Source organism: Callospermophilus lateralis, chromosome 11 (genome assembly GCF_048772815.1).
Source record: "Callospermophilus lateralis isolate mCalLat2 chromosome 11, mCalLat2.hap1, whole genome shotgun sequence".
Lineage (NCBI taxonomy): Eukaryota > Metazoa > Chordata > Mammalia > Rodentia > Sciuridae > Callospermophilus > Callospermophilus lateralis.
This window is the reverse complement of record NC_135315.1, coordinates 46963253-47024200: the sequence shown is the minus strand read 5'-3', so window position 1 is coordinate 47024200 and position 60948 is coordinate 46963253. Positions and strand designations below refer to the sequence as shown.

Sequence of the window (60948 nt, the reverse complement as noted above, 5' to 3'; positions counted from 1 at the left end):
ATAGCTCAGTGGTAGAGTGTTTCTAGGTTCAATCCTGATTACTGGAGTGGGGTGGGGTAGGAACAGACAAAACCAATCAATAGAAATCTAGTTACTGGCTGCCTGTGTCAGGGTATGGGGAAAGACTGACATATAATGGGAATTTTATTTTTTGCAGTGGTAGGGACTGAACTCAGTAGAGCTAGGCAAGATCCTTCCCTCTGAACTACATCCTATACTCCCAAAGGAATTCTTTAGAATTTTTTTTTTTTTTGGTAGTTGGGATTGAATCCAAAGGTGATTTATCACTGAGCCACATCCCCAGTCCTTTTTATTTTTTGAGACAGAGTCTCACTAACTTTCTTAGGGCCTAGATAAGTTGCTGAGGCTGGCCTTGAACTTGCAATCCTCCTGCCTCAAGCCTTCTGTGTCGCTGGAATTACAGGTGTGTGCCACCATGTCTGGTTATAAGGGAATTGTTTAGGGTGATAGAAATCACTTATATTTTGATTGGAGTTGATGATTATATGAGTGTATATACTGGACAGAACTCATGGAACTGTACATTATGTGTATTGAATTGTACATACATTTTTACTTCAATGGTTGTAAAAAACAAAACAAAACAGATTTCTAAGTCAGGCCATATAGTATAATAGTGCTTCCTAAAATTTCCCATGGAACGGTACCCTTAGGCAACAATGATGTACTATTTGCTGAGTTTTACTCCAAGGCACTTGGAATTCTTGGCTAGATTGCTCTCAACTCAAAAGCCCCCAGACTAGGCTCTGGCCAAGCTACACAGGCTGAGGACATCGATGCCTGGAAAGCTCAGTGTAGTGGTTAATGGAGTCTTCTCTGTATTCAGACAGACTTTGAGTGGAGTTGGGGAGGCATGATTCCATTCCTGCTCTGCAATAACTACCTCTGTGACCTAGGGCAAATTATCTTATCTCTTAGTGCCTCTTTCCTCATCTGTAAAATCAGGACAGTAATAATAATAATCTTAAAAGATCATTGAGTTCTAAGGGTGTGGTTCAGTAGCAGAGTACAGGCTTAAGGGCCTGGGTTTGTTTCCACCCCCGCCCCCCATCATTAACATGATAAAATGAGATAAAAATGTAAGTCTCTAGCATCTACTGAGCCCTCCATAATTAATCAATTACAACTATCCCCATAAAAAAAAAATGGTCAAGAGTGCTGGCACATGACACTGTACCTGTTATCCCAAGGAGTCCAAGACCAGCTTGGGCAACATAGTGAGATCCCGTTTCAAAACAAAGAAATAAACATAAAAGGGACAAAAACTGCCAGACCATTTAATGAGAACATAATATTTCCCTGTCTAGTAAAGTTTCTCATTCTAAAAATTGAGTATTCCACGGGCTGGGGTTGTGGCTCAGCGGTAGAGCTCTCGCCTAGCATGCCCAGGGCCCTGGGTTCGATCCTCAGCACCACATAAAACTAAATGTTTGGAATAAATGCATTGTGTTCAACTACAACAACAAAACAATAAATATTTAAAAAAAAATAAAAATTGAGTATTCTTTCAAAATTTTTTGGTATCAAGGATTGAACCCAGGAGTGTGTAACCACTAAGTTGTATCCCCAGCCCTTCTTATTTTTTATTCCAAGATAGGGTCTCACTGAGTTGCTAAGGGTCTTGCTAAGTTGCAGAGACTGGCTTTGAATTTGTGATCCTCCTGCCTCAGCCTCCTGAGTCACTGGAATTACAGGTGTGTGCCACCATGCCTGGCTCAACTCCAAATCTTATTCTAAAGTTAAAAAAAAAAAAAAAAAAAGGGTTGGCTAGGTAGCTCAGTGTAGAGTGCTGGTGGCAGGACAAGCTAGCATGCACAAAGTCCTAGGTTCAATCCCTGGTACAGAAAGACAGGAAGGAAGGAAGAAAGGAAGGAAGGAAGGAAGGAAGGAAGGAAGGAAGGAAGGAAGGAAGGAGTGAGTGTGGGCAGGCCGGCTAGCCATATAACTTAGTGACAGAGCACATGCTTATTAGCATGCACAAGGCCCTGAGTTCAATACCTAGAAGAAGAAAAGAAAGAAAGAAAATACAAACAGATTCTCAACCCTGGCAGTGTGTAGCCTCTGGCAATAAGTTCTCAGGCATTGTTCTACTGAATTTTCACCAAGTCATAGCAACTCTGTGTTTATCTCTGCCATGCCATGCTACAGCCACCCTAACACCCCATTCTCCTGCTTTTACATGAGTATCAGAGAGAAACTCAAAATTAAAGGGGCACAAGAAATAAATGTCTGAAGATGTAGCTCAATGGTGGAGAACTATCCTTGCATGCTTAAGGCCCTGGGTTCAATCCCAAGTAACACACACACACACACACACACACACACACACAGGTGTCTCAATGGGGGGTATTCTCTCCCATTCCCTCCTCCTCCCTGCTCTTCCCCTTCAATCCCCTGGCGCCTATAATCACCAGGCAGTCTGAGGCTAAGTGGTAATTTTGCCCTTGGTGGGGGGGCTTAGAAACCACACTCCTCCCCTTGGGGCCCTCCTGGCCATTCCCAGCATCCTGGTCTTCTCCATTGTTGAGATGGGTCTGAAGGGTGTATGGTGTTTCCCATGGTGTGGATGCCGGAGACAACGGGGAACTGAAAGAGGAGCAGGTATGAGGGTTAACTGAGGGAACAGGGGGATTGTTAGGCATACAGTTAGACAAGTGTACGGGGAGAAAGATAAACTCTCAAACCAGCAAAGGAAAAAGGATCCTGTATCTCCCTGGTTTGGAGGTGGATTCCTCACTTTCTCACAAGACTGGTGAGAGTCCAGTACAAAATGGAACAGTGGTGCCCTGTGGCAAAATTTAAAAACTTCAAGATGGTGACAGTAGACCACTATTCCAAGCGTGGGAGACTTTCTGAGCAGGAGAGGGACTTAGGGGGATTTTGCAATTGCTCAGGCTGCATGCCTGTGAAGCCAGTCTTGCTTTTTAACATCCCTGCTGCTGCCACCAACTTCCCTCATCCCTCAGAATCCCAGGACAATTTCTTTCCTCTTCAGCTACTGATGGGAGGTGGTGTGGGGGGAGTTGAACTCTTAACCACAATCCCTTTCTTCCTCCTCTTGTAGGCCTGGGTTCTGCTGCCCCTCCAGATTCCAGCCCAGCTATCACCCCCATGGTGACTGAGGGAGGGCCACCCTCCCCAGGGGCTGGTGCCTACTTCAGCAGAAAAGCCCGACTCTCCTTCCGCCACCAGCTGCATGATGTAGCATCAGCCAATGACTCCACCATTTGAAGGGAGGCAATCAGGGGCTGAACCTCCAGGAAGACTTGGAAACCTCCCTTCACCCCATTTCTCAATGGTCCCAGTGTCTGGCTCCCCCAAATCTATCATGACCTTCTCATTAAATTCTTTCAGACTTTCCAAGTGTTCTGTGTATGACTGGAAGGTTGACAGGGTCAAGGCACTAAGGCTGTATAAGGCTGAGGTAGGAAGGGAAGCATCAGGTGGGAGTGGGTCACAGGAATGGTGAATATGAGGCAGACCCCAGGTGTGCTAACAGGAAAGTAAATTTGCTGAAACCCAGCTTCAGAGATGAGTGTGGTGAGAACAAGTTTGGGGAGGTTGGTTTGCAGGGTATGGTGGTGCTTGCCTGTAATCCCAGAGACTCAGGAGGCTGAGGCAGGAGAATTACAAGTTCGAGGACAGCTTCAGCAATTTAGTGAGGCACTAAGCAATTTGGCAAGACCCTGTCTCAAAATTAAAATAAAATAAAAATAAAAGGCTGGATTTGTGGCTCAGTGGTTAAGCATCCCTAGGTTCAATCCCCAGTTTAGGGGGGGCGGATTGTGGGAGGTCGGGCAGGACAGATGGGATTATGGAGCATATCATTCAATAAATATTTGGTATTAACTGCCTGCCAGATATAGAGAATGTATCACTGAATCAAGAAGAAAAAACTCTATTTCTATTTCTTTCTTTGAGCTGACTTTCTAGTACAGGGAGAAGACAAGTAAACAAATAAGCATGACAATATGAGACACTAACAAGAAAATTAAACAGGGTAAAGTGAAAATGAGATGGCAGAGGATGGTGTTTCTTTAATTTCAGATGGATAGGAAAGGCTTTTCTGAGTTGAGACCTGAACGACAAGCAACTAAGTGAAAGCTGGGAAATGAGGTATCAGTGTAGGCCAATGACTCTAGCATACCACTCCGATGCAGGATAGCAGTGAGGCTGTATATATGTGGGGGAAGGGGTATATGGTAAATTTCTTCCTTCCACTCCATTTTGCTATAAACTTAATACTGCTGTAAGAAACAGTTTAAAAAAAAAATCAGGCTGGTGCAGGGCTGCACACCTATAATTCCAGTGACTGGGGAGGCTTGAGTCAGGAGAATCACAAGTTGGAGATCAGCCTTAGCGACTCTGCTGGAGCCTTAACAACTTAATGAGAACCTGTCTCAAAAAAATAAAAAGGACTGGGGATGTAGTTCAGTAGCAAAGCGCCCTGGGTTCAATCCCCAGTAACAAAGAATAAATTAAAATTTCACAGGACTGGGGGTTTAATTCAGTGGTAAAGCTGTTACTTAGCATGGATGAGGCCCCCCCGCAGGCAGAAAAAACAGTAAATGGTAAGGTTGTAGGAAACCAAAAATAAGGAATGACTGGAGTGTTAAGGTTAAGCAATAGTTGATCTTCAAAGTCTTGGTAAGGAGCCAAAATATTAGTCCAGGTAGTTCGGTAAGGCAGGGAAGAATGTTAAAGCAGGGAAGCAACATGGTCTCATGTTTACAAAGGTTACTTCCCTTGCTGTATGGGAAAAGGACTGCCCTAAGGGCAAGTAGGAAGCAGAAAGGCCATTTAGGAGGTTGTTGTCATTCAGAGATCATGGTGGTTTGGATCAGGATAGTGGTATGGAGATAGTAAGTAGATGAATTCTATGTATACGCCTCTCTCCTGCTCTCTAAAATCCTCCAGGGCAGGATATTATGCATACTAGAACAAGGTTTCCAAATGTATCTTTTATGGTTCCCTTACCCTTACACTGGAGAAAAGAAGACTAAACATTTGTCACTGTCAATAAGCATCACTGAATTCCTTTAGGTCCTTGATGTTGGAGAGAACAGAATCCATTCTCAGCCTTCTGTGGAAATGGTGACTTTCAGAGCCAGTCTAAAGCGTTTAAATTCCACTTGCAGACAAGACCAACTTCTTTCCCCTGAAGCCAAGGAAGTCACATTTCTATGTCCTGACCACAAGATGAGGTAACAGAAGTTAAGTATGGAGAAAGAGAACCATGAGGTGAGGCTAAAGGAGAGTTCTTCTGGTCTTTGGCCCAGTAATCACTGATGATGACTGGTATGCCAGGAGAGATGACCTCAATCTCAGAATTCTAAATTCTACCTTGGACTTGAACATAGAGGGGTAGGTATTGTTGGCAGCCCCCAACATTAACCATATTCTAATAGTTTAAGTAGCTAGAAATGATAGAGAAAAGAAAATATGGGGATAGTTTGGAGAAAGAGGTTTGAAAACCACCATGTAGCTGTGGGCAACCATATAGCATGTGTCACTGTTGGTCATCGATTCTAACAAACACACCACCTGGTGTAGAATGCTGAAAGCAGGGGAGGTAGTTGTATGTGGGGACAGGCATATATATGGAAAAATCTCTAACTTCCACTCTATTTTACTGTAAATCAATACTTCTCTAAAAAAGTTTACCAAAAACAAATCCTTAAAAAAAAAATCAGGGGCTGCGGATGTGGCTCAAGCGGTAGCGCGCTTGCCTGGCATGCATGCGGCCCTGGTTCGATCCTCAGCACCACATACAAACAAAGATGTTGTGTCTGCCGAAAACTGAAAAATAAATATTAAAAAAAAAAAAAAAATCAGGTTGGGTGCAGTGCATACTTCTACATGCTTGTAATCCTGACTATGTGAGGTTTGAGATAGGCTGGCAGTGAGGTAGGAGGACGGCAAGCATGAGGCCAGCCTGGACCCTGCTGGGATTACAGCTCAGTGGTAAAGCACTTGCTTAGCATGTAGGAGGTTCTGTTATGATTAATCCATAATACCACAAAAAGACAGAGAAGAGAAAAGAAGGGGGAAGGGGTGGAGAAGGGAAAGAGGAGGAGGGAGGAAGAAAGAAAACCACACATGCAAAAGTTTAGTGAAGAGTGGTAGAACATTCATAAACTCCCTCAATCTCCTGTGTAACTCCTCTTGAGTTTAGTGCAGTGGTTTGCACAAACCACTAGTGGGCCAAACAAGTTCAGGCTTGAGGTTAAGAAAAGAACCTCAAATTACAAAGACTCTCTTTGACAAACTGTTTATTAAATTCTTATCAGTACGGGGTGAATATTATTACATCCTAGAATCGCAGACTTAGGGAGGTGGTAAAGTAGCAATGGTGAATTTGGGTATCTGGTCTCCCAAAAGTACCTGCCGCTCTACCCCCGATTCTTCAATGGCTGCCAGGCGGATCACCCCTCCACTGGAGCCATCCCGTTCCATAGCCAAAGCAAGAGCTGTGGATAAAAGGAGGAAGTTGGATTTGGAGTTAGTTGCTGGGAGTACTGTAATAAATGAGAAATGTTGGCCTGGCTTGGGTAGGGAGGGTTGACGACCACAGGCCCAGAAACCCAAGTTCTCACCATTGGCAGTGAACTGCAGACACTCTTCCTTAGTCATGCCTTCACGGTAGGTAGCATCAACATAGCCATAGATATATGAACTCCCAGAGCCTCCAATGGCAAAGGACTGCCTTACCATCATACCTCCCATGGGAACTGAGTATACCTGCCAGACGAAGGAGAACAGTCACAGTGTATAACCTTCTCCCAGCACATATACATCCACCTTCCCATCGTGGGATCAGTCTGGAGAGAGTTAATGGTAACTGAGGTAGGAACTGAAATGAGAAACAGAAAATGGTCAGAGTAGAGAAAGGATCTAAGGCAAGGCTTCAGTGCTGGAGTAGATTATCTCACCTGTCCTCCTTCTTGAGGATCCCAGCCAGCAATGATAATTCCAGCCATCAGATCTTCCCGGTATCGGTAACACATCTCCTTAAAGAGGCTGGCTGCTGTGTGCACCAATGGAGGCTCATTCAGTTCAATGCTGGAGGGTTGGGTGGGGGTTACAAAGAAAGCAGTCTTAGGTCCTGACAGTGAGCCCACTTAGTGCCTCAGGTCCCAGTTCCCTTCCCATACTTGCTCCTTCCCTGCCCACAAGCACCTGTGGAATCCAAGCTGATAAGTGACAGCATCTGCTACAGCCTGGGTGTCAGCTGCAGAGCCTGAACGGCAGCAGAAAATATGGTCATGAATAGGAGTCAGCTTGTCAGTCACTCGATTGGCGATATAGGACCTGCAGGATGGCAGAATAGTGAGGGAAAGACCCCACCTGCCTCCCACCTCCATCCCATCACTATCCACAGGGGAATGGGGGGTACCTGGGGTGTGTGTGTGTTTTCAGGGATAGGAAACCAGTATTGCTTATTGGTTCTCATACAAATGGAATTAGGCTAGATGGAGAACAGACTTTTATAAGGATGAATGAAACAACAAGCTGGGATAAATCTTTCTCTCCAGGTAGACGAGAAATTTCCCTGCCTACATTAGACTGGAGGATTAAGGATGGGCTGGCAGGGCTAGGGATGCGTGGCTCAGTGATAAAGCACTTGCTTGGCTGGCCACAGGTTTGATTCCCCAGCACTGAAAGGAGGGAAAACAGGATGGTCCAGAAGGCAAGAAAGGGAAAGATGGAAAAATCTTTCATAAATCTGTCCTGAGCTCACCCAGTGGTTGTTCTGGAGTCCGCCCCCAGAACCACACCCCCGTCAAATTGCACAGCCATGATAGTGGTCTAAGAAAAGGGAGAGAGGAGTGAGTCTAGACTTTTCCACATTCCCCAACATACATAAACCCCAACAATTCCCTCCCCAGATCCCATAATACAAAACTCGTGCGCCGCGGACCCATTTTTCAATCCTGTGGGGGCCTCTACACTCCTCAGAATACCAGAATTCCAACCCTCAAGCTCAGAGGTTTCATTTGCCCTGAAAGATAGAATTTCACGCTTCAACCTACCCTTTACTCCCCATCACCAACGTACCACACCACTCCAGCATCCTCAGAATACCTCTCCCTCGGAGTGAGCATAACACTGTCCACCTCCCCTCTCCCAACCCTACTTGGGCTTTATCCTCCCCAGTTGTGCACATTTTCTGAATCATGACTCCTTCCTCACCCCTGTGGAGACTTCCCGGTTTTCCCAGTCTGGGGCGACAGCCTCCCGCCCCCAGGCGGGTGCGGGACCCTCTCCTCGAGCAGCAACTAAGGTGGCAGCCATCTTCCTCCTCCTGTGCTACCACAAAGCAACTGTCGTAAAGCGCTCTGTCACTCTCTCTGAGGCCTTCTGGGAGAGAAATCATGCCGCGGTTGACGGCAGAAGGGAAATGAAAGTAGAGGGTAGGTTATTTTGCGACAGTGAGCACTTGATGGCAGTGTGTCAGGCAACAAACTAATAAAGAGAGCGGTGGAGAGAGACCCCGAAAAGAGAAAGTCCTGTCTTGCTGTGGTGGCGCACGCCTATTACCCCAGCCACGGAGGATCGCAAGTTAGAGACCGGCCTTGGCAATTTAGTGAGATCCGTTTCAACATAAAATAAAAAAGGTTTGGTGGATGTAACTCAGTGGTAGATCATTCCTGGGATCAGTGCTTAGTACAGGGGAGTCCGGAAAGCAGGGGATGTTGCTCGGTGGTAGAGCACTTTTGCATATGCAAGGTCCTGAGTTCAGTACTGGCCTGGACTGTACTAATCTGTCCGATTGGAGTCTGGAGATCTGAGTTGGAATAATCGTGGGGTGTTTTCATTTTTCTTGGCTGTAAACCTAGCAGTGGTTGAATTACTGGGCCTTATGGTAACTCTATTTAACATTTTGAGGAACTGACCATTGGTTTCCGTAGCGACTGCACCATTTTTTATATTCGCACCAGCCATGTGTGAGGATTCCAATTTTTGTGCATACCGACCAACACTTGGTATTGTGTATCTTTTTTTTGTTGTTGTTGTGGCCATCCCAGTAGATATGAGTGCAATCTTCTGGCTTTTTATTTGCATTTCCCTAATAATTAGTGATGTTGAACATATTTCCGTGTGCTAATTGGCCTTTTGTGTATCTTCTTTGGAGCAATGTTTATTTAAGGTCTCATTTTTAAATTGGGATTTTTTTTTTTTTATTGTTGGGTTGTGGGAGTTTTTTTTTTTTTAATATTTATTTACTTTTTTTTTCCATTTTTCTTTTTTTTTAAATTTTTATTATTGGTTGTTCAAAACATTACATAGTTCTTGACATATCATATTTCATACATTTGATTCAAGTGGGTTATGAACTCCCATTTTTACCCTGTATACAGATTGCAGAATCACATCGGTTATATTTATTTACTTTTGAGACAGGGTCCTGTTGAGTTGTTCCGGGCTGATTTTTTTTTTTTTTTTTTTTTTTTGGTACTGGGGATTGAACTCAGGGGTACTCAATCACTGAGCCACATCTCCAGCCCTATTTTGTATTTTATTCGAGGCAGGGTCTCACTGAGTTGCTTAGCTTCTTGGCATTGCTGAGACTGGCTTTGAACTCGCGATTCTGCTGTCTCAGCCTCCCAAGCCGCTGAGCTTTTTATATTATTCTTGATATTAGAAACATCCCGTATATGATTTCCAAATATTTTTCTCCCATTGGCTTGTTTTTTTAAAAAAAATTTTATTGGTTGTTGATAGACCTTTATTTATTTATATGTGGTGCTGAGGATTGAACCCAGTGCCTCACACATGCTAGGCAAGTGCTGTACCACTGAACCATAGCCCCAGCCTTGGATTGTCTTTATACTTAATTCATTTGTATTCTTTGAAGAAGGAAAGTTTTGATATGTGTGTGTGTGTGTGTGTGTGTGTGTGTGTGTTACTGTGAATCAAACCCAGGGCTTCGTATTTGCTAGGCAAGCTCTGTACCACTGAGTTACATTCCCAACCCTTTAAAAATTTTTACAGATTCTTCCTAAATTGTTCAGGCTAACCTCCAACTTGGGATCCTTCTGCCTCAGTCTCTGTAGTCACTGGGATTACAGGATGTGCCACTGTGCCTGGCACCTGTGTTTTTTTTGAAGAGTTCTGTAGTGCTTACTCTTACATTCTTAGATCTGTGATCCATTTCAAGTCATTTTTTTGTATATGATGTGAAGTCTAAATTCATTTATTCCTCTTCCTCTGCCTCCTCCTTCTTTTTTGGTACTATGGAATGAACCCAGGGGTGCTTAACCACTGAGCCACATTTCTGGCCCTTCTTATTTTTTATTTTGAGAAAGGTTCTAAGTTGCTGAGGGCCTTGCTAAATTGCTGAGGCTGGCAACTTGCAATCATCCTGCCTCAGCTTCCCAAGCCACTGGGATTACAGGCATGCCCACCACACTGGCTTAAATTCATTCTTTTGCATGTAGTTACCCAGTTGTTCCAGACCTATTTGTCAAAAAGGTTTATTCCTTCCCCCTTGAATGTTTTTGGCATCCTTGTCAAAAATCAATGGAGCAGGGAGCTGGGATTATGGTTCAGTGATATAGTGCTTGCCTAGCATTTGTGAGGCACTGTGTTCGATTCTCAGCACCACACATGAGCAAATAAATAAATAAAGGTGCATCAATAACTAATAAAAATATTTTTAAAAAATCAGTGGATCTGGACTGGGAATATATCTCAGTTGGCAGAGTGCTTGCCTAGCCTGTGCAAGGTCCTGGATTCAATCCTCAGCATCACCTAAAAGAAAAAAAGAATCAATTGACCAAAAGCTAGAGGTGGTGGCATTTGCCTATAATCCCAGTTACTTGAAAGGTTGAAGCAAGAGGCTCGCTTTGAGTCCACAAAGCTTGGGCAACACAGAATCCAGCTTAAAAAAAAAAAAAAAGCAATTTACCAATAATATATGGATTTATTTCTATACTCTTCTCCTGGTTTTATTTCAATGAGCTATTATTTAATCCTCATGCCAGTATCATACTGTCCTGATTACTGTAGCTTTGTAGTATATTTAAAAGAAAATTATCCAGTATATCAATGCATACCTGTATCCCAGTTACTTGTGAGGCTGAGGCAGGAGGATTGTTTGAGCTCTGGAGTTCTAGATTAGCCTGGGCAACATAGACCACATCTCCCCCCGCCAAAAAAAAAAAAAAAAAAAAAAAAAAAATGCATAAAATTTTAAAGTGTGAAGTTCAGTGTCATTTGCTACATTCAAAATGTTGTATAACCACCATCACTATATAGTTTCTGAATGTAGTAATTTCTGAAATTGGAAGTGTGAATCCTTCAACTGTGTTTTCCTTTTCAAGATTGTTTTGGCTATTCTGGATCCCTTGCATTTGCATATGAATTTTAGGAGTAGCTTGTTCATTTCTGGAAAAAAAAAAAAACATAGGAATTTTGTTAGGGATTGCATTGCATCTGTAGATCAATTTAGGAAAGTGCTGTCTTTTTCTTTTTCCTGTACTGGAGATCAAACCTAGTGCCTCATACATGGTACTACTACCAAGTTAGGCCCTGGCTTTTCTTTATCCCTTTTTATGTGTGTATGCTGGTCTTATGTATCTATTCACTGTACTACTGAGCAACATTACTAAACTCTTGGCCTCATTTGTGATTTAATTAATTATTTTTTGAGCAGGAAAGTGACAGGAAATAAACTGCATCTTAAAGTGTTACTTTTTCTCCTTTACTGACAATACATTATTGGGAAGGAAAGAATGGACAGAGGGACAACTAAGAAGCTGTTGCAGCTGTGTATGATGGCACATGCCTGTAATTCCAGTGACTTGGGCAGGGCTGAGACAGGAGGATTGCAAGTTGGAGATCAGCCTCAGCAATTTAACCAGGCTCTAAGCAACTTCCCAAGACCCTGTCTCAAAAAATTAAAAGGGCTGGGGGTGTGGCTAAGTGGCCCTAGGTTAAATCCCCAATACCAAAAAAAAAAAAAAAAAAAAAAAGTATTGCAATAAAATTAGTTATCCATAAAGTTGTCCTGGACAAGGGTAGTAGTGTAGAAGTGGTGGAAAAAGTGGGAAATTGTTAGATACTCACATATTGGATGTTGATGTGATGAATGGGAAACAGAAGAGTCATATTACAAGGTTTATGGTCTAAGGTCCTGAAGAATGGAGGTATTTACTGAGCTAGCAATGACTAGTTTGAATATGTTAGTTCAAATCTAAGCAAAAATGCAGAATTCACAGTTGTAGACATAGGATTCTGGAGTCCAGAAGAAAGTGTATGGGAGGTATAATTTGGGAATTTGCCTAGGAAAAGGGCAGGCTTTTTCATGTTCAGTACTGTTTTGGGAGTGGCTAAAGAATCATTTGGTAAACATAGGATAGACACAAAGTTAGGGAGCTGAGTGCTTGGTGTGAGGCATGATGTGCAGGTCATGGAAGGGAGAGTGTGCTGTTCATTCAAGGAGACAGAACAATGGACAAGATGCACTTTCAGGGGGAAGGTGATAGGATCCGTTTTGCAGATGTTGTTTGAGCTGACTGTGGATGTCATCAGGAAAGAGTTGCTGTATGTCAGTGGAACCCAGAAGACAGGTCTGGGCTGGAGACGTGGCATGGAGTTGGCAACTGAAGCCACAGGAGTGGTTGAAATAGGTCAGGAGAAGCTTGATCCTTTCGGCTGCCGGGAACAGGAATGACACATCTTCCCACACTCTGTTTCCCTTAAGTGCCTGCCATCATTACACAAAATGCCCGGTGTCGGCTGCTGCCAAAGAATACTTCATTCCTCACGGTTCCTCCCATTTTCCTGAGACTACAGAATGAGCGAGAATCTCAAAATCATCCCCGCTGGGGGCGGGACTTGGCTCAGATGACTGTCACTGTGGGAGTGGGACAGCCAAGCTACCAGCTCAGGTGTCTCCCGCCAGTATTGGGGTCGCGATCCTGTGCTGCGCTGATCCCTTCCCCGGGTTCTCCCTTCTGGGCCAGTCTCTCGTCACCGCAGACTTCAAGCCAACGGGAGGAGTCCGTGTCCGGCTACCAGTCCCTGGGTGCGGTTGTAGACATTCTCCAGGCGGCCAGCGGCCCCGTCCATTGTAGCCCGCGCGTCCGCTCTCTGGTTCCTGGACACGCCAGCTCCAGCAAGCTGCCGCGAGTTGGGAGGGCGAGGAGAGCGAGGCGGGCGGCGTGACGGATGAGCCAGGGGTGATATGGGGTCAGGAAATGTCCAATAGGCTTCGCTGCATTGCGTGCGTTGCGTCCGGGCCTCCCAGCGTCCTTGTCGCCACCCGGTGGAGGCAGATCTGGGACCAGCGCAGCGCGCGGTGCAGCAAGAGCAATAACATTTGTGAGCCCAAAGACCCGGCCAGCCGAGTCCCTGGGGACCCTACCTGGTAGCTCCTGCATTCCTGCCTGCTTCTCCCAGACCGCCATGGTTGTCAGTGATGTGTAGTGGGTGGAATCTGGGCCATGCACGCGAGTCTCCAGTGCTGTCACCTTGGTGAAGACCTTGCTTGTAGTGAAGGCGAAGGTGGAGCCAAGGGGAGTTAGGAACCTGTGTGCTTGGTGGTGGGATGGGGGAGATGATTTGAGAAGGCGATGGAAACAAGGAGGTGAGGACTGGCTTGTAGGAGAGAGATCACTCACCTGACTAGTTCCTTCCATCCTGACAATTCCGCATCCCCTTTACAATTTCAGACTGGCAATAAAGGGCCTTATCGTGCAGCCCAGCACTCCCTGAGGCCCCAGACAGCAAAGCTCTTCTCTTTGGGTACCATCAGAAGGTCCGGCTCTTGCTGGATCTACTTAGTAAGTAGCTGGATTAGACTCTGAACAGATTGTCCCTAAGGTCTAGCTTCAGTCCTTTTCTGTTATACTCTCAGCTTCATGATGGGAGAGAGGAGATGAGGAAGAGGACTCATCCTTCACCAGACCCTTAGCGTAGCTCCCTTTCCCCCTGTTCAGGGTTCTATCTGGGGCTCTCAGACTCAGCCCTGTCTTGAGCATACCCTGTCTTGGAAGGCAGTGGACCTTCTGGAATGCAGGACTTCGCCAGGGCCTGCAGTCTGACAGGATGCTTGGGAAGAGGGGAAACTAAGTGGTGAGGTCCAGAAAAGGGAGCTTGGGTTCTAAGGGCCTAGACTCCTGAGTTTTTCCCTGAGCAGGTAAGGAAAGAAGCCATTCACCAAGGATCTGAGCACTGAGATGAAAAAGCACTAACACAAAAATAGAGGAATTGCCTGGTGGAACAAGCAACATAGGGCAGGGTGTGGCAGTGAGACCCCCATGGCTGCTGCTGAGACCACTGCCCCCTCACTAGCCCCTAGCCAGTGTCATCATAGGCCTCCAGGAGGAGGAAGATGTGGGCAGTGACCTGAGATGCAAATTAATTTATTATTAAATTAATTATTAACCTTTTTAAGACCCCTTCCCCTGTATATTTTGCCCCAGAGGGCAGCTACCCTAGGGTGAGGGACTGAATGAAGATTTGGGGGGAAGTGGCAACAATGACACATCTCTACATTTCCTTTTCCTGTAGGGTCAGCTTATAGTAAGAGGCAGCCTGGGTATTACTGGGGAGAGAGGCTAGGGGTAAGAACCAGTTCCCCTACTGTGGACTGTAAGTTAACTCTGGACTTGGATTCCCTCCACTATAAATTGAGGATAATAATAGGTACTTGCAAGCCTCATGTGAGGATTAAATGATAATGTTTGTGAAAATGTTGTAAATGGGAAAGCTGACCACAATTGCCCTACAAATCTTCCCAAGTTCAGTGGGGCAGGGGAGGTCTTTGGGATCCAGCGACCACCCACTTCTAAATTTTCCATTCTATTCCCAGAGAACCTTGTCATGATCTAGGTACGTGACCTTTCAATTATGTACTTTAGGTTTTATCCTTTTACATTCTTTTGGTTTAACTTTTTAAACTCCAGATTGATTCCACAGTCATTTATAAAAATTATCTTCATTAACTACTTCCACATGCCAGGCCCTACTAGGCCTCCAGAATATAAAAGTGTTCTCCCAGAGCTAAACATCCATTGAGGGAGAATTTTCTATTTGTTTTCCCCACGGGAGCTCTGAAGAAGACAGGGGCCTTGTTTTTCTTGGATGCTTACAGGCCAAAACTCATTATTACTAAACAAATAGGAATTGAATAAGCAAAGCTGTGTGTATGAAGGGCAGGCAAATCAGGGGTGGAGCCCCCTAACAGATCTAGACAGGTTTTGTTTGCTTTTTGTTTTGTAAATTAGAAGTCCACCCTGTGGAAAGAAAGTAAGGATATAGTGGCACATGGTGCAGCAGCTCTGGAGGCCAAAGCTGTAGGATCACCATTTCAAGGTCAGCCTGAGCAATTTAGCAAGGCCCTAAGCAACTCAGCGAGATCCTGTCTCTAAATAAAATGTAAAAGAGGGCTGGGGATGTGGCTCAGTGGTTAAGCGCACCTGGGTTCAATCCCCGGTACCAAAAAGAAAGCTTGGATACAGGAAGTGATGGAAGAAATAGCCTGTTTTGTTCTTAGCAGGTTCTTAGAGCCTTATCCATAAACATCTTAGAGTTGGGTATATCTGGTACTCTGGATTCTCACAGGGTCAGCACTCCAGTCTCTAAGAAGATCCATCCCAATTCCAGCAGTTCATGAATTCTTGCCATATGCTCAGTCTATGGAGCTCCCTAGGTTGCCCCTGGCCAATCCTGTCTCTGAGGCCTAGTCCTGGTCTTTGTTCCCAGTGTTGGAATGGTTCCCTGCTTACTGGTTTTGACTTCAGGCAAGTCATTTGTCATTTCTGGGCCTTAGTTCCCCCATCAGCCATATAGGAAAGGTAATTCAGATTTCCTAAAATTGTGAGGATTAAATAAAATATGTCTGCAAAGCACTAGCCACAATTTGTGTCCTATAGTAAGCCTTTAGTATGTGGTTATTATCTCAACTTGCCCACTGTCACTGCCCCTCCTTTCTTAGCTTTGGGACTCTGCCTTCCTGAAGTCTGTGGAGTTCCGGGAACAGATTAGTTTTGAATGTCACTTAATCCTGGAGGCCCTTCCGCAATTGGAGCCTAGATTGGGGCTGATAGGGACTGAACTGATATAAACCTGAGTTAAGAGGCCTGATTCACAGACTCTGCAGGATGGAACCGAGTGTGGGAACCAAGCTGCTGATGCTGTTGTGGGCCGTGTACTGCAAATATGCGCTGGCAGATGGGCTGATCGGCTACCCTGTCATTGAAGTGACCAACGGGGGTCCCTGGGGCGACTGGGCCCTGCCTGAGATGTGTCCTGATGGATACTTTGCCAGCGGGTTCTCACTTAAGGTGAGAGCTCTAGGGCTTGGAGGGGGTGGATATGGCATGGGGCCATGGAGCCAAGGATGGCAGTCCCCTGACTCATCCTCACTACCCAGGTAGAGCCCCGTCAAGGCATTCTTGGTGATGACACAGCTCTGAACGGGATCCGGCTGCACTGCACACGTGGTAACACTGAGCTCAACACTCAAGTTGTGGAGTCCCAATCTGGAAAGTGAGAAGGGGCAGGGGCCAAGCATGTCTTAAGGTCAGGGCATGTCTCTTACCCTCCTGGTTACATGCCCTCTCCCAGCAGATAAACTCCTCCTGAATTATGGGGCAGTTTAGACTTGAGGAGGTGGTTGGAAGTCCACCTGTCTGCACCTCACAGAAGGTCAGGTGGTTAAATCCAACCGAATGGGGTTGCCCTGACCTGCCTTGGAAAGTCCCAAGTTCTGGGTTGGCCTCAAGGTGAGTAGGGAGTGCTCACAGAGCTAGCGCTTCTCCTCTTCCCTTATAGGTGGGGTGCATGGAGTGAGCCTCTATGGTGTCCTAGTGGTGGCTTCCTAGTGGCTTTCTCACTTCGGGTGGAAGCACCCATAACCCCTGGGGACAACACTGCAGTGAATAACGTGCGTTTCCGGTGCTCAGATGGCACGGAGTTGCAGGGGCCTGGGCTGGACTGGGGAAAATTTGGAGAATGGAGCACGTCTTGCCTGAAAGGTGCGTGTGGCTTACAGACCAAGGTTGAGCAGCCTAGAGGCCTCCGTGATGACACTGCACTTAACGATGCACGAATATTCTGCTGCCTCACCTAACCTTGTCCTAACATTGTCGCAATCCTCTCCCCGGCTGGCCCAGAGGCTAGTCCCATCCCCCGGGGATTAAAACATTTTCATCTTGACTTTGGTTTGGCTTGTTTTAGGAATGAGAAACTGTGTCTCCTTGTTTGCCTACTAACCCAGTACTGGGCCAGGTCTACATTTGAGTGAGATCTCAGGCGGTCCACGGTAGGCTGCTGCAAGTTATGGCCCCCTTCGTCATGAAAAACAGTGTGTATGTGTGTGTGTGTGTGTGTGTGTGTGTGTGTGTGTGAAGGAAGTCTCTGGCTTTCTGAGGACATCTGTAAATACCCCACCCTCATTAAGAGCACAGGTTGTCTCCTTTCCAAGTTACCGGTGACCTCAGGTTAAGAAACTTCTGCCCAATCAGGAGGTGACAATGCTACAATAGCTTTAAGTCTTCATCTTCTAGAGTTTAAGAGGCTAAAGTGTCTTTTTCCATAGTTTCCAAACCCCCTTGCTAAATCCAAATTTGACTTTTTAAATACTGTTAAGGACCTTTTGTCCTTCATTGCTGTTCTCTCTGCCTAGAATCCCCCAGGTACCTAGATGGTTAGCTCATCCTTCAGATTTTAGCTCAAATCTCATTTTCTCAGACTTTTCCCTGTCATTAAAAAACAAAAACAAAAACAATAAACAAAAACTCAACAACTCCATCAGTTAATATCTATTCTATTACCAATGTGTTTTAAAAAAGTTTTTACAGCTGGGTGCCCTGGTAAACACCTGTAATTCCAGCCACTTGGGAGGCTGAGGTAGAAGGATCACCAGTTGGAGACAAACCTAGACAATTTAGCTGAACTTGTCTGAAAATTCAACAAAAAAGGGTGGGGATGTGTGTAGCTCAATGGTGTGATAGTGCACTCTCAGAGCATGTGTGAGGCCCTGGGTTCAATAATCTCCAGTACTGAAAATAGGACAATAATTAAATAAATAAATTAAAACGTGTTAACCATCAACTAAAATAATCCTTTGCTTCTTTTAAAATTTGCCTTTTCCACTCCTGGAATGTTCAATTCTTTGAGAGCACAGAACTCATCTGCCTTGTTTACTACTGTGTTTTCTGCACAACTTAATAGCTCAGTAACTTTTCAAAACAAAACAAATGGGGTGCAGGGGCTCCAACAGGGTCAGGAGAACACCGAGCTCAGGAGGCCCTCAAAGACTCCTGCTGATTTAGGGAGTAATCTGAGCTGGGAGGGTTGGAGGTGCACTCAAAACAGTTTATTCCAGGGGCTGGGGATGTGGCTCAAGTGGTAGCGTGCTCGCCTGGCATGCGTGCGGCCCGGGTTCGATTCTCAGCACCACATACAAACAAAGATGTTGTGTCGGCCAAAAACTAAAAAAAATAAATAAAAATTCTCTCTCTCTCTCAAAAAACAAACAAACAAACAAACAAACAAACAAAAACCCAGTTTATTCCAGTGAGCCAGGGAGTGGGCGGGCCAGGGAAGGGGTCCAGGAGAAATCAGGTGTAACCTGGCAGTCAGTGGAGGCTCAGTGAGCAGAGAGCCCTTCGGAAAAGAGAAAGGGAGTGAGGAGCAAGCAGGTCCCTCCACAACTCCACCTTTTCCCTCCAGTTCTCACAAATGACACCAATAATATAACCAAAAACTTGGTACTTGTCCCCAGTGCCAATTTAACAGTTTTGAGAAAAAAAAATAAAAGTAATTTTATTGCTTTGCTAGTGAAGGAGAAACACGGGGGAGTCCTGTCCCAGAGGCTGTGATTCTGCCCATCAGGGAAAACAGAGGGCTTGTAAGAGGCTCTTCAAAGGGCTACATTCCAGGTGTGCCTTGATTGGGGTGGGGGGTGTCCCAGGAGTCCAGATAGTGTGTTAGGATTTACTTGTTAATTTGGGAGATATTCACTTCCTAGATCCTCTGGCAGACAAGTACTTCCCCTCACCCCCATTCCCCCAGGTTAGGGAGGGGGAGAGGTAGAAAAAACCGTCCCTTTTATTCCAGTGAGCCAGGGAGTGGGTGGGCCAGGGAAGGGGTCCAGGAGAAAGCAGGTATAACCTGGCAGTCAGTGGAGGCTCAGTGAGCAGAGAGCCCTTTGGAAAAGAGAAAGGGAATGACGGTTCAGAGCAAGGAAGGCTACATTCAAAACGTGAAGTGGACAATGAAGAATATGGTTACTTACCTGTCCTCCAGCCCCACTCTAAACTCCTCCCATTACCTGGCCACCAAAGGGGCCCCCGCCAAAAGTAACTCCTCCTGTTAGGTTGGTGGTGGCGACTAAGTGGCGACTTAGAACAAAGCAGCCCGAGAGGGGAAAAGCACATCAATCAGATGCCCACAGAAACACCTGTCAATCAGCCAGATCTCCTGACTAAAGCCTGTTCATCAACAGGACCCCCTGGCCAATCCTGGAGTTCAGCCAACTCCCCTGACCACCTCCAGGGGGGCAAGGGTCCCTAAAAACACATTTTCCTGTCCCAAGCCCTTCCCTTCCTGCTGTAAGCCCCATAAAAGTCCAGTCCGGGTCGAGCTGAGGTTTCTCCTCAGACCCTTCCCCTGTCCCCTCTGTGGGTCTGATCGAGTTCCGCCCGGGAGTGATATCTCAATAAAGCCTCGTTCAGTGGCCCTTTTAAATCTGCCTCCTTTGGTTGCTGCCTGCCCAGCCTGATCTGATACCTCCCATGACCTAGCTCAGCTAAAAATCTATAAAACCCAGATTATCCTCATCATGACCTGATGTCCCCCACCCCATTCCCCAGATGTGCCTCTCTGGAACTGAATAGAAGCATCACTCCCTCCATTTTCCTTTTCCTTTTTGTATTCGCTTTCATGTACTTTCAATCAAATGATAAAATAATAGCGTTCACCAGGTACACGCCACACAGCACGATCTCCAGGCAGGAGGCAACCACCAGCAACGAGAGCAGCGTCACATTCCAGGGCACCACTGTGAGGGGCTCCTCGCACAAATTCCAGTAAGCGTTGTACTTCAAGTAAGCGCCTCTGTGGACAGGTAGGGTCCAGTGAGTCAAGGAGGTCACAGGGCGCCCTACCCCCACCCGCAGTCCCCTCCACTGGCAGGGTGGGATTTTCAAAGGGTTAATTAGACCCACATGGAGGGAATTCTCCTGAAGCTCAGTGGCACCCACATGGGAAGAGCATGGGAGTCAAGGGATGCAGAGACTGAGGGTCACTAATAGATGCTAAGCCTTACTCGGGTTCTTGGAAGTGGTAGTCCCACTCGCCGTTTATGAAGCATTTGGGTCCAATTCTGAGGCCGACTCCTGACACGGAGAGGCAGTAGATGGCACCAAGCATTCCGAAGATCGAGCACAAGAAGGAATGTGGAATCTGGACCAGGTGTGGAAGGTGGGCTGAATAGGGCCACCCTGTCCCCATTTGTGGCCTGACGATGCCTAGCTCCGTCCCTTACATTGCCCAGCTCCTCTGGAGCCAGGTTGAAATACATTTCTGGGGCTGGGGATGCAGTCCTGTAACAGAGTGCTTGAAAATACATTTTCCTATAAACCTGGGGCTTGGAGTTAGGCAAAACTAAGGGCCAACAGAGATTCATGGAGGCTAGGAACTCTGTAGAGGGTGCTGTGGCTCTGGGAGAGACTGGTTCAGAGATCAAATCCTCAATCGCTGTCTCCTTTTTGGGCAGGTAGGGGCGCCCTGGGGATTGAACCTAGAAGTGCTCTACCTCTGAACTACTTCCCCAGCCCTTTTTATTTCTTTTTAATGAGACAGGATCCTGCTAAATGGATGAATTTGAGATCCTCCTTGCCTCAACCTCCAGAGTCACTGGGATTACAGGTGTGCACCACCACGCCCTGGCAAAGCTCTTCTTAATTTGAATCTCACCCAGTCTGGATGTGCAACCGCTGCCAGAGCTGCTATGATTCCCGACCACAGCACCTGTGGGACCAGAGTCAGTGTGATAGTGTGACCCCTCCACCCCAACCTAGGTCTTCAAGATATTCACCTCCTCTGGAAACTGCCTATGGTGTCCTCAGGCCTTTGGACTGTAGGAAGACCTTACCTCTACCTGTCCTGGAGTATGGTTGGGCTCTACCTTACTTTATCATTATTTATGTACCTACCTTATCTCTGTCCATATGGCAGCTTCCTTGAGAGTAGGGTTCACTATTAAATATTCCTCACAATTCTTGGCACGTAGTACGTGCCTTTCTGAATGGGACTATGGAGGCCCTGGGCCACACTACTTCATGCTCAATGAACTGATTGGTTTCTCTGGGTCTCAGTTTTGTCTTAGTAAAAAGGGTTTGTGAAACCTACTTCACATAGTTGTTCTTAGGATTGAATGGTAACTGGTGGGCCTGGTGTCAAGACTGCTTTAGAGGAAATGCTCCTTAGCTTTAAATGCCTTCAGCAGTGGGAAGAGGTAGTGGTGTTGGAAGGTCTGGTGATCTAGGATATGGTAGAGTGGGTTCACAAATGCTGTGATGTGGGTTGTGGGATTTCCTAAGATCCAGCCCCTGATCTTTTTTTTTTTTTTTTTTCCTGTGACTTCTCACAAAGTCCATCCCCTTCCAGGGAATCAGCTATTCCCTCTGCCAGTAGACACCTCCACATTCCTGGAGATCCAAACCCAACTGCCTGAAGGATGTGTTCACTCAACTGTCTTGGTTTTAGCTCAGATTCAGCCTGTCTCAGAGTGAACTCATACTATTTCCCAAATTCATCTCCCTTTGATTTTGGGAAATAATCACCCTCCACGTCACCTAGGCTGGAAAAACTTTAATCCTTCGGCACCCAGTCAGATCTCAAGTCCTTTTGACTCTTCCTTCAATGGCTCCTGAATCTGTCAGTCCTTTCTCCTTCTTTCTCCATTCAATTTCTAATCAAATTCCATGTGGAAGATATTCTTAGCCTTGCTACTAAGTTCCCATAGCTCTTGCCCCATGCCACCCCACACTTCTTCCTACATGCTACCACCAGATTAATCTTGGTCTTGCCAGGGTACGTTGGTACATACCTGTAAACCCAGCCACTCTGGTTTCTGTACCCAGAAACTCAGCAACAGAAGGAGACCCTATCTCAAAATAAAAATAAAGTGCTGGGGTTGTAGCTCAGTGGGAAATTGTTCCTGGGTTCAATCTGGGGACGGTGGGGGGTGTTATTTTATTTTATTATTTTTTTTGTTTTGGTACTGGGAATTGAACCCAAGAGCATTTAAATACTGAGCCACATCGCAGCCCGGTTTTATATTTTTATTGAGAGATAGGCTCTCACTGATTTGCTTAAGGCCTCCCTAAGTTGTTGAGACTGGCTTTCAACTTGTGATCCTCCTGCCTCAGCCTCCTGAGCCTCTGGGAATATGGGCTAGCACCAGCAAGCCCAGTGGGAGGGGAGCTTCTAAATTCTAGCATGTCCTTTGAGACTCCTCACTCTGCCTCCAGTCTTGTCATTGTCTTCATAGCCCAACCAGGTGTTTTGTTCATCTCCCATCCCTGGAATTCTATAGATGTTTAGATCTTTCCTTCCCTGTTGGTATATACCATAAAAGGCAGCATTTGGTTCTTTTCCAGGGTAGGGACTGAGAGTTTTAGTTCTCTTATATCATCCCCAGCAATCACAGAGAAACATCTGATGAGCTGAACAAAATTTCCATTAGCACTTTTTTTTTTTTCAGGGTGGGGTACCAGGGATTGAACTTGGGGGCACTCAACCACTGATCACACCCCTGCCCTATTTTGTATTTTATTGAGAGACAGGGTCTCACTGAGTTGCTTAGCACCTTGCTTTTGTGAGGCTAGCTTTGAACTTGCAATCCTCCTGCCTCAGTCTCCAGAGTCCCTGGGATTACAGGCATGCACCACTGTGCCCAACTTCCATTAGCACTCTTGCTCCCCTGCTCCTGTGTCCAGGCAGATTCAGGGCCAGTGCTAGTTCCCTTTGCTGGTGAGGTCAATTACTGGGAGGTTCTAGGATGCAAAGATACCTAAAATTACCTCTGGATTTACTAATGTGTATGTGTGTGTGTGTGTGTGTGTGTGTGTGTGTGTGTGTGTATGTGTGTGTGTGATGTGCTGTGTTGCTGGAGATCTAATCCAGGTTATCAGGTTATTGCCATGCTAGGTAAATGCTCTACCACTGAGTTACATCCCCAACCCAGATTTACCAGTTTCAAATGAACCATCTGAGAGTTTTACTTTTGGTCAAAGTATTTGTCTACCTTTGTGGTCTAAGCTTCCCTTCTTCCTCCCTGCTGTCTTATTGTCTTCATGAAAAGAGAAGAATCATCATTAATTCAGGAGGCAACACAGTTTATAGCTTGAATCTGCTCACTTCTCTCTATCACATGGCCACTGGCCTATTTCAAGGTACTGATTTCCCCTCTATGTCATTACTCCCATCTTCTGCATTTATGGCTGACCTACTTCTATTCATTCTTCACACAATAGCTAGAGGATCTACTTCAATCCAGTGGGGAGTGGAACAACTCTCACTCTGTGCTGATAGAAATGAAATTTATTCAAAAACTCCCAGAAAACTATTTGCCAGTATTAGCACTGAATATTTGTAAATCTTAAGATCCAGCAGTGTTGCTCCTATCTAAGAGTAAGAGTGGAAATAAACACATATGCTCACCTACGATGCCTATGGGAAGGTTGTTATTGACCTTATTTGCAATAAACCCAAACTGAGAACTAAATGTCCATCAACAGTAAAAGTTTAAATTAAAATATATTCACATAATGGCATGCATAAAAAATAAAAACCTACAGCTACACAAAATAACTCGGATGGCTCTCACAATATGATATTATGCTAAAGAAGCCGGACACAAAAGAGCACATAGTGTATGATTTCATTTTAAATAAAGTACTGAGCAGACCAAACTAGTTTATGGTGTTAGAAGACCGAATAATCATTACCCTTGTTGGTGGGGGTAGTACCTGGTGAGAGGCATGTGTGGGATTCTGGTAATAACAATCTGTGTTTTGTTTGCTTGTTTGCTTTTTGAGATAGGGTCTTGCTATTTTACCAGGGTTGACATGGAACTCCTCGTCTCAGCCTCAAGATCCTCCTGCCTCTGCTTCCTGAGGAGTTGGGACTACAGGTGCATGAATGAACTGGTTTTTAATCTGGGTGCTGGGTATGTGGGTATGTCCACTTTGTAAAAATTCATTGAACTGGGGCTGGGGATGTAGCTCACTAGGAGGGCATGTGCTTAGCATTCACAAGTCTCTGAGTTCAATCCCCAGCGCACATGCACGTACACACACACAACCCCAAAACCAAAAAGAAATGACAAAAATCCTTAACTTCTTGCCCTACCTCTTTATAATAGCTTTATTTATTTATTTACTTATTTTTGTGGTACTAGGAATTGAATAATCCAGGGCACTCTGCCACTGAGTTACATCCACAGTGTGCGTGTCCTCTGTGTGTGTGTGTGTGTGTGTGTGTGTATGTGTGTGTGTATGCATATATATACATATATACACACATACGTATATATATGTATACATATATATGATATAATTTTCCAGGTTGGCCTCAATCAAACTTATGATTTTATTCTCTCTCTCATTTATTTATTTATTTTGGTAGCATGGACAATTCAATGTAGGGACACTCTCCACCAAGGCATATCCCAGCCCTTTTAATTTTTAATTTTAACTTTTTATTGCCCAGGCTGTTGTCAAGTTTGCTGGGATTATAGGCATATGCCACTGCACCTGGCATAATCTTCCTTTTGAGTAACTGGAATTTCAGGTATGGGCTACCATGCATTCCTGGCTTGCTCTCTCTCCACTTCTCTCTCTTGCTCTCTCTTCTTTGCAGTACTGCTGGGGATCAAACCTAGTGTCTCACACATGCTAGATAAGTGCTCTACCACTGAGCTATTCCTCCAGTCCTATTTATTTTTATTTTTGATGGCACCCCCTGCTGTCTGAAATCATCTTACATATTTATTTACTTCCTTCAGTGATTATTAACCAAGTTCCTGTTAGGTGAAGGCACTGGTCTAGGCACCAGGCACACAGAAACCAACAGAACAGGCAGTCCTGGCTCTCATGGGGCTTCTGGTCTTGCTTCCTTCATACCATTTGCTCCCTCTAAGGAACCCAAGATTTAAGGGGAGCAGGGAACATGTCTGTGTCTCTGTGGTGTCAAGTGGTACTTCCTGAGAGTGACTCAAGATGTAGAGGGGGAGGAAGATAGCTGTGAATGAGAATGTTGGGAGCACAGCCTTGGAGATCACCCCTGAAAAAGACTAGTAGACTGGGTGGAGGAGTGTGAGGTAGTTTAGGCTGGAGAAGGGACATGAGGTGACACTGGGTGAGTGTGTAGGCCTGGGGGAGTGTGACATCCCAGAGGGAGCTGAGATCTGAGAGATGGAGAATAGTCCAACAGTATGAATCCATGCAAGGGATGGGAAGTAGAAGGGACCTCAGAAGGTAAGAGGAAGTTGCTAGGTTAAGGAGAAGTATCCTTGCTTAGCTAATAGAGGTGTGATTCAGAAAAGGGACAAGGTGAGACCTCTTCTAGAGAATGTTATCTGTCATCTGTCCTGAAAAGAGGGAAACTCTGCTGGGTAGATCTGTCATCTTTGGCCCATACAAATACTACTTGCCCTAAATGGGGAAAGAGAGGAGGAGGTCCAGGAAATCTGTGTTCCCTCTTCCTCCATTTCTCCCAGCAGGTCCTCCTCTCCAGGAAGCCTTGGGAGCAATTTTTCTGCCTGACTGACCTGCTTCTGAGATTGTCCTTAGCACCCAGCACAGAGTGGGCATCCAGAATGTGGGCTGAGAGTCAGAGGATGAGGAGGAGGGAGGGACAACACTGAGCTGAGAGGTAGAATGACTGATGAGTGACATCACTGTCTCGCTCCAGACATTTTTGCTGCACCCCCCAGTGCCTATTGCCCTGCCCTGATAACCTTCCACCCAACCAGCTGCTCCTTCTGCTTGGACCTTTGTAGTGAGAGGTCCCCAACATCTGCTCAGCTGTGAGGGTGGTGGGGCCGAGCAGATAGGACATACTTTGACCCAGAAGCAAAGCTCTTTAGAGACTTGAGCCTCCCCTCCCTGACTTTCCCTTCCCTTAGACATTCATCTCAGGTCCTTGGGGGCTCTTTCAGGGCTGTCTACAGAGTGCTGAGTGTGTAGGGGGAGGGTTGGGCTCTGCTGGGTAGATTTCACCAGCACTTTCCAGCCCCTCTGGAACTCCGTCCTTTTCCCTCTCTCCTCCCTTCCCATTCAGAACCCCTCATGGTTGTGCCCACACCCCTGGTCACTGGCCTGTGCTCTAGACTCCTCACCATCAATCCCCCCGCCGAGGAAGCCAGGCATGAGCAAGACATGCAAGCTGAGTTGGTCACTGCTCCAGGTCTTCCCATCAGGCACCAGTAGGAGGGCATTGGCCGCGATGCAGACTAGGGAAAGAGATATAAGGGAGAGCCCCGCACAGCGGGTACACTTCTTCAGATCCATGGCAAGGCAGGGAGTGAAAGTGAGCTGGAGGTTCCAGGATCCAGAAGTAAACAGGCTGGAGCATGAGTAAAGGGCAGAGAAAAGAGGTGGTAGAAACTGAGAGAGTCAGAATGATAAGGGAGAGAGGCCCTTATCACCATCTGCAGCTTGTGAGGGGAAAGGGAGGAGGTGGTGATGGAACAGGTGGGGGAGCTAGTCACACACTGCAAGCTGCCTGGCGTCAATGTCAGTGTCTACTTTCTCTTTTTCTGCACACACCTCTCTGTAGTCTCTCTTTGGTTCCTTCCCTGTTTGAAGACTTAACCAATCCATTTCATGCCTGTAAGTCTCAATTCCCTCATCTTTATAAGGGGTAGAGTGACACCACTTGCCTCCTGAGCTGGTTGTGAGGGTTCCTTAGGACAAGGGGAGTATTTTGTAAACTAGGCAGCCCAAGAAAGTGTACAGTGGCCTCATGATTTCCATCTGTCACACAGTGTCCCTCCTAGAAAGAAATGAAAAGGATGATAGGCTTCAGATGATAAGCTTCAGTTGTTTTTATTTCATACACACACACACACACACACACACACACACACACACATATGAAATATTCATATGGTAATCTCTCTCTCTCTCTCTCTCTCCAGGGATTGAATCCAGGGACACGTAAATGCTGAGCCACTTCCCTAGATCTTTTGTATTTTATTTAGAGATAGGGTCTCAATGAATTGCTTAGGACCTCACTAAGGGCTGAGGCTGGCTTTGAACTTGTGGTCCTCCTGCCTCAGCATTCTGAGCTGCGGGTATTATAGGCATGTACCACCGTGCCTAGTATCATTTCATATTCTTTTTCTTTTTTTTTTCTGTAGATAGACACAATACCTTTATTGTTTTTACTTATTTTTATTTGGAGCTGATGATTGAACCCAGTGCCTCATGTGTGTTAAGCAAGCCACTCTACCACTGAGCTACAATCCCAGCCCTCATTTCATTTTCTTAATATTTGTTTATTGGTTTCTTCTCCTTTTGAGACTACTACCTGTTTCTCAGGGTAGACTTGAGAATGAGGCCTGATTTGTTAGAACATTCCATTATCTGGCATCAATGTTTGACTCAGTAACTGCTGTGCAATCCAAGCCTGTTCCATGAAGAATCCATTTTAAAAATTCATTTTTTTTTTTTTTTTTGTTGAAGTGCTAAGATTGGGGGTGGCTTGTTTACACCATGAGGCAGGGCCTGCCTGTTTGAGCAGGAAGTCAATCCAGAGGAAAGAACCCTGAGAGATGGAGTGAGGTGTAACGACATCATTTGAATCTGCATATCCAGCCATGCCTGATCACTTCTTGGAATCTTTTTTTTTTTTTTTTGGTACTAGTGATTGAACCCAGGGGCATTTAATCACTGAACCACATCCCCAACCCTTTTTTTTGTGTGTGTGTGTGTATATATATATTTATTTTTAGAGACAGGGTCTCACTGAGTTGCTTAGGGCTAAGTTGCTGAGCTTGGCTTTGAACTTGTGATCCTCCTCCTGCCTCAGCTTCCTGAGCTGCTGGGATTATGGGTTTGCGCTACCACACCCAGCACTCTTTGGAACCTTTTATTTTTTTTAAATTTTAAAAATTTGTTCTTTTTCGTTATATGTGACACACTACCTGTTCACTGAAGGAGAAATGCAGGCCCCAAATAATATTGATAAGAGCAACCAAGTTTCCCTGAAGGAGGAGATAATGTGACCAGATCGTGAAACTGGGAGACTCTCAAGATAGAGCTCTCTTAGCTTTACTGTCATTTAAAAAATTAGACTACTTTTTCTAGACTCTGATAAGACACATTTTCTCCTGTACTCCCCTCCTGTGGCAGGAAAAAGACCAGAAAATCTTTTTTCCCCCAATGTCAAATTTTAATGTGCTGATATAAACCAAAGTTTAATTCTCTATGGTTGAAGTAACAAGAATTTCTTATGTATCAAGACAATCTCTTATGTCTAGTTTTATTCTTTATTTTATTTATTTATTTATTTATTTGCGGTGCTGGGGATTGAACCCAGGGCCTTGTGCATGTGAAGCAAGCACTTTGCCAACTGAGTTATATTCCCAGCCCCTTAAGTTTTATTCTTTAGAAAATTAGGGTTTGTACAACTCTGGCCAAACAACTTCTATTTTAGGGTATTACACTACATTACAGAGTCTAGATTTGTCTTTAAAAGCTAAAGTTGATTAATATACAACATCGATATAATTGTGGTTCTATTGTTGACTTTTAGTATAATAAATGTATTCATATTTTCCAGGTATAATGATGGACCCAGCCTAAGTTAATTTCTGTTTTACTGTAAAACACTGAGATTTCTATTTGGTCTTACCATAATTTGATGTTTTAAAACTTGCTTGGGATTTTTGCCCATGCTTTGAACTTATCTGTGCCCAGCTGTCCTTGATCAGATAACAACCCTCTCTGAAATCCCAGCTGTTCCTCATTAACTTTGATGTTGGAATCTGAATTTGTTCCCTACATTAAGATGTTAAACAAGGTAGATCATGAACCTGCTATCTGCCCTTGTACTTGCTTGAGTGAACCCTGTCAGTGTAAGTTCCAAAACACCCCCCCGCTTTTTTTTTTTTTTTTTAAATAAAAAACTTTTCTGTAATAAGAGCAGCTGCAGTCCTCTGGCCCTGTTTTTCCAGGTTGAGGCAGCCACTGGCCAGCTCTCTTGTGTACACAATATAAGCTTGTTTTAATTTGGTTTAAATTGGAGCCAGTGGTCTTTTCTTTGCATTGTGTTTCAGCAATAAAAGTCTTTCAAATAGGAGATGTAAAAGAACATTTAATCAAGCTGCTGTTCTCTAAAGTTTTTTGTAATGGTCATTTTAGACTTTTAATGTTCTTTAACTGGACCTGTTATCAATAAGACATGTAAAATTAAAAAAAATATTTTTAGTTGTTGATGAACACAATACCTTTATTGCATTCTACCACTGAGCCACAATCCCAGCCCATGATATTTGTAAAATTTTATGCTACTTTTTACACTGGGGTAGAAATTCAAATGTATTTCCAAAAGATAATGAAAGCCTGATCTGTTTAAAGGTTAATATTACATGTTTCAGATGTAATGTTATATTGTGTTAGCTAACATTAATATAGACTCAGGAAACAATATATGAACTTTATAAAATGATATTTAAGAAAGAAGCAAAGATCATTTTAGAAATAAAACACTTTACCTACGGTTTGCCATGAGTCCCACCTCACCTGAGTTAAGACTCTGCGTCTCACCTTATTCCATGTTAAAATAATTTAAAGTAGGCCAGACTTAACAGACTTAACTCATTTAAAGTCATGTTCAAAAGATAAATTTTTGTTGTAATGATTAATGCGATCACAAAATAAACAGGAGATACACAACTAAGTAAGGTTTAAAATTATAGAGATTACATTTCTTAACTCATAGTTATCATACAAACTCAAAGTTTTTTACTCTTGTTAATTTTATCTTATATTTCCCTTATAAACTTTGAATGTCATCTATTAGTGTCTTACAGAAGTACAACTTTCAATATAACAACTTAAATTAATTTGAGATAGTAGACCATCATCTACACACAGACAGGAAGAAAGGCTAACTTCCAGTCCTACTACAGACTGCAATCAAATAGAAGGGTTAAATTAAAATGACTGCAACACTGTAGACATTAAAGTTAAAGCCTAGTACTCTTACTTTACAAATGATGAGACTGGTTGCTAGATGTTTAAGACCAAGGATTGGAGATTAAAGTTAAGGAAGTAAAAGGGCCAAGAAAAAAACATAGCCAATATTCAGCTCTTGCCCTCTGAGTCAGCTTGAACCTAGGGAATAAGAGAACTTCTCTAAGAACTTTGTAACTCTGGGCCACATGACTCCCTGATCAGGGGGATCACTGAGACTCTGGAGAACAAAAAACTGACCAGTGCACATGCTGCAAAAGAGGAGGGTCATTAGAAAGGGAGACATCCCTGATGCTTCTAAGAGAAGTCAAATGGTCAGCAAGATCCTTGCCCTATCCTGCAGATGGCACTAATGGAGCTAAGAGGCTTCTCACAAGCTCCAAAGAGTGACCCCCTGAGTGGACTCAGCTGACTATTAACAATAGACAGGAACAAGGTCAGTTTGACCAGCTTGGTCTTGAACATCTAGCAAAACATTATAACCAAAGTATAGCCATGTGTGGGCATTTAAAACAAAAAACAATAGTTCTTTTACTAGAACTTAAGACATACTGACTTGTTTCAGCCTCACAGCACTGGTGCCTCCAAAATTCTGAGGCATTTTTTTTCCTTTGTGAGGCTCATATTTACTCCTGCCTATGAAAAATTGGATTGGCCTCTGTACCTTAGTATTCTTACTCCTCAAATTGACATTTTTACCTAATGACCAAAAGTTTGTCTATCCTGATAATGGCACACACCAGACACAAGAAAGCCCTCAGTTTAATCCCTCACTCATAGGGCTAGACATATGCACCAGGATTGGCACAGGAGCAACAGGATCAGGAACCTCCATTTGCTACTATAAAAAGTTGTCACAAGGGGCTGGGGATGTGGCTCAAGCGGTAGCGTGCTCGCCTGGCATGCCTGCGGCCCGGGTTTGATCCTCAGCACCACATACAAACAAAGATGTTGTGTCCGCTGATAACTAAAAAATAAATATGAAAATTCTCTCTCTCTCTCCCCCTCAAAAAAAAAAAAAAAAAAGTAAAAAAAAAAAAGTTGTCACAACAGGTTATTGAAGATGTCCAAGGAGATGGTGGAATAGAGGAGGGAAGTCATGTTCCTGGCTGCTCCATGGAGTGAAACCAAGAAAGTAGATAGGCAGCTTCTCAGCAAGATGGGTGAACAACAACAACAAAAAAAATGCAGGGGAGTTTACTGGAATTTAAAACTGGACATTCAAAGCAGTATTGGAACTCAGGATGTTGGATATAATAAAATAAAGAAAAAATCTCCAGTAGCATAGCAATGCTGTAGCAGGGCTGAAAGGTCCAACCAGTGAAAGGATAGGGAATTAAAGGAACCTGCATTTTTTGGGAGGTCCAAGATGAGTCTGGGTACAGAGATGTCGAGGTTCTGTCAAGTGAGCCTGCCAAAAGAAACTAGCTCCTCCAATGACTTGGCTCCACTAAGGCCATATAAAACCCAGACTTTCAAGGTGGCCCACCTCCATTTTCCCCATGAAAGTTGTTTCTTTCTGGTGCTGAATAAAGCATCACAGGTCCCAGAGGTTTCCTTCCATTTCCTTTTTCTTTTTGTATTCTCTTTCATGTACTTTCATGCAGGCCACAGCCGACTGATTGATAAACAAGTAGCTGATCCACAGACAGGCAAGCATGTAGCTAGAGACTTAGGAGATTGCTGAAGGTGAGAGCTCTGCTGAACAGAGGTATCCTGTCTGCATGATCACTCAGCAATTAACTGGATCTTCATTCATGGGAAATATGTCTGTGAGACAACCTGAGAGAGACATTAGAGAAGAAGGAGTCCCCCAAATGAGAAATGTATGAAGGAAAGAAGTGAGAAAAAGCTATAAGTAGTAGAAACTATAAATGATCAAAAAGTGCCACAAGAGAATTGCATAGAGAAGTGCCATTCATAAACAGTGAAGGAGGAAGAAGCATGAAGACTGGGAAGCAGAGATGAAGAATCTGAGACCTGGGGCAGGCTAGATGAGAGGTAGAGCAGGATCACCAGAAACTCATGTTGAACTACTAGAGCAACTGTCCTGTCCTGAATAGTGGTCCTTCCCAATGTAGACCTGAAGAGGGGATTCAGTCTTTGGTCCTGATGAACTAAGAGTGGGCCATGAGCAGGCAACATATTTGTCTTCAAGTTGATCAGTAGTGAGGCTGGGAGACGGTACTTCTTAATTTTCTTCTATTTTAATTTTAGAGCTGAGGATTGAACCTAGGGCCTTTTAGCCACTGAGCTACTTCCCCAGAACTTTTTTATTTTGAGACAGGGTTTTGCTTAGTTGCTGAGGCTGGTCTCAAACTAGCAATTCTCCTGGCTAAGGCAGGGGTTCAGGAACAAACAGGTATAATTGGGTGGCCAAGGAGCCTCAGTGAGCTGAGCCCTGCGGAAAAGAGAAAGTGAGTTGAGTATGTAGCTAGGAGCAAGCCTGTCACTCCACAACAACACCTCATGTTGTCCCACCTCATTTTTTCCTGCAATTGCTACAAATTGCAACAGTAGCAGTCACCAGCTGTATGCCACACAGCAAGATCTCCAGGGATGAGATGATCGCCAGCAAGCAGAAGAGCATAACATTCCAGGGCACCACGTTTCGTGGTTCCTCGCATAAATTCCATTGAGTACAGTTGTTCAAGTAAGCACCTCTGTGGACATGGGTCAAGCGAGTAAAGACAATAAGGCGAAGACCTTCCCCACCCCAATCCCCTGTGCACGCACCCCATGGGATTTGCAAAGGGCTAGTTAGGCCCACATGGAGGGAACTCTCCCGAAGCTCTGTGGCACCCAGGTGTCCCGGCCCAAGTGGGAAGGGCATGGAGACGGTGAGATTCATAGAATGGGGGACATGAATACAGGCTAAGCCTTACGAGTTTTTTCGGAAGTGGTAGTCCCACTTGCCATTCACTGAGCACTTGGGTCCATGTCTGAGGCCATGTCCTGACACGCAGAGGCAGTAGATGGCACCAAGTATTCCGAAGATGGAGGAGATGATGGACCGCAGCATCTGAACCAGGTGTGGAAGGTGGGTTGAATAGGACCGCCCCTCCCAACCAGCGTATGGCGCCTAGCTCTGCCCACCACATGGTCAGGCTCCTCTGGAGCCAGGTTGAAAAGAGATTCCTAGCACCCGGGTTGCAGTCCTCTAACAGAGCGCTTGCAAATACATTTTCCTGTAAATTCGGGGCTTGGAGTTAGGCAGAACTAAGGGCCTGCGGGGATTCATGGTGATAATCACTGCAGAAGGTGCTGTGGCTCTGAGAGACGAGTTCAGAGACCAAATTCTCAACCTGTTTTTTTTTGGGAGGGGGCTGGGGTGTCACTGGGGAGTGAAGCCAGGAGTGCTCTGCCACTGAGATAGATCCATAGCCCTTTTTTTTCTTATTTAAGAGACAGGATCCTGCTACATTGTTGAAGCTGGCTTTGAACTTGAGAATCTACTTCTTTAACCACCTGGGCCCCTAGGATTACAGGTGTGGGCCAAAAAACCAGGAGGAATCTTTTCTAATTTAGATCTTACCCTGCAGTGATGTCCACAGCAGCCTTTACCACAAGAACCCTCAGCCCCTATCAGAACTGCTGCGATTCCCGGACACAGCACCTGTGGGACAAGAGTCAGTGTGATAGTGTGAACCCTCCACCCAAACTCATATCCTCAAGGTGGTTACCTTCTCCAGAAGCTGCCTATTATGTTAACCAAGTTCCTGTTAGGTGAAGGCACTGGTCTAGGCACCAGGCACACAGCAACCAAAAAAACAGGCAGTCCTTGCTCTCATGGGGCTTCGGGTCTTGCTTTCTTCATACCATTTGCCCCCACTAAGGAAGTCAGGCTTCCAGGGGAGCAAGGACCTTGTCTGTGTCTCTGTGGCATCATGTGGCACTTCTGAGAGTGACTGAAGTTGTGGAGGGGAGGAAGATAGCTGAGGATGAGAATGTTGGGAACACATCCTTGGAGATGGCTCCTAAAGAAAACTAGGTAGACTGGGTGGAGAAGTGGGGGGTAGTTTAGGATGGAGAAGGGACATGATGTGACACTGGGTAAGTGTGTAGGCCTTGAGGAGTGTGATATCTTAGAGAAAGTTGAAGTCAGAGAGATGGAGTAGAATCCAACAACCATGAATTCATGTAAGAGATGGGGAGTAGAAGGGACCTCAGAAGGTAAGAGGGAGTTGCTAGGTAAAGGAGAGGTATCCCTACTTAGCTAATAGAGGTGTGGCCAGGAAAAGGCATGAAGGTGAGACTCTTCTAGAGAATTTTATCAATCAGCTCTTCTGAAAATTGGGGAACTCTGCTGGTAGATGTCTTATCTTTACCCCACAAAAATATTACACTAGGAAGACCACCAAAAACTTCCCCCAAATGGGGAAAGAGTTAGAGGAGGAGACCCAAGAAATCTGTATCCCCTCTTCCTCCACTTCTCCCTGCAGGTCCTCATCTCTAGGAAGCCTTGGGGATAACTTCTCTGCCCTGCCTACCTGCTTCTGAGTTGATCCTTAAGCACCTAACACAGAGTGGGCATCCAGAATGTGGGCTGAGAGTGAGTGGATGTGGAGGAGGGAAGGGCAACTCTGAGCTGAGAGGTAGAGCGACTGATGGGTGACATCACTGCCTGGCTCCAGACATTTATGCTGCACCCCCATGCCTTGTATTATCCTGCTCTGTTAACCTTCCACACAATCAGCTACTCCTTCTGCTTCGACCCTTGTAGTGAGGTGTCCACAACATCTGCTCAGCTACCAAGGCAGGGAGGGTCAGGTGGGACATGCTTTGACTTAGAAGCAAAGCTCTTTAGAGACTTGAGCCTCCCCTCCCTGCCTTCCCCTTCCCTTAGACATTTATCTCTTGTTGGCTCATCCAGGACTGTCTACAGAGTACTGAGTGTGTGTGGAGGATTGGGCACATTCCTGTCCCCCCCAAGCATTTGCCAACCCCTCTGGAACTCTGTCCTCTTCCCTCTACTCTCCCTTCACATCCAGAACCCGTTATAGTTGTGCTCACAGCCCTGGTCACTGGCCTGTGCTCTAGACTCCTTACCATCAATCCCCCGCCGATGAAGCCGGGCATGAGCAAGACATGCACGCTGAGTTGGTCAGTGCTCCAGGTCTTCCCATCAGGAACCAGTAGGAGGGCATTGGCCATGATGCAAATTAGGGAAAAGGGTATAAGGGAGAGCCCCACATAGCAAGCACACTTATTCAGGCACATGGAGGGCAGTAAGTGAAAGTGAACCTGAGGTTCTTGGGTCCAGAGGAACACAGTTTGGAGCATGAGTAAAACTTGGATAAAAGATGTGGTAGAAACTGGTAGGATCACGATGATAAGGGAGAGAGGCCCTATCACCAGCTGCAGCTTGTGAGGAGTAGGGGTGGATGCTGATGGAGCAGTTGGTGGAGTTAGTCACACACTGCAAGCTTCCTGGTGTCCATGTCTTCTTTTTCTGCACCCTTGTGCTCACAGTCTTTGATTCCTTACCTGTTGGAACATATCACCAAGCCATCTCATGTCTCTAAGTCACAATTGCCTCATCTCTATAAAGGGTAGAGTATGGTACCACTTGCCTCCTGAGCTGGTTGTAAGGATTCCTTAGGACAAGGGGAATATTTGGTAAACCAGACAGTTCAAAAATTATGTACAGTGGCCTCATCATTTTTGTTTGTCATATTGAGAGATTTCCTCCCAGAAAGAAAAAAAAAAGATGATAGCAGGCTTCAGTTGTCAGTTTATTTCATATCTGTGTGTGTGTGTGTGTGTGTGTGTGTGTGTATAATTTTTTTAAAAAAATTTAACTGGGCATTGAACCCAGGAGCACTTAACCACTGAATATCTCCAGCCCTTTTTTCATTTTATTTAAGACAGAGTCTTAGTGAGTTACTTAGGGCATCACTAAGTTGCTGAAGCTGTCTTGAACTCATGATCCTCTTGCCTCAGACTCCCAAGGTCTGGGATTATAGACATGTGCCACCATTCCTGGCTTCATTTTATATTCCTAATATTTGTTTATTGATCCTCTCTCCTTTAGAGATAACTACCTGTTTCTCAGAATAGACTCGAGGCTGCGGCCTGATTTGTTAGAACGTTGCATCATTTGGCCTCAACATTTGACTCAGTGATGACTGTACAATCCAAGGAAGTTCTATGAAGAATCCATTTTTAAAATTTATTTGTGTTCTTGTTTTCGTTCATCAATTGGAGGTTAAAGAAGTTCTTTTTTTTTTTTTTTTGTACCAGCGAATGAACTCAGGGCCACTCAAGCACTGAGGCACTTCCCAAGCCACCCCCACCCTTTTCTTTAAAATATATTTTAGGGAAGGTGGCGGCGAATAGAGTGCGACACCCCTGTGTACTGCGTCACTTTGCAGGTGATTAGCGAGTTTAGAATGGCCAGAAGCTATCTTGTTAGGAATGTCCAGCAAAATTGGGGTGCACTGAAACCTAGAGGAAGAATTTCAACACCCGAGGACCAGTTACTGTGGCTCAATCTTGAGTGAACTGTGAGCCTGGACATTCAGGCTGATTGATCACCGGCCCGCCCCAGCCGGAGCCTGCGCGCCAATGTGCCAGCAACGCAAAGAAACGGTGCTATGGATTCTGTGGGGTCCTGCCAACTGTGCCCTCACAGTGTTCCAGGCTGAGTTCTGGGTTTGAGACGGGGGAGAGAAACAGTCCAGATCTGCCCTCCACACTGGACACCCCACTGAGGAAGCCAACAGCCACCATCTTGGAGAGCTGACGTCACCATCGCCAGTTTCCGACAGATCCGACCCCATCGCAGCAAGTTCAGTGATAGAACAGGTGTGTGACATTTAGCCCTTCTCCCATACAGCGAGGAAATCGCATAAAATCTCTCCCCGGCTTTCCAGGAGCGTGATTTTCAGAGTGAGCGTGAATAGAAGTGTGGGGAAAGGTAAAGGCACCTGACCTCCAACTCCCCCCTCCCACCAGCGGCTAAAAAGAAACCTGTCTCGACAGCTCTCAAAGGAGTGGCTATCGGAGGGAATCCAAAGAATAGGGGGCAGGTTCCCAATAGCCGCACTCCACATCCAGGAAACTGCAGGCCCAGAGTGTAGCTTGAACTGTGGAGAGGTACCACACTGGGGAAGGCCTGTCTGGCGGGAGAAGCGAGGAGACTGGAGACCAGGAATAAACCTAAGTGAACAGGATTGGAGAGACACCAGGTGGGGGTGGAGGTAGCAGCCACATAGGATTGTTTCCTACAGCCCGAGGGCAAAATCTTGGTCTGGAAGGCACAGCTCCACCTACTGGAAGTGAAGAAAATAGAAGCCAAACAGTGCTTTTTTTTTTTTTTTTCACTTTTTTTTAAATTGTAATTTTTATTTTACTTTATTTTATTATTTTTGTAATCATTTCTTCTTTTTCTTTTCTATTTTTTCTCTTTCTTTCTTCTCTCCCTCTCTCTTTCTTGGTTTGCTTCCTTACCTTTTCCCTATCTTTCTTCCCAAGCATGACCACTCCAATTACGTGTAATTTACTAAATGCAAATAGATGAATATTATGAGACGGTCTATAGTTTGCTTAAGCCCCTAACTATCCCCAAGTACTCCTGTCTATTCTCTTGTTAATATCTGCCTGCATTTGAGCAACCCCCCAAAGAAGCTAAGATATACTAACCTCCATACCATCATATCTCCCGACCTTAACATAAAATCCTAAGTTCAAACCTCAATTCTCTATATGCCATCAAAATCTCTAGGCCTTTAATGAAACTAATGAATTTACCTTAAATCACAATTAAATCCAACATCTCTAAACATTGTCTCCCAACACAAAGGAGAGATCTTGGAGCTATACAAAACCAAAACAAATTTATAGGAGAAAACAGGAACACAGCAGTCAAACAGAGTTGGAAAGTAACGTGAGCACCATGAAAAAACAAGGGAAAAAAGGATTACAAACAATGCAGGATAATTTAAATTTACAGGAGAACCTAGAGATATCAGAAAAATGTACAGATAAAGAACTCAGATGGAATGGAATCTTAAAGAAGTCATTAGACAGCAAGTCCAAATAATGAAAGAATACTTTGAAAATGAATTACATAAACAGACTCAAGATGCAAAAAATCAACTCTACCAGGAAATAGAGACTAAAAACAAATCAAACACCAATCCTAGAAATGCAGGAAACCATAAACCAAATTAAAAATCAAATGAGAATATTATAAGTAGACTAGATCAAGTAGAAGTCAGAACATCAGATAATGAAGACAATGTATATCAACTTGAAAAGAGTATAGTCAACGCAGAAATGCTGGTAAGAAACCACGAGCAAAACATCCAAGAGATATGGTATGTCATAAAAAAAATTGGATTAGAGGAAGGCATAGAGGTCCAAACCAAAGGAATGAGCAATCTGTTGAATGTAATAATTTTAGAAAACTTTCCAGACATGAAAGATTGAATGGATTGCCAAATCCTGGAAGCCTACAGGACCCCAAGCATACAAAACTGTAATAGACCAACTCCAAGAAACATTATTACGAAGATATCCAACATACAGAACAAGGAGAGAATATTAAAAGCTACAAGAGAAAGGAGGCAGATTACATTCAGGTGTAAACAAATTAGGATAACAGCTGATTTTTCATCACAGACGTTGAAAGCGAGAAAATCCTGGAACAACGTATTTCAAATGCTGAAAAATGATGGATTCCAACCAAGAATACTGTATCCAGCAAAATTAAGCTTCAGATTTGACAATGAAATTAAAATATTTCACAATAAACAAAAGTTAAAAGAATTCGCAGCCAGAAAACCAGCACTGCAAAGCATTTTGAGCAAAACAATACAAGAAGAGGAAATGAAAAACAGCATCCAAACCAACAGTGGGAGGTAACTCAGTAAAGGGGGGAAAATAATCAAAGAGGAAAACCAAGCCAAATTAAAATACACAAACAAGCAAATAAATAAATAAATAAACATGACTGGAAGTACAAACCATATATCAATAGTAATCCTAAATGTTAATGGCTTAAACTCACAAATTAAGCAACATAGGCTAGAAACTTGGATAAAAAAAGAGATCCAACAATATGCTGCCTTCAGGAGACTCATATGATAGGAAAAGACATACACAGACTGAAGGTGAAAGGTTGGGAAAAATCATACCTCTCACATGGTCCTTGGAAGCAAGCAGGAGTGGCTATATTCATATCAAATAAAATCACCTTTAAACCTAAGCTAATCAAATGGATAAAAAAGGACACTATATACTGTTAAAAGGAACTATTTACCAACAAGACATAACAATTATCAATATGTATGCACCAAATAATGGTACTTCAATGTTCATAAAACAAACTCTCCTCAAGTTCAAGAATCAAATAGACCACAACAAAATAATTATGGGTGACTTCAACACACCTCTTTCACCATTGGACAGATCCTCCAAACAAAAGTTGAATAAAGAAACTATAGAACTGAATAACACAATCAATAACCTAGACTTAACCGACATATATAGAATTTATCAACCATCATCAAGTGGGTATACATTCTTCTCAGCAGCACATGGATCCTTCTCAAAGATAGACCAAATATTATGCCATAGGGCAACCCTTAGTAAATATAAAGGTGTGGAGATAATACCATGCATCTTATCTGATCATAATGGAATGAAACTGGAAATCAATGATAAAAGAAGGAAGGAAAAATCCTGCATCACCTGGAAAATGAACAATATCTTACTGAATGATCAATGGGTTACAGAAGACATAAAGGAGGAAATCAAAAAATTCTTAGAGATAAATGAAAATGCAGACACAACATATTGGAATCTATGGGACACAATGAAAGCAGTTTTAAGAGGGAAATTCATTGCCTGGAGTTCATTCCTCAAAAAAAGAAAAAAACAACAAATAAATGAGCTCACACTTCATCTCAAAACCCTAGAAAAGGAAGAGCAAAACAATAGCAAATGTAGCAGAAGGCAAGAAATAATTAAAATCAGAGCGGAAATCAAAGAAATTGAAACAAAAACTATTGAAAAAATTGACAAAACTAAAAGTTGATTCTTTGAAAAAATAAATAAGATCGACAGACCCTTAGCCATGCTAATGAAGAGAAGAAGAGAGAGAACTCAAATTAGTAACATACGGGATTAAAAAGGCAATATCACAACAGACACTACAGAAATACAGAAGACAATGAGAAATTATTTTGAAACCATATATTCCAATAAAATAGAAGATAGTGAAGACATCGATAAATTTCTTAAGTCATGTGATTTGCTCAGATTGAGTCAGGAGGATACACACAATTTAAACAGACCAATAACAATGGAGGAAATAGAAGAAGCCATCAAAAGACTACCAACCAAGAAAAGCCCAGGACCGGACAGATATACAGCGGAGTTTTGCAAAACCTTTAAAGAAGAATTAATACTAACACTTTTCAAGTTATTTCAGGAAATAGAAAAAGAGGGAGCTCTTCCAAATTTATTCTATGAGGCCAACATCACCCTGATCCTGAAACCAGACAAAGACACTTCAAAGAAAGAAAACTACAGACCAATATCTCTAATGAACCTAGATGCAAAAATCCTCAATAAAATTCTGGTGAATTGGATACAAAAACATCTCAAAAAAATTGTGCACCATGAATAAGTAGGATTCATCCCTGGGATGCAAGGCTGGTTCAATATTTGGAAGTCAATAAATGTTATTCACCACATCAAATAGACTTAAAGATAAGAACCATATGATCATTTTGATAGATGCAGAAAAAGCATTTGACAAAGTACAGCATCCTTTTATGTTCAAAACACTAGAAAAACTAGGGATAACAGGAAGTTACCTCAACATTGTAAAAGCTATCTATGCTAAGCCTCAGGCTAGCATCATTCTAAATGGATAAAAATTGAAGGCAGTCCCTCTAAAATCTGGAACAAGACAGGGATGCCATCTCTCACCACTTCTATTCAATATAGTTCTCAAAATACTGGCCAGAGCAATTAGACAGATGAAAGAAATTAAAGGCATAAAGATAGGAAAAGAAGAACTTAAATTATCACTATTTGAGGGTGACATAATCTTATGCCTAGCAGACCCAAAAGGGTATACAAAGAAGCTACTAGAGCTAATAAATGAATTCAGCAAAGTGTCAGGATATAAAATCAACACACATAAATCAAAGGCATTCCTGTATATCAGCGACAAATCTTCTGAAATGGAAATGAGGGAAATCACCCCATTCACAATATCCTCAAAAAAAAAAAAAATAAATAAAAAATAAAATGGGAATTAACCTAACAAAAGAAGTGAAAGATTTATACAATGTAAACTACAGAACTCTAAAGAGAGAAATAGAAGATTTAGAAGATGGAAAAATATACCGTGTTCATGGATAGGCAGAACTAACATCATCAAAATGGTGACATTACCAAAATTCTCTATAGGTTTAATGCAATGCCAATCGAAATCCCAATGGCATTTCTTGTAAAATAGATAAAGCAATCATGAAATTCATATGGAAAAATAAAAGACCCAGAATAGCAAAAGCAATTCTAAGCAGGAAGAGTGATTCAGGCGGTATAGCAATACCAGACTTCAAATTATACTACAGAGGAATAGTAACAAAAACAGCATGGTACTGGTACCAAAACAGGCGGGTGGACCAATGGTACAGAATAGAGGACACAGAGACCAATCCACAAAATTACAATTATCTTATATTTGACAAAGGGGCTAAAAGCATGCAATGGAGAAAGGATAGCATCTTTAACAAATGGTGCTGGGAAAACTGGAAATCCATATGCAACAAAATGAATCTGAATCCCTTTCTCTTGCCATGCACAAAAGTTAACTCAAAATGGACCAAGGAGCTTGATATCAAAACAGAGACTCTGGGTCTGATAGAAGAAAAAGTTGGCTCCAATCTACATATTGTGGGGTTGGGCTCCAAATTTCTTAATAGGACACCCATAGCACAAGAGTTAAAAACAAGAATCAACAAATGGGACTTACTCAAAGTAAAAAAAATTTTCTCAGCAAGAGAAACAATGAGAGGTATATAGGAAGCCTACATCTTGGGAACAATTTTTTACTCCTCACACTTCATATAGAGCCCTAATATCCAGAGTATACAAAGAACTCAAAAAATTAAACAATAAGAAAACAAATAACCCAATCAACAAATGGGCCAAGGACCTGAACAGACACTTCTCAGAGGAGGACATACAATCAATCAACAAGTACATGAAAAAATGCTCACCATCTCTAGCAGTCAGAGAAATGCCAATCAAAACCACCCTGAAATACCATCTCACTCCAGTAAGATTGGCAGCCATTATGAAGTCAAACAACAACAAGTGCTGGCGAGGATGTGGGGGAAAAGGGTACACTTGTATATTGCTGGTGGGACTGCAAATTGGTGTGGCCAATTTGGAAAGCGGTATGGAGATTCCTGGGAAAGCTGGGAATGGAACCACCATTTGACCCAGCTATTCCCCTTCTTGGTCTATTCCCTGAAGACCTTAAAAGAGCGTACTATAGGCATACTGCTACATCGATGTTCATAGCAGCACAATTCACAATAGCTAGATTGTGGAACCAACCTACATGCCCTTCAATAGATGAATGGATAAAAAAATGTGGCATTTATACACAATGGAGTATTACTCAGCACTAAAAAATGTCAAAATCATGGCATTTGCAGGGAAATGGATGGCATTAGAGCAGATTATGCTAAGTGAAGCCAGCGAATCCCTAAAAAACAAATGCCAAATGTCTTCTTTGATATAAGGAGAGCAACTAAGAACAGAGCAGGGAGGAAGAGCATGAGAAGAAGATTAACATTAAACAGGGATGAGAGGTGGGAGGGAAAGGGAGAGAGAAGGGAAATTGCATGGAAATTGAAGGAGACCCTCATTGTTATACAAAATTACATACAAGAGGAAGTGAGGGGAAAGGGAAAAAAAACAAGGGAGAGAAATGAATTACAGTAGATGGGGTAGAGAGAGAAGATGGGAGGGGAGGGGAGGGGAGGGGGGATAGTAGAGGATAGGAAAGGCAGCAGAATACAACAAACACTAGTATGGCACTATGTAAAACAGTGGATGTGTAACCGATGTGATTCTGCAACCTGAATACGGGGTAAAAATGGGAGTTCATAACCCACTTGAATCAAATGTATGAAATATGATATGTCAAGAACTATGTAATGTTTTGAACAACCAACAATAAAAATTAAAAGAAAAGAAATGCATCCATAGAAGAGCTCAAAGGGGCTAAGGCCTGAGGGGGCTCTAGGGGTTACCCAAATTTGGGTGAGGGCCAATGGCAAAAAATTGGGCCAGGACAGTCTGAGTTCAATAGCAAGTTTAGTGAGATGATCCTTGAGAATACCATTAGGCCTGTCAACCTTACCAGAGGATTGGGGTCAGTGGGGTATGTGGAGCCTCCAAGTGCTGTTAAGGCCTTTGGAAACTAGTTAAACAATCTGAGAAGTGAAGGCTGGACCGTTGTCTGACTGGATGGAGGCAGGAAGTTCAAACCTAGGAATGATCTGCTCAATGAGGATGGAGGCGACAGTGTCAGCAGTTTTCCTGGATGTAGGGAAGGCTTCTATCCAAGTGTAAGAGAGTGCTATCCCCAAATTTCAAACAGTTAAATCCTGTGTCAAGGCCTGACCAAAGTGGTAGGGACTGTCCCTTAAGCCTTGGGATAGGCCTGTCCGTGTCAGCTGTTGAATACTAAAGAATGTAAGGTCTTCCCATGTGAAGGAAAAGAGGTAATAAGAGTCAGGATGCAGAGACACTGTAAAGAAATCAGATTTAAGATCCAGGACAGTAAAGTGAATGGTCAAAGGGGGATATGAGAAAGAAAAGCATGAGGGTTGGAAACCACTGAGTGGATGGGAATAACTGCCTCATTAATTAGGCGGAGTTCCTGGACTAAGTGATAGGCTCCTGAGGGTTTGCGTACCAGAAATATGGGAGTGTTGCAGGGGCAGTCTTAGGGAACCAAAGGAAATTTAGTTTGGGGTTTCAGCTGGATTCGGACTGGCTTGTGGTGGGAGGCTATGACCAGCGTGGAGATGTCCCAGATCTGGGGATCGACTAGGTCAGGGAGCAATGGCACAGTAGGTACTGGCGGGTTATTAGAGAGGGTAAGAATTAAAGAAAGAAGGAGATAGGTGGTAGTATTCTTGGGGTGTAGTTGGAGGGTGGCTCTTAGTAATTGGAGAACATCTCTGCCTAGGAGAGGAACTGGATAGGATGGAATGACCAGAAGGGTGGGTGAATGGGTGTCCCTCCAGGGAACAGGCCAGCTTTACAGTTCTGTTTGGGAAGAAGGGTTTGTCACTAACCCCCATAACAGACCTGGGAAGGAAACAGAGGCCTAGAATGGGCAGGCAAGACAGAATAGGTAGCCCCCGTGTCCACAAGGAATGGACTTACCCGCTGCCTGGAGCACTACCCTGGCTCGGAGAGGGCTGAGGGGGTCTTTGAATCTGGGCATCTTCAGTCTTCTGCAAACCCCAAAAGTTCAGGAGAAGGGACTGCCTGACTGGTCATACCCCTGCGTAGAGGTGCTGAGGAAGGGCCAGCCATGGGGCAGTCAATCTTCCAATGTCCTGTCTGCTTACAGGTGGGGCATGGCCTGGAAGGAGGCCATAGGTTTGGGCATTGGCCAGCCCAGTGATCTTCACATCCATATTTGAGGCAAGTCTCTGGTGAAGAGGAATGCTGGTTCCCCTCTGAAACTTTTGCTGGAGATGTAGGCCTCAGGGCTGCTGTCAAGGCCTGAGTTTGGGGTGTTACCTTCTTTTCTGCAATGGAGCCTGCTTTAAAGGCCATTTTCACCAGATCTCAGATAGGGGTCTGAGAGTCCTCCTCAGCTCATTTGAGCTTTTTCTAATATCATGAGCTGATTGAGTAATGAAATGGGTTGCTAACACTGTAGCCCTGATGGGGGACTCAAGATCTAGCTTAGTGTATTTGGTTAGGGCCTCTGTAAGGCGGTTGAGAAATAAGGATGGATTTTCATCAGGGTTCTGGGTAATGTCTTTCAGTTTATCAAAGTTAACTATCTTATTAGAAACCGCTTGCATGCAGTCCCAGTTAGGTTCAGTTATGGGACGTGCACTCGGACTATCCCTTCAGCACCAGCTACTTCCCTGAGAGGACAAAGGAACTGTGAGTTATCTGATAAGAGGGATCAGTGGGATCGGGTGTGGGCACTGACAGGAGAAGAGAGGTGTGAGTAGGGGGAGGGAAAGGGCTTATCAGTAGAAGAGGTGAGCAGAGTGCGTGGGGGGGAGGCTCGAAGGGATCCGGAGATCCCACCCATTGCAGCCAGGTGGGACCCATCCTGCCAGCCCATTGGAACCGGGCGGCAAAAGGGAGGCAGATGGAGGACATGTGGGCGTCCCCGAAGTGACCAGTCCACTGCGAGTAGGCACAGAGGGCACAGCTCGGTCGACACAGACGAAGTGCAGTCTGTGTGACCCTGTAGGGTCGAGGCCGGGGGCAACCTGACTACAGGAAAGTTTTTCGACCGGAACTAGAGAGAGTCAAGAAAGAAAAGGGACAGAGCTCCAGCAGAACGCAGCTCCGGGCCGGAATTCAGCTCCAGGCTGAACACAGCTCCTGCTGGGCGAGTTCCAGCAGGACGTGGCTTCTGCGGAGGAGACTAGGGAGCCTCTCGTGTAAACCCAGAAGCCTCACACCCCAAAGGGAAGCGGGTCACCAGAGGGTCCCCTGTGACCAGTGAAGGTCTTAGTGGGGTGCATTCCCTCCTCCCTACTGGGCGTCAGGAGCGTGCAGGATGATCATGATCGCATCTCCTGCAGCTGCCTGAAGGGAGTTGGCGAGGCGGAGAGGGGGAACTTACCTAAACTCCATCAGTGGTGAGTGCAGGGAGCCAGCACCCAAAAAGACAGACAAGGGCGAAATGTATCATTGGTGACGGCGGTGGCGGAGATGGGGCTTGGTTTATCAAACACACCTTCTCCCGGGATTTCAGCACCACTGTAAGAAACCGCACCGCACTATGAATGGAAGATACCACAGGACACAAATCACTGGAGAGGTTCCGCTTTATTACAAAAGGCTGTGGGTTTATATTGTAAGGGTCTGGCGAAATGTCAGAGGAAGAGACCACCAAGAGACTGACTTTATGCAATTTGCAGAAGGGGGTTTATTGAGGATCCATTCCAACGCGCTGGGGCTCCCGGCTCACTCTAGAAGGCAGAGCAGCCAAGAGCCCAGAGCAGAGGTCAAGCAGTGCTTAAGTACACTTTTTGAGGAGGGCAGGGGAGGGGGGGCTTTGCATACATCAGAACAAATCAGCATGAGGCGCGGGAAAACTGAACAACAATTCTGAGACATGATTGGTACATTCATTGGCGAGAACAGATGGGGCAGGGGTGATTGGTTACTCCTAAGCAGGGTACACATTCAAACTGATTGGTTCGTGCCCTGTATGCCCTAGGCTATGAATCAGCCAAATAGCCAGTAGGGCATTGTCTTAACTGCCTCAGGGTGTAGCAGAGGAATTTAAAGAAACTTTACCCTTTCAATATAGACCTAAGGAGAGGTAGCAGGGCTGAGGTAGATAACGGGTCACCCTTTTATTGGCAAGTGCTTCCATATGTCAGATCCGGAGCCCAAGAAGTTAATTCTTATTGGGGCTAAAGTTTCCCACCCGCAGGATTTGAACATTGGCGCCGGCGGGAATGTTTCGCACCAATGAAAGGAAAAAGAGGAGAAAGAGGGTCGTTAGGCGCCATGTTGAGGTTTCTCTCTGGGGTGCTGCCTCGTTATATGTTTTCCCAACAACCATCAATTGAAATAATACTTTGCTTGTTTTATTTTTATTTTATCTTATTTTTTTAATAATTTGGTCTTTCTTTTTTTTAAAAAAATTATTTATTTTTTAGTTGTAGTTGGACATAATACCTTTATTTCACTTATTTATTTTTATGTGGTGCTGAGAATCGAATCCAGGGTCTTGCAAGTACTCTACCACTGAGCCACAGCCCCAGACCATCCTTTGCTTCTTTTAAAATTTCTTTTTCCACACTGGAATGTTAAATTCTTTGAGGGCACAAAACTTTTCTGCCTTGTTTACCAATGTATTCCTGAGCAACTTAATAGCTCAGCAACTCTGAAAAAATAATAAGTAGGGTGTGGGGCCTCTAAACAGGGTCAGAAGAACTCCAAGCTCAGGAGGTCTTCACACACTCCTGCTGGTTTAGGGCATTATCTGAGCAGGGAGTGTTGTGAGTGGACTCAAAACAGTTTATTCCAGGGGTCCATGGAGTGGGCAGGCCAGGCAGGGTTCCAGGGGCAAGCAGGTATAAGCAGGTATAAGTGGAGCCTCAGTGAGCTGAGCCCAGCAAAAAAGACAGTGTGAGCAAGGACTTAGCCAGGACCAAGCAGGTCCCTCCGCATCTCCACCTCACACAGTCCTATCCTTTGGATACTGCTGGTTATTGGTGAAGAGTCCTGCTTCCTCACAAGTTGAAGTTTGAACATTAGAGAAGCATGCTGAGGCAAGCATATAAAGCAGGGTTTATTTAAAAAGGGGTAACAGAGACTTCTCCTGGGAGGGAGAAGGGGGCCATAGCTGGTATCCTGGTATCCCAAGAAGCAAGGTGTTCTGCCCTTTTTATATGTACTAGGTTTCCTTTGTTCTTCTGCCCTCTTCCTCTTATCTTTCTCCTTCCCAAGTTAGGGAAGGAGAAAGAGCATGCTCTTTCTGTGGGATGGTCAAAGGTGGAAAAGAGGTGGGGAAGGGCTGAATGGCAGAGCCCAGGACACCTTAATCAACAATCTTAGAGCTCCCTGTAGGGAGGGGCAATTCCTGGGACAGGTTACCTTAGCCACAGGTTGGAGCAGAGGCAGGGTCTTGATAAGGGTGGAGGAAGGGCTCTGAAGGAATTAACATTTCAACCCATCAGAGGACAGTCTCTAACTTCCTGACTCAAAATTGGCCTCCTAGATCTGACCTGACTCCATTTACATATCTCTACTGACTGCCTGTCTGATTTTGGCTTCAGTTTTTCTTGTAATCTTCACAAATGACAAAGTAATGTTACTGAAAGCTGGGTCTTTGTCACCAATGCCAATTCATGCCAATTTAATAATGAAGACATGGTTTTGAGAAAAAAGTGAAAGTAGTTTTATTAGTTTGCAATGAAATGAGAAACACAGGGGACTAGTGTCCCAGAGGCTGGGTTCTGCCCATGGGGAAACAGAGGGCTGTTAAAGAAGGTTTTCAAAGTTGTAAGATGAGGCAAAGGCAGGCAGAGACCAAAGGAGGCAGATTTAAAAAGGCTGCCGAATGAGGCTTTATTTTGTTTTATTTTATATTATTTTAAAAAATATTTTAAAGTTGTTGATGTATCTTTGTTTTTTATTTATTTATATGTGGTGCTGAGGATCAAACTCAGTGCCCCACACATGCCAGGCAAGTGCTCTGCCACTGAGCCACAACTCCCCTCCCCCCCCCATAGGCTTTATTTTGATATCTTTCCTGGGCAGAACTCAATCAGACCCACACAGTGGACAGGAGAAGGGTCTGAGAAACCACATGGGAGCTGGTGTTAGACCACGTCTCAGGAAAAGACCACTGACTCCAATTAAAATGAAATTAAAGCAAGCTTATCATTTCGACCCGCCCGGCTGTCTTTCCCATCAAAATCATGGGAGCCAAGGACAGCCCAGAAGCTTCCTTGCAGCCCAGTTTATAGCCCAAAATGTTACACAAAGGAGGATTACAGATAACAAAACTCTGAGGAGCATAACACAAGTTTACATTTTTGCTGGCCCCAACATCAGAATTTATGGAGGTGATCGAGACTCAGAGAGGGTCGTTATCTGGCCAGGGAAGGTGAGAATTTATGAGATGTCACTAAGGTTTAGGAAAGGGTTGTTATCTGATCACGGAAAACCGGGCTTGGGTGAGTTCAGGGCACGGGCAGGCATTCCAATCAGCTTTACAACATCAACTAATGGCCAGGTCATACAGACATCCTAATATTTTTACAGAAAACAGAAATGAATCCTTCATAACATGTGACAAGCTAGCTTCTGATCTAAAGAGAGAACTAGGCTAAGTATATCATTGGACGGGACTGGGGTTTATGGGGCTCATGCAGGAAGGGAAGGGCTTGGGACAGGAAAAGGTGTTTTTGGATTCCCTTGTCCCATTGGAGTTGGTCAGGGGAGCTTGTCTGAACCTCAGGATTGGCCAGGGGGTCCTGATGATTGACAGGCATTAGTCAGGAGATCCTGCTAATTGATAAGCCTTTCTGTGGGTGCCTGATTGAGGTTTCTTTCCCCTTGAGGGCTGCTTTGTTCTAAGTCACCTCCAACAACCTGACAAAAGGCTACTTTCCAGGTGTGCCCTGGAGCTATTCATTTCCTAGATCCTCTTCTTGTGGAGCACAGATAACTAAGGGTAATCTTGTTCCCTGACCCCAGGTTAGGGAGGCAGGAGGGAGAAAGGAAAAAAAAAATCAGTTTGCTTTAAAAAAATAAGCCTCAGTACAAGGAGAGCTTTAATAAAATGGAGAAGTGGAGCACTGTTACAATTATTCAAACTGTTAAACCCCGACGCAAAAGAAAAGACCACCAACTCCAATTTTAAATCCAATTAAAGCAAGCTTGTATTTGTGTACACAAAAAGAGCTGATCAGTGTTGGCTGTCTCTTCTAATGTGGGCTAGAGACTAGCCCCCCAGCTTTGCAGGAATAAGGTTTTATAGCACAAAAAGTTGCAAAGGGGGGGTGTCTTAAGAACTTATAGCTAACACGATTTTGAGAAGCATTTACAAAGGCAGATAGTAGGTTAATGATCTACACAGCATGTTAATTCAAGATAGGGAGTAATTCAGATCCTAATGAAAACCCATCCTCTCCCTCAGGGCAAAGCATGTCCAAGGAAGGGACATGACCTTTGTCCTTGGAAAGACCCACAGAGCACTCCTAGGCACATTCCCACCCTGCTAAGTTGTTTATCTACAAATAACAGGAGAGATCTGCTGTGACAGGTGTTCCTGACTCAGTCAGGCTAGGTGAGGACCCATAGCAACCCCCTAGCAGCCACCAATCAGCATGAGACAGGGAAATACTTGGGATGCCAGATGACCCTCCCAGGAGTTTATGGTGTTGGGAAACCATGTAGTTCAGCATGAACACCCCCTTGGCTTAAACCAATCAGTTCAAACAAATTTCCCTCTTGTAGTAACCAATCACCCCTACCCAACTTGTTCCCACCAGTGAATGTGCTAATCATGTTTTAGAGTTGTTATTTGATTTTCCCGCTGAAAGAATTCCCCACACAAAGACACTTCGCCCGGAGAATTCCAATTTTATTGCAAAAAGCTGTGTGTTTATATAGAACTAAGGGGGAGATGGTAGGGCTTAGATAAATGGCAGGCAACCCGTTTATTGGCAAGTTCTTCCAGATATCAGCTCCGGAGCTCAGGAATTAGTTCTCATTGGAGCTAAGGTTCCCCGCCAGCGAGATTTGAAATTGGCGCTGGCGGGAGAGTTCACACGGGCGGGAAATTTTTGGGCCACTGCAGAGAAGAAGAAGGTAGGAAGAAGAGGTCCTTAGGCGCCATGTTGGGGTTTTTTCCCTGGGGTATGGCTGCCGTTTATACTTTTCCCAACATTCCTCCCTTTTTGTTTTCTTAGGAAGTGGGGTGTCGTTGGTCAGATCCGGCTGCTTCCTGCTGTGTGGGGGCGCCATGGGGCCTAGAAAGGGAAGTGGAGGAATGTTCGGGGGGCAGGTCTGGGGATATCATGGCAGCCAGAAATAAAACCCAGTGGCTATAGACAGCTACTTCCATAGGGGTGAAGTCTATGAAAGTTCCCTGAAGCCACAAGTTGTCGATGGCATAGAACCAGTCCTGGATGGAGGAGATTGTTGGTATCAGCCACTGGTCCTATAACAGAGACTCTAGGAAATACTGGAAGCATTGCCTGGACATGGCGTCACCAGCATCTGAAGAAGATCAAAGCGAATAAAAACAGAATGAAGATAAAAATTAAAGCAAAGGTCAATTTTTGGCAGAAGTTCCATGTTGGGGGACTGACAGAGAAGAGGCCAAGGGCCATGAGGAGGCTTAAAAGGACATAAAGACTCATGAATCCAGGATGGCAGATTAAGAGGTTCTCCGAGCTCGTTGTCTCCCACTGTCTGATGTCCGTTGCATTCCATCGCGCCTGGTAGTGAGCTTCAGCAATGAGTGAGCTGTTCTCTTGGAGATGTTGGGGGTTCATCGGTCATCAGAAGCTGGTAGTGCCTAAGCAGAAGCTGGTTGAAAGTTTGATTAGATATTTTCTGCAATTGGGTTTGAAGGAACTTCATTATGCAGGACAAGAGAGCACAAAAAGGAGCATCCCAATAAGGGGCCCCAAGATAGGTAGTAAGTACATGGCAAGAGAGGATTGGAAGAATCCCATTGTGGGATTAGAGGAGGTGGGTTTGAGCAATTGGGTTGATAATTCCTGCAATTTAACAACATTTTTTCTATTAGCCCAGACTCATTAACATAGTAGCAACATTCCTCTCTGAGGAACAGGCATGTACCCCCTTTTTCTGCAGTGAGAAGATCAATCGCCCTTCGGTTCTGTAAAGCCACTTGTGCCAATGAAGTAACCTGCCGCTGCAAGGAGCCCAGAGATTCAGCAGTGGTATCGAGTGCTTCCTGCAGTTTTCGTTGCAGGTCATTGGATGCCCATAGAGCATGACCTATAGCTCCACCAGAGAGTCCGAGACTCGCCACTGAGGTTGTTAAAGTGAGGCCTACCAGAACTGGCAGAAAGACTGCCCTACGGGTGCGGGAAGGCAGGGCCAACTGTCGGAATTCGGTGGGAGTATACAAAGACAGCTGAGGAACTACAGTAACCAAGAAACAGGTGCCAGAGACATTGATTGTTGAGGTACTTAGAGACCCATTACACCAGAGGAAATGTCCAGGTTGCATAAAAGCAGGGCTCGATGGGGTGCTATAGCTCAAGGAACAAATGGGTAAAGGATTCATTGTTGGCAGGTAGAAACAGATGAAAGGAAATGAAGTATTGGTGGAATAACTTTCCCATAGTGGGATACGTGTTACATGTAGGGGTTGTCCTTTCTTAGAGAAATTGTAGATTTTTGGTGAAATATTTCCTGCTGCTAATGGGACCGCTGCTAGAAGTGGACGACTAAGTGAAGCACAGAGAAAGCACTGAGAAGTAGGCACAGAAAGAGGGGTGGAGTTTAATAATCGAAGAGTTTGGTGTAGCAAATTGAGCCATGTGGGAGGGGGGCCTAAGGGGGTTGAAGGCTCTGAATCCTCTTTGGATGGGCTATGGATAAGATCTCAAAGTTTTGATTCTGACTCCTTGATGTGTTCGATTACCTGGATGGTTGCCTTACGTGGTGTAATCAGGGTGCGGCCAACAGTCATTCACCCTGTGGGTCTGGCTGAGGTTGTCCGAGCATAGACAGCAAACTCAACATAGTCCCAACGTTTGGCCTTGGGGTGAGGTATATCTAAAGTATACCATCCATTGTTATCGGATGAAGAGCCTTTATGCCATTTTAGGTAACTAGAAGTCCACCCTTCAGGGTAACCAAGTGAGTGGTAAGAATAGCTACCACATTCATCATGGAGCCTTCATGACCAATAGGGGCACCCATTATATATCTCAGGCCACCAATGGCAATAGCCTTTGGTTTGATCAAAAAGGAAGCAAATGAAAGGCCAGTTCCAGCTACCAGGGACGAAGGTCCTGGAAGGTGACAATTTTAGGGAAATAGAGGTGCAGTTGTGGATGAAGCAAGTAGTTGCATCCACTTCGCGGACCTTCTGCATGCCATGTTCTGAGTATCATTCCTGAAGAGTGAATAGATACATCATAGGAGAGGAGGGTAAAGACCAGTCCCGACAGAGCACAGAAAATAAGCAGAGCACAAAAAACAAACAGAGAGAGAAGACTAGGGTGTTGGGAAAGCTCATTGTGCCTTCTTTAAGAGGAATTGGGCTGCGGGGAACACCATGTGAGCTGCAACTTAAAGGGGTGAGATGGGTGTGGAGAGCAGGAGTAAAGGGGAGGTTCAGGAGGTGACTCTTGGAGTTCCTCTGGGGTGGTCCTGTCGTCAGCAGGTGGGGCCTCCTGGTGATATGGCTTCAACCTAGAAATGTGAATCCAGGGAGTGAGACGGTTGTTTGGTAAGGAGAGTTTGGCGGTGGTGGGGGTACAGAGAATGACAGGATAGGGGCCTTCCCATTTTGGGGCAAGAGGCCCTTTTTTCTCTGGGGTATTATAATAGACTAGACTCCCAGGTGTTAAGGGAGGAGTGTTTGGAGAGGAGACTGGGTCCGGAAGAAGCCAGTCCTGATATTTCCAGAGTTCCCAGCGGAGATGAAACAAGAGAGGCAAAGACAAATCTCGGGTGAGAGGCCCTTGTGAAACGACCAACCCAGGGGGTATAAGAGATCTTCCATACATTATCTCAAAGGGAGACAGTAAAGATGGTTTCTTAGGGAGAGCTCCGATTCGAAGCAAAGCCAAGGGAAGGAGTTTGACCCAGTCTAAGTTTAATTCCATTGTCAATTTGGTAAGGACTTCCTTTAGAGTACGATTTACCCTTTTCACTTTCCCTGAAGCCTGGGGGCGATATGGACAGTGGAAATGCCACTTGAAGGAGAAGGCTTGAGAGACCTTTTGTGTGATCCTAGAAATAAACTCAGGGCCATTGTCAGATTGTAAGGAAGTGGGCATACCAAACCTGGGGATGATGTCTGTCAGTAAGATTGAAGCTACAGTGGAAGCCTTTTTATTGGAAGTGGGAAATGCCTCAACCCAACCAGAGAAAGTGTCCACAAAGACAAGGAGGTATTTAGTGCGCCATACTGCAGGCATGTTGGTGAAGTCAACCTGCCAGTCAGCAGCAGGAATGTGTCCCCGGGCCTGGTGGGAGGGGAAAGGTTTGGGCCTTAAAGGAGTATGAGGGTTGGTCCACTGACAGATCTGACAATTAGAGGCTACATTTTGTAGCATGGCTTTGTCAGAGGGGATGAGGGAGAAGAAGCTCTGTAAAAAGAGGGTCAAAGACTGAGAATTGGAATGGAATAGAGTATGAAGGAACTCAAAAAGATCCTTGTTCTTACTAGAAGAAGTGGGGGCTTCAGATGAGCTGTCTAAAGTGGCCATTATATGTCCCCCAGGGGGGTCATAATTGGAAGTGGTAGCAGCCATTCGTGCCGCCTGGTCAGCTTTGGCGTTGCCCTCAGTGATAAGAGAGCCATCCTTCTGATGGGACCTACAATGAACAACTCCCAACTGGGTGGGTAAGTGGGAGGCCTCTATCAGATTGGTTATAAGAACTGAATTAGTGATTGCATTACCTTTGGTGGTAAGAAGGCCTCGCTCCTTCCATATTGCAGCATGGGATAATAAAATATGAAAGACATATTTTGAGTCAGTATAAAGGGTGAGGGATTTGCCTTGTGCTAGAAGGCAGGCACGAGTGGCTGCTATAAGTTCAGCCTGCTGGTTGGTAGTTCCTGAAGGCAGAGCTTTGGCCTCTATAATCTCAGTGGCCGAAACTACAGCATATCCAGAGTAATGAGTGCCGTTCTGCCTAAAGGAACTGCCGTCAGTGAACCAAATAAGGTCAGGCTTGGTGAGTGGTCCCTCAGAAATGGAAGAATGACAGGGGAGGAAAACATCTAAAGTTTCCAAGCAATTATGAGTTGGTGTGTCAGACGTGGGAGTCGTTGGGAGCAGTGAGGCAGGGTTCAGTGCAGAGCAGGGGAGGAATGTAATATTAGGGTTTTCCAGAAAGGAAGTGAGGAGCGACAGAACTCTGGATGGAGGAAGGATTTGAAGACTCTTATAAGCTAAAAGATCCTTCAAGTGATGTGGGGAGTGGATAGTTAAAGGGGCCCCAAAAGTCAGCTTAGAGGCTTCTTTGTGTAAAATTTGTCCAGCAGCCAGAGCTCTTAAGCAAGGGGCCCACCCACGGATGGTGGGGTCTAGTTGCTTGGACAAATATGCCACAGGTGAAAATGTAGGCCCATAGTTTTGACCTAAGACCCCAAGTGCTTGCCCCCCTTTTCATGGACATATAGATGAAATGGTCTTGAAAGATCAGGAAGGTGAAGGGCAGGTGCCTTTAAGAGGAGTTGCTGAAGTTTGCAGAAGTGGTAGTTGGGGGAGGAGGCAAGAGATTCACTAGGGGGTCCCTTTGCTAGGTCATACAGGGGTTTGGCTAGAAGAGAGTAGTTTGGGATCCAGGCCCTAAAATAACCTGCTAGTCCTAGGAATGATAGTTTTTCGGCTTTCGTATGGGGCACCGGAAGATTAGAGAGGAGTTGCCTCCTATCCAGTGTTATTTCCTTTTTCCCGGGTGTAAGGTGAAAACCAAGGTAGGTGACAGAAGACTGGGAAACCTGGGCCTTGTGGGGAGACACCCTATATCCCTTATCCGCTAGGAAATTGAGAAGCTGGGCGGTGTGGGATTGAGAGTGTTCCCAAGAGGGACTACATAGAAGAAGGTCATCGACATATTGAAGGAGAGTAGAGTCAGGGCAGGTGGGGTGAAAGGATGTGAGGTCCTGGGCAAGAACTTGGCCAAAGAGATGGGGGCTATCCCTGAATCCCTGTGGGAGGACAGTCCAGGTAAGCTGACGAGAATGACGGGTGTGAGGGTCAGTCCACGTAAAAGCAAAGATATCCTGAGATTCTGAGGACAAGGGAATAGAAAAGAAGGCATCTTTTAAATCTAGGACCGAGAAGTGGGTGATAGTAGCAGGGATCTGAGAGAGGAGGGTGTAGGGGTTGGGCACTAGAGGGTGGATGGGAACCACAGAGGAGTTGACAAGGCGAAGGTCTTGAACCAGCCTGTAGGACCCATTAGGTTTCTTAACTTCCAGAATGGGGGTGTTGAAAGGAGAGTGTGTAGGCCTAAGATACCCCTTTCGTAATAAATCCTGGATGATGGGTTCTAATCCGAGGAGGGCTGTGGTTGTGAGTGGATACTGTGGTTGACTAATACATCTTGAAGGGTCCCATAAGACAATATGAATAGGACTGCATTTTGCCACAGAAGGTGTAGTTGTGTCCCAAACCTCAGGGTTAACTGGTTTAGATAGTTGTGGAAGAGTGCGTGAAGGAGGTGTATCTGCCCCTAGGAACATCATGAGGATATGAGAGGTAGGAGAGGTGTGGGGTGATATGTGAATGGTGACCTTCAATAGTGAAAGTATGTCCCTTCCCAGAAGGGGAATGGGGCAGTGGCTCATAACGAGGAAGGAGTGTGTGAAGGACAAAAGGGATCCCTGCATATAACATGATAAGGGGGGGGGGTTTCGAGGGAAAATCTGTTTACCTCCTACCCCGACAATAGGAGTTTTTGAGGGTGTGGTAGGACCCCAATACTCCCTCAAGACCGAGAAAGCGGCACCAGTATCCAAGAGGAAGGTAATGAAGCGTCCATCCACCAGGAAGGTGACCCTAGGCTCTTGCTTCTTGATGGTTATAGTCGGGAGAGAAGGCCCAGGGCTCCGTCAATCCTCCTCTGCCAAGCCCAGGAGAGGCTGGGGTTTCTGGGCAACTGACCAACCTCCCTTCCAGGTTATTGGGCAGTCTGCCCCCCAGTGTCCCCTTTGATGGCATTTTGGGCAGGGGGTGGAGGGTGTCCTTGGCGAAGGACAATCCCTGGCCCAATGTCCCTCCTTACCACATTTAAAGCAAGCTCCAGGGGGTGTCTTATTAGGACGGGCGTGGTGATGACCTTCCCTGAATGACCTGGGCCAACATTTGGAATTTGGCATTTTCAGCCCTCTGCCTACGGCGTTCGCTTTCATCTTCTCTACCATGAAAAACCTTGAAAGCGACTGTGAGGATTTCGGTCTGAGGAATAGCAGGGCCCGGTTCAAGCTTTTTAAGCTTGGCTTTAATGTCAGGGTAGCTTTGGGCCAGAAAATATGTCATTAAGACATGACAGCCATCAGGGGTTTCTGGGTCCAGGTTTGTGTACTGTTGGAGGGCCTTGGTTAGTCTATCCAGGAATTCTGAAGGTGTTTCTTCCTTCCTTTGAATGACCTCCTGCACCTTTTGAAAATTAACAGCTTTGCGGGTGGCCTTTTTCAGGCCTGCCAAGAGGCAGGATGTAAAAAGGTCACGAGACTGTAAGTCTTCAGGGGTGTTGTAATCCCATAGAGGATCCTGCTCTGGGACAGCATGAGGGCCCGTGGGGTGGTTGGGATTGGTCCTATGACTTTCATCAGCATGGGCTTGGGCTAGCTCCCAGACCCGTCGCCTTTCCTCGGGGAGAAGTGTATTGGCCAAGAGCATGTAGATGTCATGATGAGTGAGGCTATATGCTTGCAGGACCCATTGAAACTCCCGAATGTAAGTGGTGGGGTCAGTGGTGAATGAGCCTAGCTGCCTCTCTAGCTGAGTAATGTCCGACATGGAGAAGGGCCCGTGGACTCTGATGACACCCTCGGGACCAGCTACTTCACGAAGGGGTGCGATTGTCTTGGGGGTGGGAAGGAGTCCCTTAGACCTGGTAACCGGAGGACTGAAAGAGGCAGGCGGCAGACAGGAAGGAGAGGGAGGGGAAGGGAGTGTCTCTGCAGAGGAGGAGGAGGAGGTGGAGCAGGCAGAAGAGGGCGGAGGGGAGGGGGTTGAAAGGGAAGGCTGAGGATCCTTGGAATCAGGCAGAGGAAGAGGAGGGTATAGCGGGAGAGAAGGAGCGGATGGGGCTGGGGGATAAGGTGGGGGTTCATCTGCTGGGTCGAATGAGGAAGACTCTGAGAAGTCAGGAGTAGAAGTGGGGGAAGAGAGGGGTTTGCAAGCAAGGAGGACCTGAGAGGGAGAGCAGGAGAAGCAGAGAGCAGGGTGCTGTGCGAGAAGGCTAAAACCTTCAATGCAGGGAATTTCCCTCCACTTTTTCAGACGCTGGCAATAGTTAAAAAGGTCCCGGAGGAGGTTTGGATCTAAGGAGCCTTCTGGAGGCCAATGATTGCCATTATCCAGTGGATATGTGGGCCAATCTTGGGTACAGAATTTGATTAGAAGTTTGGGCTTGATGTCTGGTGTGAGGGAGAGTGTGGCCAGATTTTTTATTAAACATTTGAGAGGTGAGGCTTCAGGTACAGACGAAGAGGTGCCCATAGTCACAGGGAGAGATGGAAGAGAGAGAGAGGGAGAGAGAATAAGAGTAAGTGAGAGATAAAGAGAAAACCCGGGCTGGAACAGCTTCCAGGAAGCTTAGGGCGAACGGGGGTCAGGTGGGCGTCCCCAAAATGACCAGCCGTCGCGAGGCACTACCGGTCGTCACCAGTGAAGTGCGATCTGTGAGACCCAATGGGGTCGGAGCCACGGGCAACCTGACGTCAGGAAAGTTTTCAACCGCAGCAGAAGAAGTCAGTAATGAAAACAGAACTCTGGCTCTGGCAGAACGCAGTTCCAGGCCGGGAGTTCAGTTTTCCCCGAGCAGAAAGGCAGCTTCAGCCAGACACAGCAGCCCCGCAGGAAACAGCCACTCTAGCAGGAGCGGCAGCGGCAGCGGCAGCGGAGGAGGAAAAAAAACCACAGAGCCTCTCGTGTAAACTCAGAAGCCTCACGCCCCAAAGGGAAACGGATCACCAGAGGGTCCACTGCGGCCAGTAAAGGTCTTAGTGGTGGGAATTCCCTCCCCCTACCGGGCGTCTGGAGTGTGCCGGATGATCATGGTCACAAATCCAGCTTTAGCCCGAAGGGAGTTGGCGAGCCGGGGTCAGGGGAAGCTTACCTAAGCCAGATGGATGGTGAGTGCAGGAAGCCGGCGTCTGAAAAGAGTGGACCAGGGTGGAGTGTCTTGGCGGAGCCGGGACGGGGCTCTTGTTGGAAAGAGCCCATCCGTGTCCTCACACGGGACACCAGAATGAAAGAATTCCCCACACAAAGACACTTCGCTGGGAGAATTCCAATTTTATTGCAAAAAGCTGTGTGCTTATATAGAACTAAGGGGGAGATGGTAGGGCTTAGATAAATGGCAGGCAACCCATTTATTGGCAAGTTCTTCCAGATATCAGCTCCGGAGCTCAGGAATTAGTTCTCATTGGAGCTAAGGTTCCCCGCCAGTGAGATTTGAAATTAGCGCCGGCGGGAGAGTTCACACGGGCGGGAAATTTTTGCGCCACTGCAGAGAAGAAGAAGGTAGGAAGAAGAGGTACTTAGGTGCCACTTTGGGGTTTTTTCCCTGGGGTATGGCTGCCGTTTATACTTTTCCCAACACCCGCGGTGTGTGATGATTTGCTAAGAGACACTATGATGTACGTGGCGGTCCCTGCCTTCTCCAAAGAATGTATAAAACTGCTGCAAACCCTGGGCTCGAGGCCTCTCAGCATCACCAGTTGCTGTGTGTGCACAGAGGAATGAGTTAGCTCGCAATAAACATCTCTTTGCTGTTTACATCAATCTTGGACTCTGGTGATCTTTTGGGGGTCCCGAATTCGAGCATAACACCAACATCAGAATTGTTGTTATTTGGTCAGGAGGAGCCAGGATTTATGAGGTGCCAGTAAGGTCTTAGAGAGGGTTGTTATCTGGTCAGGGAAAGCCAGGCATGGGTGAATTCAAGGCACAGGCAGGAATTCCAAACAAGTTTGTAAATCACAGTAATTTATAGTAAAAGAGAAATTAACTTTTTATGACTTTAAGATGGATTTGATCTGGGTTCATCGGAAACAGCAATACAAGTGAAGCAACAGCAGCTGAAAATCAGGAGGATCTCCAGGCTGGAGACAACCATCAGGAAGGAGAAGAGTGTCACATTCCAGGCCACCACGTTGGATGGCTCCTCACAGAAATTCCAGTCATCAGGGTGGCTCAAGTATTCATCTCTGTGAATGAGTAGGGTCAAGAGATCCAAGGAGGAAATGCAGCACCCTTCCCCCACCCCATCTCTTGAGAACATACCTAATGGTATTTTCTTTCTTTCTTTTCTTAATAGGGATTGAACTAGGGACAGTCGACCACTGAGCCACATCCCTAGCCCTATTTTGTATTTTATTTAGAGACTGAGTTGCTCAGTGCCTTGCTTTTGCTGAGGTTGTCTTGGAATACTTAATCCTCCTGCCTCAGCCTAAGGGACTACAGGCGCCCCACTTTGAATCGGATTTTCAAAGGGCTAGTTAGGCCTATAAAAGGGAATTCTCCTGAAGCTCCGAGCACCCAGGTTTCCTGGCCTATGTGGGAAGGGTATGGGGGGATGGGGAGTGGGGGGTCACTAATACAAGTTAAGCCTTACCGTTGGAAGTGGTAGTCCAACTCGCCATTTATTGAGCATTTGGGTCCAATTCTGAGTCCTTCTGCTGACAATGGTGAGGCAGTAGATGGCACCAAGTAGTCCGATGATAAAGCAGACAGGTAAACACCACTCCTGGACAGGGGTGTGGAAGGTGGGCTGGATACGGCTGTCCCCTCCCCACTCCTGGGCCAGCCACACCTAGCTCCACCCCCCACACTGCCCAGCTCCTCTGGAGCCAGGTTAAAAATACATTCTGTGGGCTGGGGATGTAGTCCTCTAACACAGCGCTTGAAATTCTGCAGAGGGTGCTGTGGCTCCATGAGAGACTGGTTCAGAGACAGAATCCTCAATCTCTTTCTCCTTTTTGGAGGGGATGCAGGTGTTCCTGGGGATTGAACCCATGAATGCTCTACCAAAGAGA

General features: G+C 45.2%; 5 protein-coding genes across 8 annotated transcripts; 2 read left to right on the top strand and 3 right to left on the bottom strand.

Annotated features, from left to right (window-relative positions):
• The first annotated feature begins 2549 nt into the window (after window positions 1-2549).
• On the top strand, window positions 2550-3252 carry C11H17orf114 (chromosome 11 C17orf114 homolog). The gene is made up of 2 exons (XM_076870132.1): window positions 2550-2622; window positions 3086-3252. The coding sequence occupies exons 1-2, from the start codon at window positions 2550-2552 to the stop codon at window positions 3250-3252; spliced, it is 240 nt and encodes a 79-aa protein (XP_076726247.1).
• A 3028-nt stretch (window positions 3253-6280) lies between these two features.
• On the bottom strand, window positions 6281-8341 carry Psmb6 (proteasome 20S subunit beta 6). 2 transcript variants are annotated; one of them, XM_076870040.1, is made up of 6 exons: window positions 8215-8341; window positions 7763-7830; window positions 7201-7332; window positions 6954-7083; window positions 6618-6762; window positions 6281-6491 (listed from the first exon to the last, which is right to left on the bottom strand). In XM_076870040.1, the coding sequence occupies exons 1-6, from the start codon at window positions 8314-8316 to the stop codon at window positions 6349-6351; spliced, it is 720 nt and encodes a 239-aa protein (XP_076726155.1). In that variant the 5' UTR covers window positions 8317-8341; the 3' UTR covers window positions 6281-6348. The 2 variants fall into 2 exon arrangements, with proteins under 2 accessions (XP_076726155.1, XP_076726156.1); XM_076870041.1 differs by having other exon boundaries at window positions 6351-6511.
• Window positions 8342-8497: 156 nt separating this feature from the next.
• Vmo1 (vitelline membrane outer layer 1 homolog) lies at window positions 8498-17131 on the top strand. 3 transcript variants are annotated; one of them, XM_076870611.1, is made up of 5 exons: window positions 8498-8639; window positions 13701-13811; window positions 16124-16316; window positions 16406-16521; window positions 16807-17131. In XM_076870611.1, exons 3-5 carry the CDS (start codon window positions 16134-16136, stop codon window positions 17102-17104), a joined length of 597 nt encoding a protein of 198 aa, XP_076726726.1. In that variant the 5' UTR covers window positions 8498-8639; window positions 13701-13811; window positions 16124-16133; the 3' UTR covers window positions 17105-17131. The 3 variants fall into 3 exon arrangements, with proteins under 3 accessions (XP_076726726.1, XP_076726727.1, XP_076726728.1); XM_076870612.1 differs by lacking the exon at window positions 8498-8639 and adding an exon at window positions 13295-13350; XM_076870613.1 differs by lacking the exons at window positions 8498-8639; window positions 13701-13811 and adding an exon at window positions 13304-13396.
• Window positions 13012-15136, bottom strand: Gltpd2 (glycolipid transfer protein domain containing 2). Its single transcript, XM_076871387.1, is given in 8 exon segments — window positions 13012-13121; window positions 13124-13226; window positions 13228-13257; window positions 13259-13372; window positions 13374-13557; window positions 13650-13693; window positions 13695-13767; window positions 15123-15136. Coding segments are annotated over 8 exon segments (672 nt in total).
• A 15599-nt stretch (window positions 17132-32730) lies between the features above and the next one.
• LOC143410462 (transmembrane 4 L6 family member 5-like) lies at window positions 32731-35468 on the bottom strand. The gene is made up of 4 exons (XM_076871343.1): window positions 35298-35468; window positions 33784-33864; window positions 33134-33270; window positions 32731-32911 (listed from the first exon to the last, which is right to left on the bottom strand). The coding sequence occupies exons 1-4, from the start codon at window positions 35466-35468 to the stop codon at window positions 32731-32733; spliced, it is 570 nt and encodes a 189-aa protein (XP_076727458.1).
• Window positions 35469-60948: the final 25480 nt, after the last annotated feature.

What these genes read in the sequence shown, in the direction of transcription:
- C11H17orf114 (XM_076870132.1), top strand. Translation starts at nt 2,550, where the DNA reads ATGGGTCTGAAGGGTGTATGGTGTTTCCCATGGTGTGGATGCCGGAGA. An exon ending in GGGAACTGAAAGAGGAGCAG is followed by an intron (nt 2,623 to 3,085) that starts GTATGAGGGTTA and finishes CTCCTCTTGTAG; the next exon opens with GCCTGGGTTCTGCTGCCCCT.
- Psmb6 (XM_076870040.1), bottom strand. Translation starts at nt 8,316, where the DNA reads ATGGCTGCCACCTTAGTTGCTGCTCGAGGAGAGGGTCCCGCACCCGCC. An exon ending in GACTCCAGAACAACCACTGG is followed by an intron (nt 7,333 to 7,762) that starts GTGAGCTCAGGA and finishes GCCATCCTGCAG; the next exon opens with GTCCTATATCGCCAATCGAG. An exon ending in TCTGCAGTTCACTGCCAATG is followed by an intron (nt 6,492 to 6,617) that starts GTGAGAACTTGG and finishes TTTTATCCACAG; the next exon opens with CTCTTGCTTTGGCTATGGAA.
- Vmo1 (XM_076870611.1), top strand. Translation starts at nt 16,134, where the DNA reads ATGGAACCGAGTGTGGGAACCAAGCTGCTGATGCTGTTGTGGGCCGTG. An exon ending in CCAGCGGGTTCTCACTTAAG is followed by an intron (nt 16,317 to 16,405) that starts GTGAGAGCTCTA and finishes CTCACTACCCAG; the next exon opens with GTAGAGCCCCGTCAAGGCAT. An exon ending in GTGGAGTCCCAATCTGGAAA is followed by an intron (nt 16,522 to 16,806) that starts GTGAGAAGGGGC and finishes CTTCCCTTATAG; the next exon opens with GTGGGGTGCATGGAGTGAGC.
- LOC143410462 (XM_076871343.1), bottom strand. Translation starts at nt 35,468, where the DNA reads ATGTGCCTGAATAAGTGTGCTTGCTATGTGGGGCTCTCCCTTATACCC. An exon ending in TCATCGGCGGGGGATTGATG is followed by an intron (nt 33,865 to 35,297) that starts GTAAGGAGTCTA and finishes CTTGTCCCACAG; the next exon opens with GTGCTGTGTCCGGGAATCGC. An exon ending in GCTGTGGACATCACTGCAGG is followed by an intron (nt 33,271 to 33,783) that starts GTAAGATCTAAA and finishes CACCTGGTTCAG; the next exon opens with ATGCTGCGGTCCATCATCTC.